Genomic DNA, 72089 nt, shown 5'->3' with positions numbered 1-72089 from the left:
CCCCCACTCCGTGTGCCGTGCGTGGTGTGTGTGTGTGTGTGTGTGTGTGTGTGTGTGTGTGTGTGTGTGTGTGTGACCAGCACTGCCTCGTCCTGGGTACCAATGCGATGTGTAGAGATCTGTGGGTCACGCTGCTGGCTTCCCATGTCTGTGAGCATTCTGGTGGGAACGGCCCCTGCGAGAGCGAGTGTGGAGCTGGGATACGTGTTAAGGACCTGCCCAGCCGTAGATGAAATTGGGAGTAACTAGCAGGGCTGTGGGTGCCACCCGTGGGCCCAGGCGCATGCCAGTTCATCTGTCTCGGCTTGTGTTGGATGCCCTTGGGTAACTGGTGGGCAGCTGAAACTGGGCAGAGAAACAGGGAAGGGAGGCTCCTTTCTCTCTGGCCCCTCATCTGGGCGACCTAGGGAGAAAGTCTTGGGTTCCTGAAGGATGAAAGGAAGTCCTCCAAGAAATTGAGTGTCTCAGGTTTCCTCTGGGATATGAAGGCAAGAGTTGGTCTGGGAAAGGGGTTTCTGGGCCACTCTGAGGTAAGAGTTCTGTGGAAGGTTCTAAAGGTCTGACATGGGACACATTAAGCACCAAGCAGCACCCAATGCCGGGCCCTGTTTGTGGTTTTTAGTATTAGAATTAGAAAGTTGAGCTGGGCCTGGTGGCAAATGCCTCTAATCTCAGTACTTGGAAAGCTAAGACAGAAGATAACAGGTTCGCAACCAGCCTCAGCAACTTAGTGAGACCCTGTTTCAAAATAAAGAAGAAAATAGGACTGGAGATACAGCTCAGAGGTAGAATGCTCCTAGGTTCAATTCTCAGAAGCACACACATACAACAAAAAGTAGAAAGTCAGCCAGCACGCCTCTCCTTCTTGTCAGTTCTGTGGGAAAGCAGTCTAGGCTGGGTGCCTGGAACCCAGGTGGAATGCAGACATTGCTGCCGTCAGAATCTCGGAGGTTGCTATTAGTTGGATAAAGCGAAGGGTCTGTGAATGGAGGCTGGAAGAGCCAGGGAAGGAGGGTGGGGTGCTGCCACAGCACGAGAGTGCATGGGTTTGCAGATTTGGGAGGGATGATAATTCTCAGGGAACCTGCATTCAACTCCTGGCCCTCCACATTTTATAAAATAGTGATTCTTGATGCTGGAGCTGCTGAGGATTATACAGGACACTTCTGAGTAAAGTGCCCAGCCCAGGACCAACAGGTGATCAGTAAACATTTGTTAAATTGGTGCTCTGGAAGGAGAGATGTAGTGACAGAAATGAGTTGTTAGTCTCAGGCTTTGGACTCAGTTGAGAGGCCCTATATATGCTAAAGGAAGATGTCAGCTGGAAGTCCGTATTGCAAGGAAATCAGAACGATTGAAAAACATGCCTTCTTTCATTGAGGCTCTTGAGGTTCTGTTCATTCATTCATTTAATTCATTCTCATTTTGTTCATTTGCTCATATTTGAGAACATAGGCCACACGCAGAGAGCCACAGAGCACTAGAGAATAAACTCGGATGTTAGAATGTGAGGTGTGCAGACGGGCAGGAGCGCGTGAGCCACTCCACATTAGGGGATCCCCGTGCTGTGGGGTGTACCTGGGCCTGTGTGCATGTGCCCTCAGGTCATCAGAGTGTATGGAACGGTGTGCTTCTGACAGGGAAGGGAATCAAGTGCAGAAGGGAGTAGACCAGCCCAAAGGAGGACCTGATTCCCAGCTTGGAGGGAGTTGTGAGGAATGGGGCCTAGGGTAGTCAGATTCTTCCATCTTGCAAGAGTAACCAGGAATCCAAACTTTAAAGTGTAAAACATTTGGCCAGGTGTGGTGGCACACGCTTGTAATCCCAGTATTCGGGAGGCTGAGACTGGAGGACACCCTCAGCTACTTAGTGAGGCCCTCTGCAACTTAGTGAGACCCTGTTTCAAAATCAAGAATAAAAAATAGGGCAGGGGGTGTAGCTTGGAGGTTGAATGACCCTGGGTTCCATCCCTAGACCCACAAAAAATAAATAAATAAAAAAGTAAAACATTTGCTTTTTATATAATGGCAACTAACCAAAATCCAAATAGAACAGAAACAAAACAAAGCAAAACGTCTGTGAGCCACATGTGGCTCATGGACAGTAAACTGGTACCCTTCGATACCACCTGTGCTCTGTGGGCATGTGTTCAGGTACTGGGGTGGGGCATCTCCTCTTTGCAGCCCGAGAGCACTCTCTCAATCCCCCTTCACAGCTGTCCTGGTCCAGGCCTCTTGACCCTTTACATAATGACATCTGGCTATAAGTGGCTCCCAGGTCTGCACCTTTCTCTTTGCCTCTGAGCCAGGCCATCCCCCATCTGTTGGTTTGCTCCCTGAATCCCGTCCATGCCATCTGCCTTTCTGAAACCCAGGCAGACCTCAGCACTCTAGGACCGTGGCTGTCTATCACTCCCTGGCTCCTTGGCCTGGCCTTTTTTTTTTGGTGGTACTGGGGTTCCTGGAAGCCCTTCTACCTCCGGACTACACTTCCAGATCTATTTTATACTTTTTATTTGGAAATAGGGTCTCTTAAGCCAGCTCAGCTGGCTTTGAATCTGTGCGATCCTCCTGTCTCTGCCTCCTAAGCGTGGGGATTATAAGCGTGCGCCACCATGCTCGGCTTGGCCTGGCTTTTAAAGCCCGTTGTGAGCTGGCCCCAGGAGACCTCAGAGGCACCCCTCTTGCTTCAAGATGCCTGGATCCCTCTTACTGCTGGGGAATTCCCCACTCTTCCACTGAGGTCTGGCTTTTTTTTTTTTTTTTTTTTTTTAGAAACTCAATTTGGGGTTGCGACTCTCTTTTATTTTATTTTATTTTTTTCATATTTATTTTTAATTGGTGCACTGTATTCATACATCATAGTGGGATACATACTTTTGTAGACATACATGCACACATTGCCCAGTCAGCCCCCACCCAATCCCCACCCCGTTCTCTCCCTATGCCCCCCTCCTATGCTTGGCTTAGTAGTTGACATCTAGTATTATAGCAATTTATCCAAAATTAAAAATGATAATCTCACATAACAGTTTCATTTGTCTGATACCAAGCTTTTGATGACTTAAAGATAACATTTCAATATTTCTTTTTGATTTCTTTCTTACCAGAGAATATATTTTTTCTATTTTTTAGGTGAAACTATCATATATTTATATATTTATTTTTCAGAAAAAAATCTATCCTAATATGGAATATGGACTCTAGGTACCCACAACGATCTTGAAAAAGAACAAAGCTAGAAGATGTATATTTTCTGATTTCAAACCATATAAAGCTACAATAATTGAAACAGTGTAGTACTATTCTAAAGGCAGATATATAAACAATTGGAGTTAAATAAAAGCCTAGAGCTAAATTCTTCCCTATATTGTCAAGTTATTTTTGACAAGGTTTCCACGAACATTTGGTGGTAGAAATAATAATCTTTTAACTAAATATTGTTGAAAAATAATAATTACATGGAAAAGAATAAAATTGGACCCTTACCTAATCCCATATACAAATATTAACTCAAAATAGATAAAAGACCTAAATATAAATCTTAAGACTATAAACTTTTAGGAGAAAATCTGGGTCATAAAACCTCACAACATTGAAATTGGCAGTAATTTCTTGGTTATGATTTCAATGGCACAGGCATCAGAAGAGTATACAAACTCCCTAAAAAATAAAAAAACATATTGTATATCCAAAGACAATGTAAACAGAGTTAAAAGTTACTAATGGAATTGGATAAAATATTTCCAAATGCTATATCTGAAGGTATATTAATATTCCAACTAGAAATCCTAAAAATTAACAACAATAAAGGCAAACAATACCCTTTAGAGATAGGTAAAAGACTAACATAAATAATGAATCTCCACAGATAACCAATCTTAGTTGTCTGTTGGATGGAAAGTCTTGTTTCTCTGGTTCTGGTGTGTGTTACCTATTTCTTCTTTTTAGTTAATCTCTTTGAGTATTTTCTCTAGTGCTGGTTTTGAAGACATAAATTCCTTCAGTTTCTGTTTGTCATGGAAGCTTCTTATTTCTCCATCTAATTTGATAGAAAGTTTTGCTGGGTAGGAAATTTTTGGCTGGAAGTTGTTTTCTTTCAGAGTTTGGAATATGTTACTCCAAGCCCTTCTGGCTCTCATAACTTGTTTTGGGAAGTCTGGAGTGATTCTAATTGGTTTGCCTCTGAATGTCACTTGGCCCTTTGCTTTTGTTGCCTTTAAGATTCTCTGCTTGGCTTCCACATTGGTCATTTTGACAATTATGTGGCGTGGGGATCCTCTTCTCCGATCCTGTCTAAAGGGAGATCTATAAGTTTCCTGGACCTGCGTATCGACCTCTTGCTCTATGTCTGGAAAATTTTCTATTACTTCCTTGAAGAGATTGTTGATCCCTTTGGTTTCACTTTCTTTTCCCTCCTCTATTCCAATTATTCTTAGGTTAGCTCTCTTAAAATGGGCCCATATGTCTTCAATATCAGATTCCTGCTGTCGGATATTTTTTCCTAGATTAGAAACTATGCGTTCATTTTTGGAATGATCATCTTCTAAGAGCGAGATTCTGTTCTCCATGTGTTCTAATCGGTTGTTTGTGCTTTGAATTGAGGCCTTTACTTCATTAATTGCATCCTTTATCTCTTTTTGGCTCTCTCTGAGTTCTTTTCGAAGCAACTCTATTATTTCTACAGTTATTTTCCTGATTTGATCTTCTAGAAATCTCTGATTTTCTGTTTTATCGGGTTCTGATGTTGTGGGGTTGTGAGCATTCATTGCTCCAGTATTATTCCTCTTTCCCATGATTTCGGAAGTTTGTGCCTTCTCTGGGTTCTTCCCTTGGGTCACTATGACTTCACTTAAGGTGCTCTGGATCTCGAGTCAGTAGTATCTCGGACCCCACTACTCCTTTACTGGGTTGTATCACAGAGTCTCCGACCCAGAGTCGATAGAGGCTGCTTTAGACTGTGGGGGGGTGCCAGGTTGCACGTTCTCCTATGGTGTGATATCACTGCCACCGCCCCTCTCCCACTGGGTCAAGTCCCAGTGAGTACAGTACTGGGATTTCTCCGCTGTGGCCCGTAATTTGACTCACTGTTCTTGAGTACGCAGATGTAGCTGTAGTGAATTTGCTGCTGCTGCCGCCGGTGGCAATATGGCGCCGCTGTTACGCCCTCGGCTGTTGGGCTGGCGTTTTTTTTTTTCTTGGTTTTGATTTCCACTCTGAATCGCTGCAGCGTGTGCTGAGCTCAGACACTGGGAGCTTTAGATGTCCTCTGTGCCGAGAAATCCCGCCTGGCTGTTCCGCAGCGGCTCCCCTTGGCTTGCTGTGGCCGTCCCGTGAATTCGCCGGTGCCTCCGGCAGTATGGCGCTGCTGCTGCGTCTGTCGCGTCCTCGGGCGTGAGGATCTCCTCTGTGGCTCTGTTCTCAGTCCGCTTTCTCTCTGGAGCCTGGTGATTTTTTTTGTTTCTCTGGTGATGTTGTTTTCTGGCTTTGAAAGGCGCTGATTTTGTGGTAATGGATATTTGTTGTTAGCGGGGCTCTTAAGCCCCGCTTTTCTCGGTCGCCATCTTCCCGGAAGTCCCGGGACTCTCTTTCGAGGTCTGGCTTTCAAATGCTACCAGCTCCTGGAAGCTACCCTGTGTCGCTCCCTTTGTTACCATGACATTTGGTCATTTCTACCATACTTTCCTGCTTCTAAATCGTCCTTGCCTCGTACAACAGTGTGCATAAATTGAGCTGGCCAAGGCGTTCTGTGCATTCTTTTATGAATCCTCACAACATCCATATGGGGGAGATATTTCACTCATTCCCATTTTACAGATAAGAACACTGAGTCTGGAGAGGAGCTCACTTCAGTCACCTAAGCTCAAGTGGTAAGTTGTAATTTGGGAGCCCCTTTTATTTAAATTCTTCTGTCAGCCGGGCGTGGTGGCGCACGCTTGTCATCCCCGCGCTTGGGAGACAGAGACAGGAGGATCGCACAGGTTCGAAGCCAGCCGCGCGCACGCTGGCTTAGGAGACCCTGTTTCCAAATTAAAAAAATATATAAAAATAGGTCTGGGAGTGTAGCCCGGAGGTACAAGGGCTTCCAGGAACCCCAGTACCACAAAAAAAAAAAAAAAAAAAGTCTTCTGTCACATAACAGCTCATTGCTAATACTTCCTGGGCATTTACTCTGCTGAGTTCTTCATAGGGGTTGTCTCAATCTCTCTATCAGCCCTGTGAAGTGGGACGTAGTAGTATTGTCGTGTGTGTGTGTGTGTGTGTGTGTGTGTGTGTGTGTCTTGCTGGGAACTGAATCTCGGGGCATTCTACCTTTTAGCTACATCCCCAGCCCTTTTTTAAGTTTTTGAATTGAAACAGGATCTCCCTAAATTGCTGAGAGTTTTACTAAGTTGCTGAGGCTGGGCTTGAACCTGCAATCCTCCTGTTTCAGTCTCCTAAGTACTGGGATTATAGGTATGGACCATCATGCCTGGTTAGCATTGTCATCTTATAGGTGGGGAAACTGAGGCCCAGAAAGCCTGAGTGAATTGCTCAGCACCACACACCAGAGTGGGATCCTAACCTGGTCACACTGCTCTATTACTGGCCTACTCCCCAGCTCCTCCTCTGTGCAGTGAGCTCCCCCAGGGGATGGTGTCTGTGAGGAGTATGATGTGTGGCACCAGCAGGCACTTGGTAGAGGTTTCTTCAGTTCACCTGACTTTCTGTTTTCTCTTCCAGCTGCCCAGGGGCCAAGGGATGAGCTGGGGTCCTCCTTCCCAATGGCATCTACCCCTGGTCTGGAACTGAAGACGCTGAGCAATGGTCCCCAGATCGCCAGGAGACCTGCCCCTCTGGGCACTGTGGCCCTGCCCAAGGCAGGCGTGGAGAATGCCTGCTTCTCATTGGAGGAGCATGAGACTCATTTCCAGAACTCCAGGGATGACAGACTGGGCAGCTCCCCCAGCCCCCTGGGGGGTGTTCCCTCAGTGCTCCAGTCCCAGCGGGATGACCTGTCCCTGCATTCAGAGGACGGGCCAGGCCTGGAGCCTGTGAGTCGCCCAGTGGATTATGGCTTCGTTTCTGCCCTGGTTTTCCTGGTGAGTGGGATCCTCCTGGTTGTGACAGCCTACGCTATCCCCCGCGAGGCCCGCGTCAACCCGGACACAGTGACGGCGAGGGAGATGGAACGACTAGAGATGTACTATGCCCGGCTGGGCTCGCACCTGGACAAGTGCATCATTGCAGGCCTGGGGCTGCTCACAGTGGGAGGCATGCTCCTGTCGGTGCTGCTGATGGTCTCCCTGTGCAAGGGCGAGCTGTACCGCCGGCGGACCTTTGTTCCCGGAAGGGGCCCCAGGAAGACTTATGGCTCTATTAATCTGCGCATGAGACAGCTCACCGGGGACGGGGGCCAGGCCCTGGTGGAGAACGAAGTTGTCCAGGTCTCAGAGACCAGCCACCCCCTCCAGGGGTCTTAAGTGAGAGCCCACCTTGTCTGCTGCTTTACCTTCAGGGTTCCAAGTCCCCAGAGGGCTGGGGTTTCAATCTGAGCTCCACATAGGGCCCTGTGGAAGGAGCTGGGTGCTGGCAGGGGAGCCCAGGGCCTGGCCTGGAACCACTCAGGCAGGTGCCCATTGATCTGTTCTGCAGCTTGAGGTTTGTTTAGAGGATGGCTTCTGCTGCTAAAAATACAAAGTTTGGAAACCGTTCTCTTGGAAGATGAAGTTTCTTGGCACTCCTGGGTTGGAAGCCATTTGAGAGGTTGTTTGCCCCATTCCTTATGCCTTAGGGAATTCTGGGACCTCCACTATTTTTAACTGATGGTATTGGGTGACCTTGGAAGGGCACCTTTTAGCCCTGACCATTTGAGGGGGGAGGTGGCTTTGTGATGGGCTGAAGCACCCCTGCTGACTGACCCATGGCCATCCCCTCTCCAAGCTTTGGTTGCTCTGGGTGTAAAGTCAGGGGTTGGACTGGATGATCCCTCTGGCCAATTCTGCCCTGGAACTAGGAACTCTTTCTTTGCATCTGGCCACCCTTTCAAAGAAGGAGTTATCTGCCAGGCACTGACCATTCTCTGTACCATTTTTTGGCCGGCATTGGTGACCACCACTGTCAGGAAGCCAGCAGCTCTTGGGCGCCTGTTTAAGAGTCCCTTGGTCAGGTTGGGTTAAGCCCACAGTTTGCTACATCCTGGTTTTGCTCTTGGGGTCTAATTTCCTGCAATGACTAATTTTCTGCAATGGCACATGGTTCAAAGCTAGGAGCACAGTGCTCAACAATTGTCTGGGCATGAAGGATCCTTATATAAGAGAGTATAAGGACTTTGTTGTTTATCTGTGGGCATGATGTGAGCCTTTATTACCTTCTTTCCAAAATAGTATGTCTCTTGGGCCTGACCTCATTCTGGTAGCAGAAAAAAAAATTATTTTAAATGCTGAATTTGTAACCTCCTGCTTAGCCCTGTTAGTAGTGAAGTGCAGCCATGGTTTATCTAGGCTCCTTTGGGTCACCCGTGCACTGTGGCCACACTTAGTGCTAGTTCTCTTCTCTATGCAATGTTTCCAGGTCCCTTCCAAACTTTCTCAGTACCTGGCAAAGAAAGGACCTCGGTGTTAGGGGGTAAGAAGATATGGGTGCTTGAGAATTTGGGGGCAGCAGCATCCAATCCAAATGACCCGAGGGTGCTTTGAGAGGACCAGCCTTCTTAGGCCACTGGCATGAAGACTCAAAAGGAGTGATGATTTTTGTGAGCAGATCCCAAGCAGGTCTCAGTTACTCCAGGGTACTTGACCATGTGGGCTGGGGATTCTCCATGTCTCACGGTGGGGTCTGTAAGCTAGAGAGGCAGTGGTTACACGGAACATGAGTGCTCAGTGTAGTGAGGAGAACATCTGGGCAGGGCTAGGTCACAGCTCCTGAGACAGATCAAATGTCTGCGCTTCCTGGCAGTGTTTGCCAGAAGCAGAGGGCTGGGGGAGGGTTAGAGAGGTCCTGTAGTGGTGTTGAAAGGGTGTGTGTGAAAAGAACAAAGGCCAAAATGGTGAAAGGCTCACAAGTCCTGGACTTCTGCAGATGTGTGTTGATGAATCTGCTTCTCCCACATTCTAAGCAGGGAGAAGCCGAAAAGTAGCTTGAGCAGGGCTAGGTGAGCTATAGTAGAACCACATTCCAAATGATGGGCTTGGGCTTTTCACATCCATGATGATAATAAAACATCAATCCAAACCACATGGATTCTGGGGCAGGGACACTCATTTGGATACTAAACCTGTTGAGAGGATGCATCCAGGACCATCAATTCATACTGGTTTAATTACAATGAATGGTATTTAGGGGACTAAATATGCAAAAATAAATCCCAAGAATCTCAGGTTTTCTCAAAGCCTCTGCTTTGCATTCTAATATAGATGCTCTTTAGAAAATGTGTGTAATGGATCAAGGCAGTCATTACCTTGTCAGTGAATTAAGAAAACTTGAGAGATGCTAAAAACATCTCCTCGAGATTGCAGCTGAGATCTTGGTGGGGCAGAAACAGGTTTGGGAAGAAGTTGAGGAAGAGCATGGAGCACTACGAACTTGCTTTGTAGGTTTCTTTGGAACTAGGTGTGGTGTCCTCCCAAGAGTCCCTCACCTTCCTCACCGCCAGGAACAGGAATAACTCCCACCTAATGGGCTTATAAGACACCCCAAACCTTGCTTGTCTTGGTGTTTCTGGATAGATGACAATTTTGGAGTTGGTAAGACCTGGGGTGGATATGGGCTCTGCCATTTGCTGGCTGTATGACCCCGGACAGGTTTTACTCATCTCTCTGAGTCTGGGTTTCTTTGCAGAGTTGGATTAATGAAAACTACCCGCTGGGGTGTGCGGTCTACCTCTGCCTCCTCTCATGCCTCACCACACATGACTGTTCACACTGGGCCTCCTCTGCCTGGCCAGGCTGCCCGTGGCGTCCGGCTCTCCTTCTGTTTCACCCTCCCCAGTTCATCCTCCACCCAGCAGCCAGAGGAAGCCTGGCAAGAGTCAGTCATGTCACTCTTTTGCTCAAAACTCACCGATGTGCCCTTCTCATTCTAGGCAAAACCCTCAGTCCTTCCCACAGCCAGAGGAGCACTGACCGCAAGGCCAGCAAAGCTGTGTCCAGACTCCTCGCTTGCCAAGCCCCTTCTGTAGTCCATATTCCCTTTTGTATTTGTCATTCTGATTTTGCTTTTCTTTTGGTGGCACTGGGGATTGAACACAGAGGCATTCTACTGCTGAGCTACACACCCAGCCCTATTCTTTTTTTTTTTTCTTTTCTTTTTTGCGCCGGGGACAGAACCCGGGGACATTCTACCTCCAAGCTACAACCCAGCCCTATTTTTATTCTTTATTTTGAAACAGGGTCTCACTGAGTTGAAAAAAGCCTCACGAAGTAGCCTAGGCTGTCCTCAAACCACGATCCTCCTGTCTCAGCCTCCCAAATGCTGGGATTACAAGTGTGCCCCACCATGCCTGGCCACCAAGCCCTATTTTATCATTATTTTTTTTTATTATGAAACAAGGTCTTAATAAGTTGTTGAGTGCCTCACCAAATCGCTGAGGTTGTACTCAAACCTGTAATCTTCCTGTCTCAGTCTCAAGTACTGGGATTACAGGTATGTGCCACCGCACCCAGCTAATTTGTTTTTCTTAAGGATGGCACCTTAAATTACATGAGCTTCAGATCCCCAAACCTGGGTCCATCCCTTGCAGTGGCTTACATGTCCCTCCTCTGCCCAGCCCCGTGCCTCTCTGCCCTCAATTCCCAGCCCTGGCCCTTCCCTGACCCCAGCCATCCTTGTCTTGCCATTTCTCAATTTTGTTGATGTACTCCCTCCTCAGGGCACCAGCTATTTCTTGCACCTGGAAGGATCTTCCTCTCAATATCTGCAAGACTCACTCCCTCACCTCCTCAGGCCTGATTCAAACATCACCTTTTCAATTAAGCCTTTCTGACCACTCTGTGTGAAGCCATGCCTGGCATCCTCACTCCCTCTTTTCCTTCCCTGCTTTGTGTTACTCTGGAACACTAATCAGTGCTCAGTAGGCTTTGTCCTATACTTACTGTCTGTCCCACCTACCGCCTTCCTCCTGGATTGAGGGTGTCATGAGGGCTGGTGTTTTGGGCTAACTGGTTCAAGCTGCACTCCCAGTGTGAGAAAGTGGTTGACACACAGTAGGTGTTCACTGTTGAAGGAACAGGAATTTCCTATGCCTGCCAGGGAAGCTGGGCCCACAAGGGTCCCAGAGCCCTACAGCCCCTGTCTGGCCACCTGTAACTTTAACTAGGCATGAGAATCTGTGACTCAGAAGACAGCATGTCCAAGAGTGTTGGAGGGGTTTGTCACTAGGCTCTGCAACTGGAACTTGAGAATCCACTGCCTCCCCCTCTCTGGACCTTGGTACAGTTTTGTGTGGAGGAGTCAGCTGGGTCTTCCTGTTGAAGAAAACCCTTCTTCCTACCCTTGTCAGGACACAGCCAGGGGCCAGTGAGACCTGGGAGACATCTGCTAGGTGTTTGGAAGCCTTTGAGGCACAACAGCTGGATACTTTTCCCTCTGAGGACCTGCAGAGCTCAGGCCTGGGCCTTGGGCACCCTGATATCTTTCATCACCTTTGCTCACCCCAGGCTTCCTGTCAGTTTCCCAGCTGAAAATGCCTGCTCCTGAGATCCCACTAGTATCACTCCCTTTTCTTGGCAATAAACATTACCTTCCCCAAGATTCTCATTCAGACATCTCCCTCCCTGCATGTACACATGTACACACACACATACACTGGCATAAGCACATACCTGTGCATGCATGCCCAGAGCTTTCTCTTGTGTGCTCTTGCTCAGAAGTCAAGGACACACACCAGGAAAGCAGCTCCAAGCCAGTGCATCCTCTGGATGATTGATGGTGTTTTTCTCTTTTCCACAAGCCAAAGGCCACACAGTTCCTAACATGCTGACCTCACAGCAACTGCCAAGTCTCCCCTCTCCAGGCAGGCTGCTACCTCCCTGAGGAGAAGGAGAACTTTTCAGAAGCATTTTTATGCTAGCATTTTGAGAGGGGACTGTGGTCCTCTGGAATTCTTCTTCTGGAAGACCAGGGAAGTGGTCTTCTTTCTCGGTCTTCTTCAGGGCCTGGGACTCAGAGAACTCAGGCAGAGGGCATGCCAGAGTTGACAACATGGATTGCTATGTCCTAGGCAAGAGGAGGAAGGGAGGCATTAGGAAGAAGCCACAGGGGTGGGGTTCTGTCAGGAGGCAAGTGAGGTTGGTGGCCTTGCTAAGGCAGCGAGATGCCTCCTGCAGGCCAGCTGGTATCATAGGAGAGTAGACTCCCCAGTGTTCCCCAGGAGGTAGGTTCAGCTAGGGGAAGCAGCTTGCTGAGATCTTGTCTGGGTTGGAGTGGTAGCATTTACTGGTCAGGTGCTGCATATCTTCAGGAATGAATTGTAATGGAATTGGATTGGATTTAGCCAAGAGGCCCCTAAATTTCCAAATCTCTCCATTGTGGAGAGTCAGTGCTTCCGAGGCCAGAGCCCAGCTGGCCTTGCTGTAACCTCTTCCCACAGCATTCATCTTCCTGGACTGGGTTGTCCATGAGCAAATGGGCCGGACCAAGACATGTGAATGGTGCAAGGGGTGGCAGGATTACTGCCTTTCTTTTCCCAGGGCCATATGCTGCTGAGCTTTCTCCCTACAGAGGGGCCACTGAGAACCATCCATCAGAGACTTGTCTGGATGCTTGGGAGTTACTTTATGCCTCTTACCCAGTTTCGTCATGTGGAAAACAGTGGTGTGAATAACAGCACTCCTCCATGAGGTATTGCCTTGTAAAGCACTAGCACAAGGCCTGCTGCTTCCCAGCTGCTTGGTGGACACTACTCTTCATGTTCACTTGTTCATTCATACCTACTCTGCGGCCTTCCCTGGCTCAGCACTGTGGGCACAAAGACCCTGCCCTGGAGTGGCTCACAGGTCCTGGGGAAGCAGGACAGTGGTTGCTGACCAGTGGCTGTGTGCCTGTGGGGTGTGTTCAGAGGTATCACCACACTGAGCTGAGTCAGGAAAGGGCTTCCTGGAGCGGGCATGCCTGGTGGGATCGTAAGTGATGCAGTGGGTGGGCAAGGAGCAGCATGAGCAGGGCCTCTGAAGCTGTGAGTGCTGGGGCAGGAGTGTGCAGGGAGGGCGAGGCCTGAGGTTCTGCATAGGAGTGGAGATGAGGCTGCTGAAGGGCAGGAGCCTATGGTGAGCACTGGTGTTTCATCATGTGCAGAAGGGGGGCCACTACATTGCTGAAGTCCAAGGGTTATTATGAAGGTAGTTCATATGGGAATTGTGCGTGGCTCATGTGGGAGGTCTGTGTGGCAGGAAGAATCTCAGATGTTAGATGCTTCATAGAGGTGACAGCGGCACTGAGGGCTCCAGCAATCCCATCCTCCTCTGGGGAGGACGACATGACCTGCAGCACCAGGCCTCCATCTTGGCAGTCCATTCCTTACTTGGTCTCTGAGCTATCAAGGTCAAGGTGTGGCCATTGATCTCCTGGGTTCTGGGCAAGGATACTGAAAGGAAGCTCACAAACCTGCTTTTCTGACAGGAATTCAGGGAGCAGGGAGGCATGGGAAGAAGGTGGTTGCCACCTGCCATGCCACTCTCTTCCTGGTATGCGGCATCTGAACCAGTACTTAGGACCAACATGATTTAGCAAAAGCCATCTCTTCTTTCTTCCACTCCATCCTTACCCTCCTTCTCTTTGTCCACATCTTTTGTCTGAGTCCAGAGGTGAGGTTCACTTTTACTGACTCACCTATCAGCCACCAGACTCACCAGAGTCCCCCCTCCCTTCAGAGATTAAAGCAGGGGCCCAAGTGCCTGCAGGGCTCAGCAGGTGATATTAGTGAAGGAGGCGGTGGACTGGGGAGGGCAGGATTACTGGGTGCCTGCCCCAGCTCTGGCCAGCTGTTACTCTGTGGTTGTCAGAGCGCCTGGGTTTTGAGAGTAGCAGGGCGGCTGGACTTGGCATGGGCATGAGGCTGCTGAAAGGGATTGGCTTGTCCCACTGCCTGAGCATGGTGGCTGAGGGCAAAGCAGAGGACAAGGGCGTGTTCAGTGAGATACTACCTGCTGCGGCCAGACAGCTGCCCCTCTCCCCCAGGACTTGCTGAATTACTCACAGGGGTGGGGACGCCCTCAAGAAGGGGCCTGGCCTGCCTCCCAGCTAGAGGCCTATTGAAGCGCAGGCCCACAGACCACTTGCAGCTCACCCACCTCGGCGCCCTTCACGTATCCCTTCAATAAGGCCTAGAACAGCCACTCTGGCCAGGGTTTAAAGAGTCGGCACTGAACAGATGAAAATGCAAGGGCAGTGCTCCTGAGGAGGCTTGAGATGTGCTAGGAGCTTAGGGTATTCGTGAGCATGAAGATGGGACAGTCCATGCTGGCTTGAAGCAGCAGCACTGGGGTCAGTGAGGAAGGGTGGTCTCCTATCCCCTCCCGGTATTCTCAGAGTTCTTGGAAGTTTGGGATCCCAGGGTCATTGATGTAAAGAGGTGACGGGAGGCTGGAGCTTTGGAATGACACCGGTGACTGCAGCTCAGCAGATGGGCTGTGATCCTGGGGCAGCCTGGTCAGAGTCTCCCATACTTCTCTGAGGGTCCAGGGTAGAGCTCTCACCAAGTACACATACAGTCCACTGGAGACCCAGCACCAAAAGAGCAAAAACAAACACAACCCTAAAACCCAAAAAAGCTAGTACAAACAAGTAAGCATAATTCTCCTAATCCTATTGTCATGTGAGGACAGGGGACACACTTGGCCTTTCTCCCTCCCTTTGCCCACCTGCCACACTGGAGGACCAAGGGCCCGGAAGAGTCAGCACCCTACTAGAACTGGGTGTGAGGTGGAAAGTTCAGGTGGTCTGAACTGAGTTTGAAATTAAAGTGACCAGTTTGTTATTAGTTGAGTCCTAGATATTGCTCAGTTGGATGAAAACATTGTACACTGCAATGAACTAGCTATATGTTAAGTTATTCATTTTTGCCAGGCATAATGGTGCACACTTGTAATCCCAGTACGTGGGAGGCTGAGACATGAGGATCTCAGGTTCAAGGACAGCTTTAGCAAATAGTGAGACTCTCATCAACCTAGTGAGACACTGTTCCAAAATAAAAATAAAATAGAGCTAGGGATGTAGCTCAGAGGTAGAATTAAATTCCCAATGCAAAAAAGGAAAAAAAAATATTTTTAGTGTTCTTTCTGTGCCAAGCCCTATTCTTTGTCCTTATACCTACCAGCTCATTTAAACCTCACAATAATCCTTACAGAGGAGGTCTTATCATTTCCTCTATTTTATAGAGGAGGAAGCTTTGGCACAAGTGGGTTATGAGACTTGCCAAAGGTCACACAGCTGGTGAAGAGCAAGGTCAAAAATCAAATTTGGTTGGGTATGGTGACACATGCTTGTAATCCCAGTACTTAGAAGGCTGAGACAAGAGGAATGCAGGGTTGTGGCCAGCCTCACTTACTTAGTAAGGCCCTCCACCACTTAGTAAGACCATTTCAAAGTAAAGAATAAAAAATGGGGCTGGGGGCATAGCTTTGAGGTAGTATGACCCTGGGTTCAATCCCCAGTGTCTGTCTGTCCCCCCCCCCACACACACACTCAAATTTGATGACATGCTATCATGCCTCATATCACATTTAATAACAGGCCAGTCAGAGCAGGTTCAAGACAGATCTGGGCTGTGGGCTGCTGCTTTGGGGCATGTGGTTTGCCTGAGAACTGGGAAGCTCTGTGCAGCAGCGTTGAATCTTCAGGCCTATGGCCTGTTTAGAGGCATGGAATGTCACACATGGATAGGATCTCAGAGTCAAGCCCATCTCTATCTCCATTTTGCAGCTGGGGAAGCCAAAGGGGACAGGATTTGCCTAAGGTCACCATGGCTCAGGTATCCTACCCATACCTTTCTTCACGGGCTTCTGACACAGAACCAAGGGGCTTTAGGAGGAACTGTGGTCCTGTGGCTCTGAAGAAGACACCTAGGTGGGCTACTTTGGCCTTGGGAGAAGTAGGCAAGTTGGGCTTAACCTAGCTGAGGCCTCTCCTGCTTCAGGGATGGTGGGTGCTGATCAGAAATGGCAATTTCCTAGTAGCCTAAGAGAAGAGGGAGGTGGGATAGGAATCCTCATGTGTTTGGTCTCTTGACTCTATGATTGTTTTGGCCTGTATTTAGTGGGAAAGCTCTGGACTTGAAGCCAAGATTTCTGTGGTCTGTGGTTCTGAGACACTCCTATTCATATGCTGTAGACTTGCTTTTTCACCTACTCAGTGAGGAAGAGTAGTTCCTCACTAAGCTTAGAAGGCCAAGGTGAGCAGCACTGGGGAGGTGGTGACAGGGCCTGCATGGAGCCCATGCCTGGCTGACCCTCAGAGGCCTTGGGCCTGCCTTCTCCTGCGGCTGGAGGTCGGGCTGAGTGCTTTCATTGCTCTGGGTGTCCAGGGCCCTGTGGGTACAGGCGAAAGTCCTCACATTGTGAACAGGACTGACTTCAGTCTAGACTCTCATGGACATTACGCAGCCCCCTTCCTTTCTCACACTAGCTGACTCAGTTTCTAGTTTCTGCCCAGAAACTTGTTTTCTCATCTGGTTAGGCTGAAGTCTGGGCACAATGGTTCTACTGAAAAGAACACTGGTTTTGGAATCAGTCTTGCCACCACTCAGGGGCATGTAAGGCTGCCGCCGATTGTGCTTGTTTGTGAGGAGTGCTAGAGGATGTGAAAAGCCCAACACACTGTGGGCACCAGACAAATGCTTGTTGCCTGCATTGGGGGAAGCCCATGATCCCTCTCTTCTTGCCCTTGGGCCTCATATTTACCTACTCCCATGACCTCAGTAATATCAGCCGGCCCCTATTGACTGCTGATAAGTCATTATTTGCTGCCATCCTGTAGGCTGGGGTGAGGTCCACTTTGCTGATGAGGAAGGTCACACACTGGCAAATGGGTTTCACACCCATTCCAGCCTGATTCTGAGACGCCTGCCTGACCTAGAGCAAGTTACCAGACCTTTGCAAATCCTCTTTCTCTGGCTTAGAAAATGGGGATATCTTATTCTGCTTTGAAGATGTAATGTATGCTATTTTGCAAGATATTGGAAACACACCTGAGTGGCCCATAGGAGTGAATTATAGTGGATACTGGGGCTACAACCAGGGAAAACGTAAAATGAATTAATCATAACATGCCACCAATCAAGACTGACTGACTAAATTTTCTGCATCAGATAGGGGGAGGACAAAGTTTGTACACTCGAGCTTCTCAAATTTTGGTGTGCACATGAATCGTGGAGAATGTGTTAAAATGCAGATTCTCATTCAGCAAGTTTGGGGTAGGGTTAGAGACTGCATTTCTAATAGGTTCTCAGTTGACACTGCTGTTGCTGCTGATGAGTAGCAAGGATATAGAAAGCATTCCCTTTGCAGGGCACAGTGGTGCACACTGTGTACTGTAATCTTAGTACTTGGGAGGCTGAGACAAGAGGAACATACGTTCAAGGCCAGCCTTAGCAACTTAGCAGGACCCCATTTTTAAAGAATAAAAAGGGCAGGGTGCATGGTGTAGCTCAGGAGATAGAATGCCCCAGGGCTCAATTCAAAAGAAAGCAAAGAAAAAAAAAAAAAGCTCCCTCTTCCTTGCTCAATGAGTTCTCAAATTTGCATGATCCTATGGATCAGAGGAGGAACTTTAAAAAAGAAGATTTGAAAGCCCTTCCTTAGAGATGTGCTTTGGGGCTCAGGCAGGCAATGCTATGGTCCCCAACTATCATGGCCCATGGCCCAGATAATCATAAGACTGTCTCACCAGACCGCTGTCTCAGTACACCTTCCTGGATGTAGGAATGGGAAGAAGGAACAAGGATATTTCCCCTGGATCCCTTGTGCCTAGGGTTTCAGAGGTGATGTAGGTTCCAATAATCAGATGCATTGGGTTGAGCATCACACTTGGCACTAGCAGGTAGAGGTAGCAGTATGAAGGACACTCACTTTCTGGTGAGGATCTAGGCAGTTCAAGGGCTCTGGAGTTTCTAGTTCCCAGATCAAGGCAATGATGATACATTGCTGCTCTCTGGACCCCAGCCTTTTTGGTTAAAAAGCTAAATTAGTCTGTTTACTGCAGCAGGACCCCAACTCCCTTGTCCCTTTGAACCAGGCTCACCTCATGTACTCACCTGGTCATCCAGGTCCTGTCAGACTGCACTGTCACGTTCCTCTCAGCAGGGCCAGGCCTTCTACTGTGCACCTGGAGCCACCATGGCTACAAGTGGGGTGCTCAAGCTTCCTGCCATTCCTTTTGGCACTGTAGGATCTATCCCTGGTCACTGGTGTCTTGCCACCCCTCACTGCCTGCCGCCTTTGCCTTCAGACCCACCTTAAGGGCCCAGCACAGTGGGGTGACCTGAAAGGGCCTTGTGGTGACCTGAAGGCAGAGATGCCTATGAGTCCCCAAAAGCCAACAGGCATGCAAGTTTCTTAACAGAAGAAGCTGAGGATAAGACATGTGGGAATCCTTTCTCTACTTGGTGTGACCTGTCTTTATTGGAACTACACCAAAGTGGAGAGGATCAGATGTCTTTTTGGGAAGCTGGATTTCCAAGAGGGAGGCTGTCTGGGCTTTTTGTTGCTGGCTTTCCAACTGTGTCAACAGGTGCTGTCATATAGCACAGGAAGATGGTCTCCATTTGAGCACCATGCATTCTTGGAGTCCAGGCCTTAAGAGACTCATGACTAACAATGCGGGTCAGCAGAAGCTCAGGGCTGAGCAGGTAAATGCAATGACAAATACAGCTAGCTCTAGGAATTGTGAAGATGATACACTGAGGAAGAGATGATGGGATGTGGCCTGTTGTGCCCCAGAAATAGTAGTCGTGGTCTATGGAATTTCAGCACCCCAAAAATGACCTTTATTTTACTTGTAAGTAACTAGATGAACTATACATTTCAAACCAAGGAAAAATGATGTTGTGAATAACTAGATCTGAAAAGGTCACAGGAATTTCTCTAGAGAAAGAACCTGTCTGTATCACATATAGCCCAGAACCATCTCCAAAAGTCAAACCTAGTTCCTCTGTGAGTCACAAGCTCTGCCATCCCAAGACAACTGTATCAAAGACACAGTCTGCTCAGTGGCCCCAGTCTCTGCATTGTTTGGCATAGTACAAAATTTTCCAGGCCGGGGGGGGGGGGACAGGACAAAACAATGAGATACATCTTGACATCCACTAACATGGCTAAAAGCAAGAAGATGAAGCATAACAAGTGTCAGGGAGGACATGGAGAGATTGGAGTCTTTGCTCATTGCTGGTGGAGATGTAAAATGGGGTGCCTGTTGTGAAAAACAGCAGTTCCTCAAAAAGTTATATATATGTGTTACTGTGTGATAAGAGCAGTTCCACCCCTTGGTATATGCCCAGATGAGTAGAAATCATCTGACCCCACACTATTGTCCACAGCAGCATTATTCCTAATAGCTCAAAACTAGAAACAACCTAACTGTCCATCAACTGGTAAACAAAATGTGATGTATCTGTACAATGAGTTATTATTCAACCACAGAAAGGAATGAAATACTGATACACTACATGTTTGAATTGCAAGAACATTATGCTAAGTGAAAGAAACCAGATGCAAAAGGCCACATATTGAGTGACTCCATTTATGAGGACTGTCCACAATAGTCAAGTCTTTAGAGATAGATGGTAGATAGCGGTTACCAGGGCTAGGAGGGGAGAGGGGATCAAGGTGACTGCTAATGGTATGGGTTTTGGGGGGTAGTGAAAATGTTCAGGAATTAAGATTTGGTGATGGATGTGAGATACTGTGAATATACCACAACCCACTGAGTTGTATAATTTGCAAGAGTGAACCTTATGGGTATGTGAGTCTCCCTCAATAAAGCTGTTATTAAAAAAAGAGAAACAGGTTATTAAGTGCTATTTGTTGTTAAGGATCCAATTTAAGGGCTACAAGACACACACCTAAAACATTCCTACTTGCTGCCTGCTGATTACTTGTGTCTGGAAGAACAGTGGCCCAGACCAAAATGGGCACCAACAGCTTGACCGAGAAGCTCAAGGCCCCATTCACTTCCCCCATACAACATCTATGCCTGCCTGTGCTCGTGTCCTTGATGCAAGAACTCACACAAAAACTGGCTAATTCCACAGATGAATCACTATACTTTGTTTTCAGAGCACAGAATTATGTATATATTGCTTTCTTGACTTTCATTACTAGAAAATCTAGGTGGTTGATTTATTGTTTAAATTTCATCTTTTTCCCCAATCAGGGTTGTAAGTTATCTCTCATCCCTACATCTATCTGATGTTCTCTAGTCTGATGTTCCTTTAAGTGCTTCCTTTGGTAACAGATGTTTAAGCCCTTTGTTTGCAGGTGTAGTCCTGTGCCAGCCCATAAGGACACAAGTTATGGGTATTGCATCCACTTATACCTCTGCCAGACTGCTGGGTCTTTCTCCAGAGCACAGATGTTTTAAAGGCTTCAAGGTGGTCAGCACCCTATGGGGACTGCCAGAATACCCAGGAAGCCAGTTCATGCCAGCCTGCCAACACTCCACCTGAGACTAGCCCTTGGCCTTCAGTTCAGTTTACTCTACCTATTCTTGGATTAAGCAGACAGGCAGTCCTAGGCTATAGAAACTAGCCTGGCAGATAACCTCAGAAGAGAGAGGTACAGTAGCCTGTTGCTGCCTATAGCTAAGTGCCATGGTGTAATTTAGGGGAGGGAATCCATGCAGCTGAGAAGTGAAAGGACCCACACATAGCGGGAATACTGGCTGCAGGGTGGAGGAGCCCAGCCTTCTAGCTCGTGCCGCCCATTAGTGCTCTTTCTACCACAGCACAAGGCTCAGCACTGCCCACGCCTGTCAGGCTTGGCTGCAGAAGATCCAGACAACACCAAAAGTCAAGAGGGCCTGGACTCAGCTTCCAGAAGCCAAGCTCCCTGTTCTTCCCAAGGTTTGACACATTAGGTACCCATGCTCCTGTGTTTTTGTCTGGGCCCCAAGAGGGACAAGAAACAGTTAAATACTTTGTAAGTAAGTGCTACATAAATCCTTGAACTTTCAATCTTTTCCTTTGCCCTAGTTCCAAGGGGTTGTTGCTATCCACAGAAAGAGACCAAATGTCTACTTTAAGCAGGAAAGGCACCTCCAATTTTATAAGTGGGAACAAGGTCCGAAGAGAAAGGGCTTTCTTATGGTGACTATGGGGCAAAATGAGATTAGCCTCTAGGTCTATTTATTCTTCTTCTTATAGGCCACTGCTGCCTAGGCACAGACAGACTCAGAGGCTCGTCAAGAACTAGAACAACTGGAGGATTCTGCCCTGGTCAGAATGATGCAGTCTGTTCTTGTGAGTCCTCTTGTGGCCCATGGCATTTCCAGTCATACTTTTCCATCCATGCAGCCAGACTGGGGCCCATCTTAGTCATGTCAGGAGCAATAGTAACTGATGAAATGAAGGTGCCTGAGAAGCAAGAATAAGACCTCAAACTAAAGTCCCTTAGTTGGAAGGAGCTATGCATTAATACAAAAAGAAAAGTGTGACTGGCAACATGAATTTTGTATTGACATTTGGTTCTTAATAATAACATCCAAAATGCGTTCTGTTCTTATAGCGCTGCAACTGGGACTGCATCGGGTGGAGGATATATGTTGCCAGAGTCTCCCTGGTGGTGAGAGAGAACACTGATTTCTCTTTGGGACCTATAAGCAGCCAGGTGGAGAGCTGCAGCAGGTGCCTTGGCTCTGGTAAGGGGTGGGGAGGTGATCCCAGCCAACCTGCAAACACATGGGTAGAGTCCCTTGCCCCCAGCCCGTGAGAACACAGTTGCTGATGGGGCCAGCGGTGGCAGCTCCAGGAGAGTGGAGGAGAGGCTGGGATGTTACATTCTTGAGGCCTTCACAGGTACATGTCATCATAGCCCGGTGGGGGGAGATGATCTGGGTTAGGTCTGGAATGGAGAGAAGGGCTGGTGAGTTGAAGTGAAAGGGATCTGGTGCATGGCAACATGACCCGTATGCCCTCCAGAGTGACATGGTGACTCCTGGAGTTAGAAGCACACTCTGGAGCTCCACTATCCCACTTTAAATGATCTATCCTTGAACCTCAATTTTCACTTCTGTGAAATGTAGATCATTTTGTCTACCCAAGACTGTGAATATAGTTTTCACCAGGTTTCTGACACACAAACCCCCAGCCCTATTTTATTTTTTTTATTTGGAAACAGGGTCTAAGTTGCTGACAGTCTTGCTAAGTTACTGAGACTGGTCTCAAACTTGTATTCCTATTTCAGCTTCCCAAGAACTGCAATTACAGTGTGCGCTGCCACCCCCACACCAGAAACACACTTAACTTTTGGTGTTATTTCTTCCTCCTGGTAGTCCTCCCTTGAGGGAAATTGGGGGAAGGAAGACACAAAGGGATAAAGCACCTGGAAGTCAGGGCTAGAGGAGACTTCTCACTCTTGGCCGTAGTAAGCAGCAGCAGCAGCCACTCGGCTCCTGGTGTCAAAGGCCAGACACTTGCCAATGCAGAGCTGAGAGGGACTGAGCTGCCATCAGAGCCTACGTCTCAGCATACTTGAGTACCTACCCAGATGGGCTGGTCCCAATGGGTCCAAAGGGATCGAAGCGAGCTCCTGGGGGCACAGCGCCTGGAGGAAGCCGGTTTGGGAGGCCTGAGGACGGGTCAATAAGTGCTCTTGGGAAGCCAGATCTCAGAGGGTCCACAATCATGCCACCTCTCCGACACCTAAGGCAAGAACGAAGATGATGAGCAGCTGTGGCAGGGACTGTGCTGCAAGGCGGTAGGGGAGGTGAGAATGGACTGAGATGACTGGGCCGTTTGCCCTGGATGGTCCAAGTAAACATGTGAGAGCCAGCAGGAAGTGGACAAGAGCATGACCATGAAGAGCAGACCTTCACTGTTAAGGGGCCTGAGCAGTCCAGAAAATTTGGTAGGGTTCCCCAAGTCTACAAAATCAAGATTCCTGCCAGGTCCTGCCCCAAGGCGGGGGGGCACAATCTGATCAAGAACAGTACGTGGAATTGGCCAGGGTCAATGCAGAACTGTCATAAGGCTCTGCAGGGCACTACCTAAAGCCCAAGGACTAATAATAGTCATGGAGATAAGTCACAACACTAGGATTTTTGCTGTTTCCCTGAAGGGCTTCAGGGCAGTTTCTGACTGCCTGTGGGTGCCCACATCTGGCTCCTGACAGCATCAGAAATCACAGAGTTCCATGGATCTGACCTTATGTGTTCAAACTAGACTGAATGAGCTGGATGGAGCTTCTCACATTCCAAGGTCACTGTTCAAGTGTCACTGCAGAGTTAAGTAATTTCCCTACTGTTTAAAAATGTGAGGATAAAGATGGGGTCATTTGCAGCAGAGGTTAAAACCTAGTCTGAATTACTCAGAGGACAGAGTGCACAGCTGAGGTGGTAATAACTTTGCTGAGTGCATGATGAGAATCTAATGGGCTTGGGGACTTCCTTTATCAAGTGAGTGACCCCTGATAGCCCTGAGCTGCCCAAGGTGTGTGGTCCACCAAGTGCTTTTCAATCTGCACCTGATAAATCCTTGTGTATCTTTTCCTCTAAGAAAGGTTGCTGTCCTCTGCCAGGTATGGGAGGACTGAGAAAGGACAGAGGAGCTGGCTGCTGGGCTGCTCAGCCATCCCTAACACTCAGAGCTCTCCTGTGTGGCTCAAGGTATGGCCCAGCACAGTACAGCCACTCAGCAACAACTGCCTCCTTCATCCCAAAGGATGACACTGATGAAAAGCTTTAAAATTAGAAGATGAGCTGAGGCTGAAAGCCATAACAGCAATTTATGCTGCTGCCACCTCCCTGGCAGTACTCACCCGAAAGGGTCTAGGTCTTCTCCTCCAACAGCAAACGGGCCCAGGGGATCACACCTGAAACAAACAAGGGACAATTATCTAGGTCCCAGAGCAGCCAGGTGCCTGGACTCCCAGTGGCCTGAACCGAAGGCCCACGGGGTCACAAATGCATTTTTGGCACCTGGAGTGCCTACATGAGACCACACCCAGTGACATTTCACAGTGGTCCTTGGCACAGATGAACACTGATCATATTACAAGGAGATTACATGTAAAGGGCTGAATGGAAGCTGAAAATGTAGAGGGCCCCATTCTATATAAAGATAAAAATATTAGCAAGTGTAACCTTCAAATAAACCTTTACACCTTTCTCAAGTTCTTAAACTAAAGAAACAAGAAGTTTTATATCAGAAAAATATTAATCTAAAACCAAAAACCAAATCCCAAACTAAGATTTAGAAGCTTCCCAGGTGGAGTGAGTAGTGGTATGGAGTCACACACATGAGAACAGGGATTCTCAGCCTTCTGTCCACTGTGGCCCTGACATGAAGCTTTAGTGCCACTGTATACTATGGATTTGTTTGTAGCCTGATAGATGGTCACATGCCACAGGCCTCTGCAGTCTGTCAATTTTTTTTTCCTTCACTGAAGATGTATGAATAAGCAGCATAAATGAATGTATACTTTCTGGAGAGCAATTCTACATTATCTCTCTAACACACACACACACACACACACACACACAATATATATATATATATATATATATATATATATATATATATATATATATATATTGTTTTTCAAAAGTCTTAATATCTTCAAAATTTTTTATCCAATAATTATATGCTTAGGTATTCAACTTAAATAATATAAAATTCAAGTTAAAATATATCTACAAAGACTTCAACCAGAGAAACTGGAAATCAACCTAAATGGGGATCAGTTAGGTACATCACAGTATATTCCCATATGCAGCCATGGAAACAAGAGAAACAGTACTCACAATGCTTTAAAAATGATGTGGAAAAATGTTCAGGGTATGGGTGTGTAAAGTGGGAAAAGTGGAAGTATTTGTAAACCTGTGCATGTGTAGGGGCAGAGGCATGTATGTATGAATAAAACTGCCAAGCTGGGCGTGGTGGTGCACACCTATGATCCCAGTACTTGGGAGGCTAAGGCAGGAGGATCACACTTAGTAAGGCTGTTAGGAACCTAGCTAGATCCTGTTTTCGAATAAGAAATAAAATTGGACTGGGAGTGTAACTGGAAAGTAGAATGCGTCTGTATTCAATTCCCAGTACCAGAACAAAACAAAACAAACTGGCAAGAAGCACGCTGAATGTGTAAACTGTGACAGTCACTCTTAGTTTTTTCTTTAATTGTTCCATAAAGGATATGGATATAATAAAACAAAATGACTTATTTTAGAATGTGTGCTTTGGATCTGCTTGGGCCCTGGCAAGCAATACAAACTTGACAGTTTTGGGGCACAGGTGGGTTTCCACCAGAACAGGAAAGCCATGTAAACAGTAGCTAATCTAAGCGCACAGGTAAGAAGCCATTAATTAGGAGAACTGGGAAGAAATCCAAAAGTAAGTGCTCTTGTCACTTCCACCTAATGGGCTGGAAAGGATATGACACTTTAGGCAGACAAGGCTAAGTTTGCTAGGGAAGACATTTTTCCTGACCTAGGTTATTTTTCTAAGCCATGGTTTATGGAGCCAGCATCTTACCTAACTCCATGAAGTGCTCCCTACAAAGCAGCAGGTATGGAGAGAGGAAGAGGGCTTTAGAAGCTGTTAAAATATCTAGAAGTAAAGAGCCCCATTACCCCTGAAATATGCAGCCATCTCTATTTTCCTCTCTGAACCATAGAGTATGGGAAGGGAAAAAAACCCAGAATGATGAAGGCTATAAAGACAGCTATAAGGCCTTGCAACTATCACCGCATGTTCTGTAGGCTCAAAGCAGTCTCCCTGCAACACATGCACACTACTGGCAACTCATTGTGAAAACACTTAGAACCCATTTATTTTAAATGGGTTTATTTCTTTTAAATAGCAGAGAGTCTGTCCACCTTCTTCTCCCTGCCTCTCTTGCTTGGGCAAGTCTCAGTCCTGGATGTGTTGAATGAGGCTCTAGGGATTAAAAAAGTTTTTTTTGTACATAGCCCTTGGACTTGGGCTCTGAGTCCTTCATCTGGTAATCAACTGAAGAAATGAGGTAAAATGCATTGTTGGGCCCAGTGGGGCAGTGCTCGTGAAGACATAGATCCTCTTTAGGAGCTCTGCTGTTCTCTTACCTCATAGTAACACGCCTCCCATGGGCATGGAAATCCACCTGATACCTTCTAATGGCTGACATAGCCTGGTAATTGGAAAGGCCCCAGGACTGGGAGCTACGAGGTGTGTTCTGGACTTTGGGTTTCATATATTCTACATGGTTGGCAGGGGCTTGTCATAAAACCTCTGCACCTTAATCTTTTAAGATGTAAAATCTAACAGTAATGCTCACAGGGGTTACACTGATGTATACAGTGATGGTTTTAGAAAGGGAAGGGACTGGTTGACAGGAAAGGCCTAGGGATGAACTAGCAGCAGCTGTTGAGTACATACTTTATGTTAGATATTGTACTAATGTTTTGTTTTGTTTTTTTGGCGGTACTGGGGTTCCTGGAAACCCTTCTACCTCTGGGCTACACTCCCAGACCTATTTTATACTTTTTTATTTGGAAACAGGGTCTCTTAAGCCAGCACAGCTGGCTTCGAACCTGCGGGATCCTCCTGTCTCTGCCTCCCAAAAGTGACGGGGATCCTGCCCATCAGTGGCGGGGCTGATCAGGAAGGTTGAGTGCCAATGGCTCGAACACACACACACATGAGCCGGGAGTCAAGTCAAGCAAGATCTCATTTATTCCTCTTCAAGCAATCATATATATAGCACAAAACCATGAGGGGAATTTCCAATGGGAAATAGCCTAGCCTATTGGGATAAAGATCACTAGCACGTAGTTCACAGCCAATCCCAGGCCAGTACATGAGTCATTCATGTGTGCGGAAGCTCCTTTAAAGGTAAAAAGGGAAAAACTGCTCAGTCTCCCCACCCATAATGAATGGGGAAACCACGCCTTTGTAGCTTCCTCCAGGGGCCATCTTAGCCCTTTTTCTGCTGAATCATTTTACTGCGGAAAGTTCTTAAACTTTACCTAAAGCTTTGCCTTAGCCTGCAGGCCGCTCAGGCCGAGGGAGGCTGCATCTCTTTAGGTGCTGTATGGACACACCCCAACAGAAACGCAGGTATTACAAGTGTGCACCACCATGCCTGGCATGTGCTAATGTTTTTTAATTTAGTATTTAAAGGACTAGCTTTTTAAATTTAATTTTATGAATGGGTAATGCATTCCTAGTTTTAAAATTCATGAGTTAAAAAAAAGACATACAGGTCCAGAATCTTGGGTCAGATGTGTTTACAATTCAGAATTTTTTATTATAGTTAGTATAGTTTAATATTTCTAAGCAGGGCCTGATAACCAATAAGCTAATATTTCTTCTAAAGGGATGAATACTCACGCTTGAGTAGGATAAATGAAGATATAGAAAGCTTCATGCTGAGCCGGGCGTGGTGGCGCACTCTTGTAATCCCAGCATTTCAGGAGGCTGAGACCAGACCAGAGGAACGTGGTTCGCGGACACCCTCAGTTACTTAGTGTGGCCCTCTGCAACTTAGTGAGACCCAGTTTAAAATTAAAGAATAAAAAAACTAGGGCAGGGGGTATAGCTTGGAGGTCAAATGCTCCTGGGTTCCATCCCCAGACCCGCAAAAAAAAAAAAAAAAAAAGAAAGCTTCATGCCACTTCAGATTAGGTTTTTACCATCAATAAGTTTTGGCATGAAGCTTATGAAACAAATCCTGTTCTCAGAGCTTTTTTGATTTCATAATTATTGATAAGAGATTGTGAATCTGTAATAGTCAGGTGGCACATGCTTGTAATTTCAGCATTCTGGAGGCTGAGACAGGAGGATCTGGGTTTGTGGACAGTCTCAACTACTTAGCGAGGTCCTTTGCAACTCAGTGAGAACCTGTTTCAATATAAAGAATAAAAACTAGGGCTTGGGGTGTAGCTCGGAGGTAGAATTCCCCTGGGTTCCATCCCTAGTACCGCAAAAATAAATGACAACAACAAAAAAACTCATTCTTGTTCCACAGCCAGTCAGAAACTAATACCACCACTTCTTGTATGTTCTTCCAAAGATACCCTGCATACATGAGCAAATATGTATCTCTCTCCTCTACTTTTTTATTTTTTTTTTTGGTACTGGAAATGGAACCCAGGGGCTTTCTACCTCTGAGCTACACCCCCAGCCCTATTTTATTTTTTATTTGGAAACAGGTCTAAGTTGCTGAGAGCCTGAGTTGCTGAGGCTGTCTTCAAACCTGTGATCCTCCTATCTCAGCCTACCAAGTACCAGGATTGCAAGTGTGCGTCACAATGCCTGGTTGTTCTCTCCTACTTTTTAAACAGATGATGGATGTGCCTAACTCCCAACATATATTATCTTATTTCACATTTATGGCAGCCCTCTGAATAAGTATTGTTATTTTTCCTATTCTACAGATGAGGCTACCAGAAGCAAAGTCCTTTTTTTCCCCCCCACAAAGCCACAGATACTAATGGCAAAGAAAAGATTCACACCTATTGTCCAACTTCAAAACCCCATGTTCTTTCACTGTGCTGTGTCTATTTAGCTTTAATATGATTACTGATCAATTATATTCCTTTATTATTAGCTTCCAATTGCTCATTTTACTCTCATTTTACTGTCCTTTTTCTTTTTATTACTCAATTTATTGTGCTTTTTACTATTTCTCTCTGTACAGTTTCTTTAGTGGTTGCTCAAAAAGATTGCAATACACATAACTTTTCAGTCTACTAGAAGTGATATTTTGCCATTTCAAATGGAATGTAAAAACCTTAACTGCACATATAGGTACCTTCTATTCACCACTCTTTGTTACAGTTGTCTTATTCTGTATTACATTGAAAAACCCATCACAAAATGTCCTATTTTTTTTTCTTTCAACTACAGAATAGATCTTAGTGGACTCAAGGGAAGAGTCTATTATATCTACTCAGATATTTTCCATTCCTATCACTTTTCCTTTATTCCTAATGTTCCAAGTTTAATTTGGCATCAGTTCCCTTGTGTCTGAATAAGGGATTTATAAATCCTTTTGTGAAGATCTGAATTCTTTTATGTTCTTTTCACTTAATATCCTTCAGAAACGAAGGTGAAATATCTACTGGACATAGAAAACTGGGTGACAATTCTTTTTTCTCCTAGTTTAAGAATGTGGTTTTACGCTGGTTGTGGTGGCACATGCTTGTAATCCCTGTGCTTGGGAGGCAGAGACAGGAGGATCGTGCAGGTTCGAAGCCAGCCGCGCTGGCTTAAGAGACCCTGTTTCCAATTAAAAAAGTATAAATAAAATAGGTCTGGGAGAGTAGCCCGGAGGTAGAAGGGTTTCCAGGAACACCAGTACCACCAAAAAAAAAAAAAAAAAAAAAAAAAAAGAATGTGGTTTTACTTCTTTCTAGTTTCCATGGTTTACCTCCTTTGTTCACTACCTCCCTCCTTCCTACTTATGGTACTAAGGGATTGAATTCAGGAGCACTGCATCTCTGAACTATATCCCTGTCCTTTACTATGATACAGGGTCTCACTAAGTTACTCAGGCTGGCCTTGAACTTGGAATTCTGCCTTGTTACTCAAGTCACTGGGATTATAAGTATGTGCCACTGTGCCCAGCCTGGTCTCTATGGTTTCTGATTAGAAATTCATAATCAGCCGGGCGTGCACCACCAAGCTTGCAATCCTTGTGCTTGGGAGGCAGAGACAGGAGGATCGCGCAGGTTCAAAGCCAGCCATGCTGGCTTAAGAGACCCTGTTTCCAAAAATAAAAGAGTATGAAATAGGTCTGGGAGTGTAGCCCAGAGGTAGAAGGGCTTCCAGGAACCCTAATACCACCAAAAAAAAAAAAAAAAAAAAAAAAGCATTGTTTTCTCTAGCTATGTTCAAGATATTTTTCTTTCTTTTTGGCACTGAAGATGGAACCCAGAGCATTCTACCTCCAAACCACAACCCTAGCCCTCTCTGGTCTCACCAAGTTGCGAAGGGCCTGATGAGGTTGCTGAGGCTGGCTATGAACTTGCGATCCTCCTGTTTCAGCTTCCCAAGTTCTGGGGATAACAGGCATGTGCCACGGTGCCTGGCCGATACCTTTCTGTCTTTAGTTTTTGGCAGGGTATAATGTATGTAGGCATGGACTTCAAACTTGAACTATTTATGATTTACCAAAATTTCTGGATCTGTAGGTTGATTTCTTTTGCAAATCAAATAAGTTGTCAGCTGCTATTTTCTTTAAATTTTCTCCTGTTTTGTACTTTTTCTCCTAAGACTCCAATGGCCCCAACGTGAGATATTTTATAATTGTTCCACAGGTTCCTGAGACTTATTTTCAAGTCTTTTCTTTCTCTTGTTCAGTTGGGCAGTTTCTATTGATCTATTGTTAAATCATCTATTGTTAGTAGACTATTAAATTGATTTTACTCCTGATTAAGCCAGTGGGATGGTAATTTTGATTGTTGTAATTTTCAGTTCTAAAAGGTCTACTTGTTTCTTCTTCATTTCTTTTTATTTGATGAATTTTCTATCATTTCATTCATTTCAAGACTGTTTTTTTTTTTGCAGGTCTGGGGATGGAACCCAGGGGCATTCAACCTCTGAGCTATGCCCCCTGCCCTATTTTTTTAATCTTTATTTTGAAACTGGGTCTCACTGAGTTGCAGAGGGCCTCACTAAGTAGCTGAGGCTGTCCGTGAATCGTTATCCTGTGGTCTCAGCCTCCCGAATGCTGGGATTACAAGTGTGCGCCACCACACCCGGCTCCTGCTTTAAAGTTTTTGATAGATAATTCCAACATCTGTGTCATCTTGGTATTGGTACCTTTTGACTGTCATTTTGTGAGCTGAAATTTTCTTGGTTCTTTTATACCCAGTGACTTTAGATTTTATCCCAAACATTTTGAACAATTTGTTAGGAGACTTATGGAGGGTGTTGGCAACCAACCCAGTTGGATTTGGGCTCCAAGTTCCAGTTTCAATGTCAGTGCTGTTTTTAAAGCCTTTGTGCATTATTAAGATCTCTACCATGTATGGGCTTATCCATTCATTTATGTACATTTGGAGAGGAAGGCCAGGAGTCTATAAACAACTTTATGGGGTTCTTTCTCAGCTCCTCCCTCTCTGTTGTCTTTGGTACTTTCTCACTTACCTGGGGGAGCCAGAGTCCTTTTTTTTTTTTTTTTTAAACATGTGGACAGCCAGGTATTGGCATAGGCTTTTAATCTCAGTACTTGGGAGGCTGAGGCATGAGGATCACAGGTTTGTGGCCAGCCTCAGCTACTTAGTGAGGCCCTCTGCAATTTAGTGAGATTATGTTTAAAAAAAAAAAAAAAAAAAAAAGAGGTGCAGCTAGAATGTCCCTGCATAACCACCAGTTTTGCCAAAAAAAAGAAAAATGTGAACAATATGAATTTCTTCCCTTTTTAAATCCACCCAGTGGCTTCCCACTGCCCCCGATCTTGGCCCTAAGGCTCTGTATGCACTGGCCAGTGCTGACACTATAGTATCATCTCCATTTCTGTCCTACTGGTATACTATGTTCCAGCTACATCACTTTTTATTTATTCTTGGAACAACCCAGGCCACAATCATCTCTTTCTGGGGCAGCTGCTAATACACGGTGCGGAAGGAGGAAACGCTAGTAACTCCTGCTTCAGTGCTCAGGAGCAGTGTGCTTTGAGCACACCGATTAGCCTCTCTGAGCCTCAGTTTTCTGTAACATGAGGATAACTACAGCCCCTGCCTCCTCATTCTCTTACTAGGATTAAAAAACTTATGTTTTGTGTATACTTTATACTATATACTCTATACTTAATTCAACTTTTGAAACACAGTAAGGGCTGAATAAACATTAGCCATGTTAACATGTTCTGTCAGAATTTCACTGGGATTTCTTCAGAGGTTAAAGGGGTCCCAACCAGCTTATTTACCAAAACATTTTTTTTGGTACTGGAGACTGAACCCAGAGGCATTCTATCTCTGACTATACCTCCAGCCATATTTTATTTTTTATTCTGAACCAGGGTCTTACCAAGTTGCAGAGGACCTCACTGAGTTGCTGAGGCTGGCTGAGAACCTGCGATCCTCCTGTCTAAGCCTTCCAAGTATGGGAATTATAAGTGTGGGCCAGCATACTCAGCCTATCAAAACATTTTTTTTATGGCTCCTATCACTTCAGGATTAAGTAGATTAAAACAGAATGTTTACCAGACCACAGTAAAAAGTTCAGTAAGTAGTATTCAATATTCTCTTATTATTAATTAATTTAGTGGTACTGGGGTTTGAACTCAGGGATGTTCTACCTCTGAATTATACCCCAGCCCTATTTTATTATTTTTATTTTGAAAGAGGGTGTCTCTAACTTGTTAAGGATAGCCTCAAACCTGTAATCCTCCTATCTCAGCCTCCCAAATACTGGGTTTATGGGTGTGTGCCACCATGCCTGGCTTCTACTATCATCATTATTATACATTTCTTATTATTGGCTGTGATGAAGTTACTTAGTATATATAAAACTCAGTTTCTTTACCTGTAAAATGGAGATAGATAGCCGCCCTTGCTGATCTGATGGGGTTGTTGAGAGGATTAAATAAGAACATGTGGATGGAATGCCTAGTATACTGTCTGATATAGGTAGCACCCTATAAATAGTAGATACAGAAATACTAATGAACTAATCCTTAGCAAAGAAACCAAAGGGTTCAAGATTATTTGGCTTCAAGAAGAAAAGAAGGACAATTAGGAACAGGAAACAATAGCTTCACAAGTAATAAAAAATGAAAATTATTTGTGTGGTATAGGTAGAGGATATTCTTTTCAAAATATGGTATGGAATGAACTAAATATCAATATGGATAAATATAAATCTTGTACCACACATAAAAATTAATTCTAAGTGGATTTAAGATCTAAATGTAAAAGGCAAAAGAGTAAAGCTTCTAAAAGAAAACAAGTAAGATTTCTCAAATAAAAAAAAAAGGAAAACATGGATAAGCTATATTATAAAAATTAAGAATGTTTTAATTAAAAACACTATGAACAGAGTAAAAAGCAAGCTACAGAAGGGAAAATATTTGTAATATATACATATACACACATATACACACATATATGATAAGACTTCAATTCAGAATATATAAAAAATGTCTATATGTCATAAGATGCCAGGTAACCCAGTAGAAAAATGAAGAAGAGCTTTGAATTAATTCGTGTGTGTGTGTGTGTGTGTGTGTGTGTGTGTGTGTGTGTTACTGGGGATTGAACCCAGGGGCATTCTACCTCTAAACTACACCCCCCAGACCTATTTTATTTTTATTTGGAAACAGGGTCTCACTAGGTTGATGAGAGTCTCACTACTTCCTGAGGATGTCCTTGAACCTATAATCTTCCTATCTCAGTTTCCCAAGTACTGGAATTATAGGCATGTGCCACCTCACTCAGCTTGAATTGATTCTTCATAAAAGAAGAAATCAAAATGGTGGGAGGCCTCAAAAAATAAAAAAACTTCAACATGTGGTCCATGGACCATGGACCATAAGGCCAAAGCTACTCCATCTTCGAAGCTATTTGCTTTTTCCACTGTGGTGACATCTGCAGAGGAGCAGGTGCTATGGTGCCTAAACCAATGCCTCAGTGGGAACCAAGGTGGTGGCACTTAGTGGTTAGCGCACCCTTCCTCACCACGCCCCTCCCATCAAGCTCCTTGATGAAAGAGTAACAATTATCAAGTTCTCTAAAACCTCAATCTTTGAGTACATATCTTTTGATATTCTGTGTGATGAAATGGGGAATACTATATGCATAAAGCAATTCTACTGCATGTAGATGTCTTGAATATGCAGCTGACATTTTCTCCAAGGCAAAGTGATCTGTTGCATCAAGGGAAACAATGGAGAGTAATTGTTGGCAATGATAAAATTCAAGTTTTTAAACAAAAAATAACAATTTGGAAATGAGCATCAACCATTAGTGTGACGGCATCCTAGTACTTTTCTGATGAGATCAGTAATACTAATGAAAGTGATTCTTTAATATTATAAAATAAAATGTGCCAACTTTTAGTAGTGCTGCATATCTCAGTTAATTACATTTTTCCAAATGGCCAAATACGTGATTTTCTAATATCATGCATGGGGAAAAGGTCGATTCAAAAGGCACCATAGACCAGTAGATTATTTTTTGGTACTGGGTATTGAACCTAGGAACATTCTACCTCTGTGCTACATCCTCAGCCCTATCTTATTTTTAATTTTTAAACAGGGTCTCATTAAGTTGCCAAAGGCCTTAGTAAGTTGCTGAGACCTCCTGTCTCATATTCCTAAGTACTGGGACTAAAGGAATATGCAACCATGCCTGGCTCTGACCAGTAGAATAATGTAACAGATGTAAACAAAGTTCACCGATAAGGCTTCAGATTACACATTGCAACTAACCCTTAAAAATACTATCAATGATCAGCTGGATGTGGTGCTGATAAACTATCAATTATCATGCCAGTAATTGAGAGGCTGAGAAAGGAGGATCACAGGTTCACAGCCAGTCTTGGCTACTTAGTGAAGCCCTGTAGAACTCAATCCCAGCATTTTGGAGGCTGAGACAGGAGAACTGTGGTTCGTGAAAGCCTCAGCTACTTAGTGAGGCCCTTTGCAATTCAGTGAGATCCTGTTTATAAATAAATAAATAAATAAATAAATAAATAAATAATAGGGCTGGGGGTGTAGCTCAGAGGTAGACTGCCCCCAGGGTTCAATCCCTAGGACTGCAGGAAAAAAAAAAAAAAAGAAACTATCAATTACTAAGTTTTAGTTAGTGTAATAGTAAATACCTACAAAGGATATTTGTAAATGTTACTAAAGTACTTGTTCTTCCAACAACCTATCTGTGTAAGGCTCTAACAAAAACACTTGTCCCCTAAAGATGGAATGTGGGAACTCTATAGGGTCTTTAGTAGTTTTTGAGAGTACAAGAGGATTCCTGAGACACAGGGAATATAACTGAAGGGAGTATAAGGGGGAAACACACACACACACACACACACACACACACACACACACACACACATCTAGCTATCTATACTATTTACGGTAAGAAACTGGAAATGCTTAAAATACCCCATGGAGGTTGGGGGTGGGGGAAATCAAGCAAGCAAAGGCATATCAGTAAAATAAATTATCATATACTAAAAAGGATATGGTTAGCATTTAATAAGTGCACTGTAAAATTTTAAAAGGAAAACACAGAATACAAACTATTTGAACCATATAGACTGGGATTAAAAATGAACTTAGAATGACATAAATAAAAGCTTTACATCTAATTATTTGTTTTTAGTGAAGCTAGTTAAGCATAAGAAAATTTTTTTTTCCCAAACAAGGGTCAGGATTCAGGACAGATGGTTTCCTGACTATCTGAGGACAGATGGAGCCAAGGGAAGTGGGTAGACATACATTGATAATAAAAAGAAAAAAACAGAAATAGAATACCCCTCCCTTTGCAGGTAGGTTATGAAAATAACTGAAGAGTATATTTCCTAGAGATCTCAGGAGAAGGGCAGATTTACTAAACTGTCCACCCCAAGTCTCCATTACAATAGAATGTCCTCTTCAGCTTTACTTCTATCCCAGAAGCACCCACTTTCAAACCAGCAGACTCCAGTATTCTCTGACAAGCTCGAGATATAAGTTGCTCCACACATAAAAAGCATTAAGTCACTCTACTTATAAAGACCACAAGTCTCTTTTATAAGTTAAGACAGACCCCAACTCCAATTTGCATTTGGAGACTTCCAGGTGTGTAACAGGTAAAATGTGGGTGTTGACAGTGAGGTGTGAGACACAGGTCTATGTTGTGTGGGAAGGGGCAAAGGCTGCTATTTCTGCTCAGAGAACCAGCCAGGGCTCTTCAATGATGGCTGCTCCGGGACACGGTAATTAACTTCTGCTCTAAAAATCTTCCCAAACTCAATGTTGTTCAGGGCTTATTCTTAAATATTGCCACCACTCTCTGATTAGATCATAACCAGAGCACTTGCAGAGAATGAGGACACCTGGACCCCAGCTCTGGCTCTGCCTCTTTATTAGTGACTGATGACCTTAGGTCATATTAGAAAGCTGTTCCCAATCCTTTGACTCCTTTGTTGTTCTCCACTATGTCTACTGGACCCAGTTTTCAGATTTTGCCAAATAAGATTTGCTCATTATTTCTTATAACAAGTAAATAAATTCCCATTTTTAATTAATCAAAGGCATATATAACCATAACCAAGAATGAAAGAGCAAAGGTAATTAACATTTACCGAGTGCCTGCTATATACTCCACGGTGAACCTTCCCCTCTAGCCACCCCCAATACCACCCTTATTACCACATGGTGGGAAGTATTATCTCAGATAGAGACTAAGGTGGCCTGGTCTTTGTCCCCTCCTTCAAGAAGCCTCTAGTCCTAATGCTGCCAATCTAATGTGCAAAGCCGTGACTCACTCATACACCACACTTCTTTGGAAAACTTCTCAAGTTGTCACAGTGAAATGAAATGGCATATTAAGACTGTGGGACAGCACCCACTTTTTCAAAATACTTCTGCATTTTCCCCCAAACCCTGGCCCAGGGCCCTGTACAGTCAAACAACTCTGGAATGAATGAATTAACCACTTGGGCAGCAAATCTGGACCACTGAACATAGCCCCAGAGAGCTGACCTTGGGCTGACTCAGGCTCTGTGGCCTCCAGAAAGGAGATACTAGCCTTAGGATGCCCGCAGATCCACTATGCCTCCGTTTTCTATCTGTACACATTAAGACTGGCATTTCTGTTGAAGACACATGGGGGCCAGCGTGGGGGTCAAGTGGCAAGATGGAGGTGGCTCCTGCTACAGCAGCATGTGCGGTTTGTCTGGTACTCTTACTCACCAGGGGGGCTGCCGGCTGGTGTGTGGGTGGTGTGAGGAGATCCGGAGGGGGTCCACCTCTCTGGCAGTGGCAGGAGGGAATTCTCGATGGGGACTGCTTACATCAGCCTTCTCCCACTGCTTGTGGATAGGTGTGATGATTCCAGACACAATACGAGACCGTAGCTCCTCACTGTTCCTGTAGGTCCTGCAGGAAGTAGATGAGGAGTCAACTGCTTGCAGTTGGTTGGCAACCTTGTGTCCAGTATTTGGGCATCGACCGGGATGACCACAGTGGCCCCGAGTGCTCTTGGTGCTGCGCTTGGGCTGTTTGCAAGGGTGGGAATGGGCCGTCCGGTGGACCTGGGTGAGGGGGGCAGCAGCCCTGTGCTGTCTCCGAGGTTTGGGTCTAAGCTTCTTAGGCATCTGAATTGCCCCTCCTCGCTTACCACCCCATTAGAAAGAGGCGAGGGTGTAGGGACACAAGGCCTGGACTGGCTACTCCTCTGTCCCCACCCCACCCTGCCCCACCTCTCCTGAGCTTCATTGTGTGTTCATCCCATGTCATGGGAAGGGTCATGAGGCAAAGTCTCCATGGGAAAGGTGAAATACCTTCCTGATCTGTGCAGGCAGGGCTCAGGGCTCAAGGTCAATTCTGTCAGTAACCTGGGGATCCTAGAGGCTGCCTCTAACCATTTGCCCCACCTGCCTGGGTTTCTGTTCTCTGCCTGTGAGAAACAAGCAGTGTGGGTACTGCTGAGGCAGTACTGAGTACTCAGCAGTCCTGCTGAGGTGGGCTGAGGTAGCAGGGAGTGGGCAGGGCTTTAGGGCTCCTTAGAAACCAGTGCTTTAAAATGAGCTGCACCCTGGGCCATGAAGCAAACTTCACTACTGAAACCATATAGAGCCAGGCGTGGTGGGTCACGCTTGTAATCCCGCACTTGGGAGGCTGAGACAGGAGGATCGCATAAGTTTGAAGCCAGCCTAGCTACTTAGTGAGGCCCTCAGCAACTTAATGAGACCCTGTTTCCAAATAAAATATAACATAGGTCTGGGAGTACAGCCCAGAAGTAGAAAGCCCTTGGGTTCTACCCTCAGTACCACAAAAAAAAAAAAAATCATATAGAATATGTTTTCTGACTGTACAGAATAATATTAGAAATCAAAATAGAGGATCTCTAAATACATAAAGCAGCACACTTCTAGATAATCCAGGGATCTCACACATACACACCAGGCGTGGTGGCACACGCTTGTAATCCCCGCGCTTGGGAGACGGAGACAGGAGGATCGCACTGGTTCGAAGCCAGCCTTGCTGGCTTAAGAGACCCTGTTTCCAAATAAAATATAAAATAGGTCTGGGAGTGTAGCCCGGAGGTAGAAGGGTTTCCAGGAACCCCAGTACCACCAAAAAAACAACAAAACAAAACAAAACAAAACAACAACCTATTAAAATATGTGGGATACAGCTAAAGCATTGTTAAAAGGAAATTTTATGGCATTAAATTCTTACTTTAGAAAAGACAAAAGATTTCAAATCAATTATCAAAATTCTGACCTTGAGAACCTAGAAAGAGCAAACCAAAGTAAGAAGTAAGGAAATAATGAAAAACAGAAATCAACAAAAAAGGAAACGAGAGGAAAATTAATGAAAACTGTTTCTTTGAAAAAGTGAGTGAAACAGGTGAACGTCTCACAAGATCAACAAACATGAAAGGAGGAACGGATGGCATATTACAGCAGGTGTAACCACTGAGTGGCAAGAGGAAGCTAATGACGACTTGACCCAAAAGCTTAGGATAACCATTCTTCAGAAAGAGCAGACTGCAATGACTCGTCAAGATGAACAACATGACCTACTGAAGCAACTGTATTCATACTTGACAACCATCCCCACATCTCCAGGCCCAGACGATAATGGTGACATCTATTAAATATCCAAAGATGAGTTAATACCAATTTTACTGTCACTTTCAGAAAGTACAAGGAACACTTCCAAGTCATTTCAGAAAGCCAGTATCAAAACTAAACAAGTACAAAAACCCACCAAACTATATACTCATATTACCTACGAATTTAGAAGCAAAAGCCTTAAAATATTATTAAACTAAAAGGCATGTATAAAAAATTATAACCATGAAAAAGTAGGACTTATTCGAAGTATGCAAGACTGGTCTAATATTCACAAATCAGTCAATACAACCTACTATATCAATAAACTAAAAAAACCCCATGAAATCAATTGATACAGAAAAAAAAATCTGATAAAACCAACATAATAAATACACTCATGATTAAAAAAACTCAACAAACTTAGAGGAGAATCTCCTCAGCTTAATAAAAAAGATCAACTAAAAACCTCTTGCTAACACACTTAATGGGGAAAATCTAAATGCTTTGCCTCAGCCGGGCGTGGAGGCACACACTTGTAATCCCTGTGTTTGGGAGGCAGAGACAGGAGGATCGCGCTGGTTTGAAGCCAGCCTTGCTGGCTTAAGAGACCCTGTTTCCAAAAAGAAAAAAAAAGTATAAAATAGGTCTGGGAGTGTATCCCGGAGGTAGAAGGGCTTCCAGGAACCCTAGTACCACCAAAAAAAAAAAAAAAAAAAAAAAAGCTTTGCCTCTAACACTGGAAACAAGAGGAAGATATTCTCTCTTACTACATTTATTTAGCACAATACTTGTAGGTATAGGCACTATAATAAGGCAAGAAAAAGAAAACACATACAGATTAGAAAAAGAAGAAAACGGTCTCTATTTGTCTATAATAAAATAGTCTACCTTGAAATTCCCAAGGAAATCTAAAATAAAATAACACCCCAACTCATCAGCTCTTAGGGAAATGCAAATTAAAACCATAATAAGGGAGGCTGAGACAGGATCATAGGTTCATGGCCAGCCTTAGCTACTTATGAGGCACTGTTTCAAAATAAAGGATGAAAAAATAAGGTTGGGGGTGTAACTCAGAGGCAGAATTCCCATAGGTTCAACCCTCAGTATCACAAAAAACAAACAAACACACACCCATAAGATATCACTTATACACCATCAGAATAATAATATAATGCCAGATACTGGCAGAGATGCAGAGAAACTGGATTGTTCATGCAGTGGCGGTGGATGTAAAACAGTAAAGACACTCTGAAAATCATTTTAGCAATTTCTTATGAAACTAAACATGAAATTACCATTTCATTCTTTAGCCTAGAGAAATTAAAATTATGATCACACAAAAACGTATGCATGAATATTCATAGCATCTTTATTTGAAATAGCCCCAAACCGTAAACAACTGGAATATCCTTTAACTAATAACCAATTAAACAAACTGTGGCAATATATACCATGAAATATTTCTCAGCACACAAAAGGAACAAATTATTAATGTACAGTACAACTCAGATGGATCAGAAGGTATTATGCTGAGTGAGAAAAGCCAATCTCAAAGAGCTGCATAGTATATAAATTCATTTATATGTTTGAAATGGCAGGACTGTAGAAATGAGAACAAATTATCAGAGGGTTAGAGACCTGAGGTGTGCGTGGGGGGATCCTTGTGGTGATATGGAAATGCATCTATTAAGTAATTTAGTTGTGATATTGTAGCAGAGTTTTGTAAGAAGGTATTAGTGGGGCAAAATATATGATGGGTCTACTGTTTCTTAAAACTACATGTAAAATCTGTAATTATCTCAACAAGTTTGATTAAAAATACAATAATTGCATGATTGTAAAATAACTTGAGAATATAAGGCTGGACTTGTGGTTTCTGTTTTTCTCTAGCACATGAGGAGGCCCAAGGAGGGGATGAGAAACAAATGGAGGAGTCCCAGGACTATTTTCTGCCCTCACCTTTTTCTGCCAGAGCAGCTCTACTCTTGCTAGCTTAATATGTCGATCTTTTAGAATGACATGCCTGCAGGAGTTCCACAGTTAAAAACCTTAGCAGCTGCAATGTCTGGAAAGCTCTTAGAGTCTGTGGTCCATATCACCCCACACAAATCACATTTCAACTTACAAGCTGGGTGGGGATTAGGCAAAATCCTCGTTTCTTTCAATCAAAGAAGATATGTGTGTTATAGGTGGAAGGCTTCTATCTCTAGGATAGAACAAATCACTTTGTTACTGGCAAAAGACAGACTATTATCCTGACTGGTACAGAGAGCATGGTAGAAAGGACAAAACAGTTTCCTCCTCCTTGGCAAATCACAGTGTATTCACTGAGGGGCACACATTCCTACCTGGAAAAGGTGAGACACGCCACTGTGACCTAGCAAGGAGGGCCAGATGGCTAGAGGCAGGCAGCATAGCACTGTTGCTGCACCAGAGGAAGAAGGAGGGCCTGTGCTGAGGAGGCAAACTGCAGCCCCGCTCTCGGAGCCTCAGGTTCCATGGAGATGATTCCTGGTGATCAGATATTTTTTTCATTTATGTATTTCTAAGAGCTGGGCCCAGCACCATACACTCTATGTACTGACATCTCATTTTTTTTTTCTCAGAAAAACACTTTGTGGTAGTACTATTGTTTTCCTCATTTTACAGTCTTCAAAAAGGAAAACAAGCTGGGTGCAGTGGTACATGCCTGTGATCCCAGTACTTGGAGGCTGAGACAGGAGGACTGTAAGTTCGAAACTAGCCTCCGCAACTTAGTGAGGGTCTCAGCAGCTTATTGAGATCATTTCCAAATAAAAAATAAAATAGGGCTGGGGGGTTGTAACTCGGAGGTAGAATATCCCTGGGTTCAATCACTTGCATCACCAAAACAAAAGGAAAATAAAATATTCTCCCTATATATATGCAAACCCCAATGTACTTAGAAAAACAAATGGAGATACTATCACCAATTCTCAGTATTGCTGGGGATATTAAATGTTGAAATGAGCATGAATGGCCTGTGTAATTCCTGGGTTCTTTCATAGGTTTTTGTCAACTTCTCTCCCAGTGCAATTCCAGAATAAAGTCAAAACAGAAACTACACTCCAAGTGTCCTCTTTACCCCTTACACTGCCCAGGTGGCATGGTGTGTGCAACACCCTAAAGAGCAGCTTTCTGCAAGGCCAGGCCTGTCCTCACTCCCCCACTGTCTTCCCCTGTCTACCATGTGCAGAAAGGAACCAACTCCTGCCCTCAAGGAGACCTTGGGAAGTTCATCAGAAAACATCCACTTATTAGATGCCCCAAAGGAGGTCTTTTATTTATTTTTATTTATTTATTTATTTTTTTGCGGTACTGGGGATGGAATGCAGGGGCACTGTACCTCTGAGCTACACACCCAGCCCCATTTTTTAGTCTTTTTATTTTTGAAACAGGGTCTCACTGAGTTGTGAAGGGCCTTGCTAAATAGCTGAGGCTGGTCATGAACCGCGATCCCCTGGACTCCACCTCCCAAACCCAAAGGAGGTTTTAAAACACCAAGCATGGGGGACATGGGGGCTTTTGAGGGAACTGTTATTTAAATTAGAACCAAAGAGTGAACAGGAATTGGCTTTGTGAGGTCAGGAAGAATGACCTCACAGCCAAATGGCAGTACTGTATCAGTACTCCATTTCCTAAGTGCGATGACTCTGCCAAGCTTAGAGTGGAGGATGCACCTGTAAGAACAAGGTGACACTTGCAGTATTTAGAGATTTTCATAAAGTAGGCATATAATTCTCAGATGGCTCAAGAACAAAAAAGAATATAGAAAGAGTAGGCAAAAGGAAAAATATTTAAAATAGATGAATTTAGGTGATGGGTGACTATATTTTTACAAACCATTTCTTCTGTGGGGTTGCAGATTTCAAAATAAAAAATTTAGGATGTCAAAAGAATGAGAAGACAAGCCACGAACTGGGAAAAAATATTAACAAAACACATATTATATAAAGGACTATTACCCAAAACATACAATGAACTCTTAGTCCTCGGTATGAAAATGAACAACCCCATCTAAACTTGTGCAAAGGATCTGAACAGATACCTCATCAAAGAAACAGAAATGGAAAATAAGCAGAAGAAAAGATGCTTCACAGTTATTCATTACAGGTATGAATGCAAAGTGGTACAGCCACTTTGGAAGACAGTTTGTATGAAATCATATTTCAACTACATAACCTTCTAAAAAGGCAAAACTAGAGGGACGGTAAGGTCTCTGTTTCCCAGGCTGGGGGAGAGGGAATGAGCAAGTGGAGCACAGGAGTTTTACAGGAGTGAAACTACTCCACACAGCACTACAGTGGTGGACACCTGGCACTGTCCATTTGGTAAACCCATACAACACACAATACCAAGAGTGAACCCTAATGTAGACCGAGTCTTTGGGTGACAACGGTATGTCAATGTGAGCTCATCAACTGTAAGAAAGGAATCATTCCAGTCACTCCAGTGACAGATGGTAATAGGAGGGGGTTATGTGTGTGCAGAGGTGGGCAATGTCTACTCTGTACTTTATGCTCTATTTGGCCATGAACATAAAGCTGCTCTAGGAAATAAAATTTATTTTAAAAAAGAATTGGAGATGGGGCAGAGACCTGATTAGGGATGCCTTTTCCCATGAGCCTACTCTTGACTCAACCAATTGGCCTGGCTCCAACTCTTCTCTGTAGCCACAGTAGCACCTGTGGACTCTTGACTGAATTATTTTATTTCGTGGGGTACTTCCTATGAGAGTCTTTTCTTCAGATTAAAAAGAGAGCTGGAGAGAGAAAAAGAGAGATAAAGACAGAAACACACACATACACACACACACACACACACACACACACACACACACACACAGAGAAGTGTCTATGCCCAGGAGTGAAACACACACACACCACACACACACACACACACACACACACACACACACACACACACACACACACAAGTATCTGTGCCCAGGAGTGAAAATTTCTTTTTGGTTCTCTGGACACCAATACCTCATTTCTTATTCCTTGCCATTTATTCTTCCTTTTCTCAGGAAAAAGACATCAGAAGTACCTGTGGAAGTCACGCAGGTCTTCTGTACTGATATAATCATCTAAGTTCAGAGTCAAGTCTGCCACTTGCTGTGAGCCATATTCCTAGAAAAATAAAATAGAAAATAAGAAATGGGGGATATTTCTGGGCTAATGAGGGCAAGGTAGGGAGAATTTACCTGCATATGTTGACAGAGATACATATAAATACTCTGGAACATTTGACATCCTCTTCTGAGGCTTAAGGACGTCCTTGATTTAGAAACATTGCCTTTCCAATGCCAGAGAACCCACTTCCCAGGCTCTTCTGCAGCTCAGGCACACATATGTGATAAAAATGAGACACCCAATGAAAGCACAGCTGTGAAGTGCTGAGGAGGAGACCCAGCAAGAGGCAGATATTTTGCTAATGAGATTAGAACAGAGGCCACAGGATCACAACATTAGTGACTGATGAGAAGGGGCGCCAGGATGGCAGTACTGACTGGTACCAAAGGCTGCGAGTGGGGGCAGCAGTGGTTTCCAAGGTATGGGGCATTATCCATGAAGCCTAGTTTTGAATCTATTTCTATGAGCTGTCTCAGAGTTCTCTCTCCTGTTTTTTTTTTTTTTTGCAGTACTAGGGATCAAACCCAAGGGCATCCTAATTTTTATTTTGAAACAGGGTTTCACTAAATTGCAGAGGGCCTCATTAAGTAGCTGAGACTGGCTGCCTTTCTCAGTCTCCCAAGTACTGGGATTACAAGTGTGCACCACCAGACCCGTCTCCCAGTTCTTTTAATAAACTCTTTCTGCTTAAACTAACCTGAAGGGATTTTGTTATTCACAACTAAGAACACTGTCTGGTATAAGAATTAATAAATATTCATCAACAAGAGAAGAAATAATAGAATATTATGTAGTCATTAAATAAATATGTTCCTACGTAAAGATCTCCACAATACATTGAGTGAAAAAAAGCAAAGTGCAGAACAACACATAAAGCAGCAGACTATAGCACACAGAACAACCAGGACAAAACCTGACAGGAAGAAGGTTATGGCCTCGTGGTACTTACAGTTCAGTGGCAGATTACAGACATCAGAGCGAAGCACCAATAAGTACACAACTGCAAGCCAGGGTAAGTACCAGGTAGGAAAATAGAAGGATGGAGTACACAGGCATACTCTATGTTTTTCTGGCAGGTGGGGATGGGTAGTCAGGACTGAACTTTTTATTTTTGGCAGGTCTGAGAATGGAACCCAGGGGCATTCAACCTCCAAGCTACACACACCCTGCCCTAATTTTTTATTCTTTAATTTGAAACAGGGTCTCACTGAGTTGCAGAGGGCCTCACTAAGTAGCTGAGGCTGTCCGTGAACCTGTGATCCTCCAGTTTCAGCCTCCCAAATGCTGGGATTACAAGCGTGCGCCACCACGCCCGGCTCAGGACTGAACTTTTTAATAAATGAAAAAAAAAAAAAAAGTTAGGAGTTAGGACCGTTGAAGAATGGCAAAGAGTGGGCATGTGTGAGGTGACAGATGGGCTGGGGATGAGGGTTCTAGCACAAGAAACATGAAGCGTTAAGTCTCCAAGGCAGCAAAGCACTCAGATTACTTAAGAAACTAAAAGAAGCCCAGTGGAGCTACAATAAGCCATTTCTTCCTATATTGTCACTGAATGGATTTATGTTTATTTAACTATTCCCTTGTGGGACTCCTTGTTCAAAATACAGGATGTGAGCATTTTTGTATATAAAGTTTTTCTATATTTAGAATTTTCACCTTGGGACAAAATTCCAGAAGTGGTACAATTGGGTACAGGGGCCAGGAACATGTACAGTTCTGTATCCATACTGTTAAATGGGTTTTGAGACAGCTGCACACTGCCAGACCCCCAGTCTGAGACCCACCAGTACATTGATGATCATGCTGTTTTCCATGGTGACGGCTTTCACAAGGAGTTTTCTGGACCCATCCTTGGACTCGTATCGGAGGACATAGAGGTCTTTATTGTTGTTCCACCCAGCTGGCAGTAGTTCTGACTTCTTATCACTGGGACCTGGCTGAGAAGACATGAGGGTACAGAGGAGAAAGATCAAGACCTGAGAACATGAGCTATGAAGGATCTTAAAAATAATCTAATCCTATCCCTCACTTCACAGACTAGGTTAGAGAGGTCAAGAGAAGTGATGCATCTGAATTCATACAGTTAAGACATCTGGGACCCACATCTCTGGCATGTTCTTTCCTATTTGGCTGCCTTTACAACAAGGCACTGGAACCTGTCAAGAATCTGTGGCCTTGGCCTAAAAAGCATCCCTATCCCTCTACTAAGAATAAGGCTAACCAATTTAAGAGACACTGGAATTCTAAAGCAGCAATTTTTCAAAGTCTGGACCTTGGTCTATCTGCAACAGGTTCACCAAATTGACTAAAAATATATGCCCTAATGTAGCCCCTCACCAACAGACTGCAGTGGTTTAACAAAAATCACTAACAATTTTCATGTATATTCAAAATGTAGCACATAGACAAGATTAAATAAAAATTATAAAACGAAAGACTATGTAACTACCACCAGCTTAAGAAATAGACCATCACAATCACTAAACACTGCCGCTAAAGCCTTGGGCAGCAAAATCCAACAAATCTCCCTTTATTCCACTCAAGAATAACCACTGCTGTGTGTGTGTGTGTGTGTGTGTGTGTGTGTGTGTGTGTGTGTGTGTTACTGGGAGCTGAATCAAGGGCATTTTACCTTTGAGAGATACCTCCAGCCCTAGTTTACTTTTTATTTTGAAACAGGGTCTCACTAAGTTGATGAACGTTCACTAAGTTGCTGAGGCTGGCTGAGAACTGGAGATCCTCCTGTCTCAGCTTCTCAAATTATTATAGGTGTGCACCACCACACCTGGCCTATTGTAGATTTTTATAAACTTTTTTTTACTTTTCCTTTAAGTTGTATTACTATATCAGCAACCATAAAAACATAGTCACATCTCTGAATTTTATATAAATGGCTTCACTTCTGCCAGATGTCTTTTTCATCTGATACTGTTTTTGGAGAGTCAACCACGTTGATGCACATAACTACAGTCGATTCACATTCACAACTACACAGCATTCTATTGTTATGAATATGCTGCACTTTGCACATTCACTTGTTGAAGATTAGAAATGTTTCCATCTTATTTGTTTTGCTATTATGAACATTCCGTACACATCAAGTACACGTGATAAATTTCTAGGAAGTATACGTAGAGGAAGAACTTTTTATTTATAAGAAAAAATCAAATTGTTTACCAAAGAGGTACTGATGTACATTTCCACTAGCAACATACACTATTTCCTGCTGCTTCATGTGGCCAGCAATGTAGCTATTATCCAACTTTTAAATTCTTGCCAACCTGGTAGATGTAAAATTCAACTTACTGTGAGTTGTGATGTCTTACTTTCTTTTTTTCAATCATCCTAGAACTTCCCCTACTAAAGTTTGAGAAACAGTTCTCAAATTATTTCTATAGTAAAAGTGATTACAGTGACTTGGAGGTGGGGTGGGGCATATTTCTTAAACAAGATCCATGAAAGAAAAAAACACACCCACCCTTGAGACTGTTTATAATTTACATTCTCTGTTCAACAACAGAAACTACAGACAAAGTCAACAGGCAGCTACAGGCTAGAAAGAGATATTTGTCAGGTTGTAAATAAAAAAAAGTACCGGCTGAAATAATGAAATACCATATTACACCTATCAGTCTGGTATTATCTATCTATCATCTATCTATCTATCTATCTATCGATCGATATAATTATTTTTTTTGCCAGATGTTTGTGTGTATGTGGAGAGACCTCCAGGCAGTACTATTGGGCATTTAAACTCCTATAGCCCCTTCTAGGAAGTAATTTAGCAACATTTTACACACTTACGTAAACCAATATCCAGCATCCCAAATCCTTATTCTGGAAGAAACTCCATGCACAGAAGCACAAGGAGTCATGCTGAGAGACTTTCATCATAGCCAAAGTGGTAAAATGCAAATATTACCCCATAGCATTCAGAATGAACAAACTAGATCTAATTCTAGCATTATGGATACAAGTAAAAAAAATTATTTTGGTTTAAAGTTAAAAGGAGGTTTCCAGACCAGCACCATTTATATGCAAAATTTAAAAAGCATAAAGAAAACACTATCTATATACCTTTCTATGGGTGAATATATACATCGCTCAACATGGAACAGGTGGACTGGGAACATTTATATTCATGAAAATATGGTGGGAAGGAGTGGAACCAGAGAGGAAGAATACTGGCAAAAGACAAAGGTCCAGCAATGCAGGACTTTCCACACACAAGGAAAACAAGAGGCCACAAATTAAGAATTACCAGCTTCTGCTCTCTGGTCACCTGTGATGTTCAGGAGGCCACTGGGGTAAGTGTTCACTAGTACAATTCAGGATGCTGCAACTGGCACTGTCTAAAACCTCGCTGGATGACAAGAAAATTCTTAGGCCTGAAGCGGAGAAATGAGAGTGACAAAAAACAAAAGTGAAACTAACCAAATCACTCTACTAGGTGAGAAAAGGAAACTATCCTCTCTCCCCAAACAGGGGAAATTCCCTGTTTTACATTTAATGTTGTGGATTAAAAGTTTACTTTGGAAGTTAGGGATATGTGACACGGCTTATCTTTGTTCTGTAAAGGGCCTTTTAATTTCTATTGTATCCTTTATGTACAGTATTCATCTACCACAACTGGAATACAGAAAATTTGGTCTACTCATCACTATTTCATGACCTTAGGCTTCTAAGAATCCATAAGGTTGATGCATCACTGAAATGGGACTAATGTTCTCCAGAAAACAGAGGTGGGACTGACCAGCCAAAACCTGGTATTATCAGGGCAAACATGATGTTTGACTCCCCTCTGGGCCCTGATATCAAATATCAAGTGTCTTAGAAAGTTACCACTGGAAAGGAGCCAAAGCGCACATTCAAGTAGTTTAACTCCCTTGGATGAAAACTCTCAGGCCTGTGAGGAGCTAAGGTTCACCCAAGGTCATAGTGAGTCAGCTGGGTTTGGAATTCTGAGTTCCTGGCTGTGGAGGCTGAGGCTGGGGATTCTTTTCTAGCCAGTCAACCAGACTGGCTCCATGAAAGTAAAAGACAATTGTCCTCTTAGGCAAAATCCTGGAGCTAGAAGCATTCCTTAATAGCCATGAGTTCACTCCAGTGTTTCTGGGCTAAAATGTACTGAAAGAAACTAAAAAAAGATAATTTGGGGCATTTTCTCTTTCTTCATAATCATTAGAATCCCATAGCAGAAAACCAAATTCTGTACCTAAGTCTGTGACTATCTCTATCCCCCTGCCATCTAAACTGCTTGATAAAACTATAAAGCTCTTTGGAGGAATAGTTCTGACTCCAAAAAGAAAATCCGAATTCAAATCCTAGATTTTTATTGACAATAGACGTATTGCTTTTCTAATGAAGTTGTTTTTTTGTTAGTGGGGATTGAAACCCAATACCAAATCAGGTAGAGATATTCTATCTGAGCTATACCCCCAGAGCTATTTTATTTTAATTCTACAACAGGGCCTTGCTGCCGGATGTGGTGGCGCACGCTTGTAATCCCAGGTTTCGGGAGGCTGAGACCAGAGGATCAAGGTTCGTGGACAGCCTCAGCTACTTAGTGAGGCTCTCTGCAACTTAGTGAGACCCTGTTTCAAAATAAAGACTAAAAAATAGGGCAAGGGATATAGCTCAGAGGTAGAATGACCCTGGGTTCCCTCCCCAGACCCACAAATAAATAAATAAATAAATAAACAAACAAATAAATAAAATAGGGCCTTGCTAGGTTGATGAGAGTCTTACTACTTGCTGAGGCTGTCCTCGAACCTGAAATCCTCCTGTCTCAGCCTCCCAAGTACTGGCATTACAGGAGTGAGCCACCATACCAGTTCTAATCAAGTTTTAGATACATAATTCTGTTAGGAAAAGTTAAAATTCAGACTGGGGGAAGTAAAAGAGCCGTCAAAGATGAGAAAGCTGGTGTGGGGAAAGTGAGGAGGCATATGGTTTCTTTTGGGAACTATGCAATTGAAAGGGGAACCTGACACTTGAGTGAAGAATGAGGGGTCACCTCTACCTGGTCCCAACCAAGGTCCGAAATGCTGAAAGATAATAGGAACAAAGTACAATGTGAACAGAAAGGAGCAGAACAGATACATCTGGGAGGAGGAATGCCCCTACCTCTAGGTGTGTGTGTGTGTGTGTGTGTGTGTGTGTGTGTGTGTGTGTGTTTGAATAATAAAGCAGTTAGAAATTAGGTTAGAAAACCTCACTGCAACATGGAAGGGGAGGATGGCCTTCTCTCCAGATCTGGTCTGGGGTTCTGGGATGGAGAGGACTGTGACAATGAGGGGCAGGCCTGGAGTCCTGAGTGTGTATTTGTGGAGCATGGCTGGGAGACATCTTCTCAGCTGGTGTAGATAGGAAATGAAGGAGCAGAAAGGGGGCAGGCCCAGTTCTCCTAGGAAGCTGATGTGTACAGCAAAGGTCATAGGGAAGACAGGAGGATGTGAAAGCAAAGAATTAATAAGGTAGGCTAAACTCAGCAGTCCTGGGGCTTCATGGTGATGTCAACAAGGTCCCCAGCTGTTAAGAGGTAGGACCTTGGTGTGGCAAACAGGAGAGGCTGGCCTTGTGAGGACATATTTGGGGAGGAAGCCTTATTTGATCCTCATACTTAGTATATGTATGTGGAGAGTATGGGGGGTGTTTCCCAGAGCCTGAGCTGAGGATGACAGCAGTGAGTGGACAGCACTGGGCCTTCGCTAAAGATGAAGGGTGTGTGAGCTCTTTGGGGGCTATGCTGAGGGACCAGAAAGGAGCTCTGGACTGGGGCTGCCAAAGGTCAATCTCACTCCCATACCGGTGCTTGGATCCAAATGTCTGGCAGAGGCTCGAGGTAGGTATGAGGGCAATAGTGAGTACAATCACCCCAACCCCACTCCGTGGCTGTGTGGTATGGAGCTTAGAAGGAACCAGGTAAGTGAGGACTCTGGGGAGCTACGCTTCTGTCACGGTGCCAGATCCACACAATTCTGGCCTGGGAGACTGCCGAATTGCACTAAAACCACTTTCTGTCCTTAGGTTTACAAATCACGCTGTGCCGGCTGTGCTGGGAGGGGTTCCGGGCAGCGCGGGAGCAGCTGAGTGCTCCCTCCTCGGACCTGGGGGTGGGCAGAGGTTTGGCGTTCTGGACAGACCTTAGGGCCTCTGGGTCTGGGCAGAAGACAGCTTCCCCCTCCCCTCCGGCCAGTTCTGTGGCGTACCTGGTCGCCGACACCCAAGCCACAGTAGCCGTGTGTCACCACTTCCCAGTGCAGGAAGCAGACGAGCGCGTCCTGCGCGCAGGCGATGGCCGGCGCCGCCGACGCGAAGAGAACTTCTAAGCCCGCCATAAGGGCCAGCCGCTTCTGTGGGCCCAAGAAGGGAGGGGGCGGTACAGTGAGTCGGTTCCGCCCACCAGGTAGCAGAAACTCTGCTGTGCAAATCCGTCTCTATGTGCCGTCAAACGGAGAAGCCCCGGATGGGGCGCGGACGCCGGAAGTGGCGCCAAGCGCCGGCGCAGCTCCTATAACGCGCCGGGCTGGAAACGCTAGTGCAACGCTGAAGGTTCCCCTTCGGAGTGCGCGTGCGCGGGACCGCTAAGTGCGGGGCGTTGCTTCCTCCGGGAGAAACCACCTGTCTGCACGTTCCAATTCCGGTTGGCTGAATTGGGGAAATTTGGGAAGTGTGGCGAAATAGATTCATAATATCTGTTAACAGTATGCAGTGCTTGGCATGTAACACCGTATTTTAAATCTGAGACCTACCAATCTGGCACCTAGGATCGCATTTATTACATGTCTGTTGTATGCCACTTCCTCTGCCAAAACCTCTAACCCTTTCTTTTCTTTTTCTTTTTTTCATTTTGGTGGTACTGGGGTTGCTGGAAGCCCTTCTACCTCCGGGCCACGCTCCCAGACCTATTTTTATACTTTTTTTTTTTTAAACAGGATCTCTTCAGAGCGGCTGGCTTCGAACCTGCGCGATCCTCCTGTCTCTGCCTCCAAAGCACGGGGATTACAAGCGTGCGCCACCACACCCGGCAACCTCTAACCCTTTCAACAAATCTTCCGGAGTATGTTCCACTATCGCTCCCACTTTGCAGGTAACAAAATGGATCAGAGAGTTGAAGTCACTTGCCCAAGAAGACACAGCCGCTGACCACAGAGCTAGAATTTCTTACCCACTGTCAAATTTCAGTCATTTACCTATCTTCTTCATGTATTTTTAACCATTATTTATTTCTTCAACAAATGTTTTGAAGTCCAATTATTGTTTTTACTCAAATAAACTTAATTTGCCCGTCCCAGTCAGTACTATGACCCACACCACTGTCATCTCTTGCTTGGGTGCTTAGTGTTAGCTTGTGAACTCCAACCCTGTCCTGCCTACAATCTGTTTTCACCTTGCAATCAGAGGGATTTTGTTACAACACAAGTCAGAGCATGTCCTTTTCTGAAAACTTCACAGGGTCCCCGCCACACTAAAATGAAAAGAGAATCCCTCCCGATGGCCTGCAGGAACCCACATAAGGTCTGCCACCATGTGCCACCTAGCCCTCTAAACGTCTGGTGTCATTTCCAACTGACTTCTCTCTTCCTGTGGCCCTGACTTTAATGACTGGTTCCCCTCTGTTCTCACACCCACATCTAATACACTAGCAAAGCCTCTACCCCCCAAAACATGCTCTGAGTCTGACCACTTCCTGCCGCCTTGCTGCCTTTTCCCTCATCTGATCTTCTGGCATCTTACACTTGGACAATTGCTTCCTGACTAGTCTTCCTCTTACACATGTTCTGTTCAGGTTTTGAATGTACAGTCATCTTTTGGTACCTGAGGGGGACTGGTTCCTAGAACCTGCTCAGACACCGAAATCAGTAGATGCTCAAGTCCCTTATGTAAAATGGTATAGAATTTGCAGATAACCTACACATATCCTCGTATATACTTTAAATCACCTCTAGGTTACTTCTAGTGCTAAGTAGAGTGAAAATACATAGCAAATAGTTATTGCGCTGCACTGCTTAGGGAATGGTGACAAGGGAAAAGTCTATGCATGGTCCATACAACATAATCTTTTTTCTTCTGAATATCTTCAATCCACTGTTGGTTGAATCTGTGGATACAGAACCCAGAGCTACAGAGGGCATATCATACTGCTTACTCTGCCTAGAATGCTCTTCTTCCAAATACCTTCATGTTTGCTCCTTTATTTTAAGTAGTTTCTTATTTTACCTCCTACCAGCCTCAGCAGAGGGCTCCACAAAATAACCTCTCCTCTCTTATCCCCTTACCAGGTTTTTCTGCAAAGCATGACACTGTATTAAATATTTGTTTTGCTTATTTATGGCTTTCTTCCCACTAGCCTGTGACAAGACAGCAGGGACTGTGTCTATCCTGTACACAGCTACACCTGAAAGCCTCTGGCTTAATACATACTTCCTGAAGGAAAGGAAGGATGAATACAAAGTGAACGCATTATTGGCATAGGCCCAACCCAACTGGGCCTGTCTCACCCCTTGACCACCATTCCCCCTGTCAGCTGGCCCTCTGCCTACCCAGACATATTCTCACAGTCTCCCTGGGATGCCCAGATCCTCCAACCCCATCTGCAGGGATTCTGGCTGAGCAGTTCTCGGCCGGGGGGGTGGGGTGGGGGGTGGGGAGTGCAGGTATGTTGACAGTACTCTGGATGATGCTAAGGCTGATGGCCAGGGAGCTCTTCTCTAAGATCTACTTTATGCATGGATGCATAAAGCTATTTATTGTTTCCATTAAGAAGCCCTCCACTTGTGGTCTTTCCTACTATTGCTTGTTTTATACTTTCTGCCTCTAATGTCCCTCCCCAGCCATAGGAAATTCCCACAGATGCACGCCTTCCTTCCATAAACATTCACAATATGGGCTGCCGTGGGTGGTAGTGTAGGCTGTGCTCTGTTCAAAGGTGTCCCCCATTGGTGGCCCCATTCCTAAGTTCCTATTGCAAGCTAGCCCAGATGAAAAGACACAATCCCTGTCCCTATGCAGCTATCTAGTGATAAAAAGTTAGAGACAGAGGTATCCCTATGTGAAAACTGCCACATGGAGGAACAATCAGACATCTGTTCAAGTCTACGGGAAGCTCTAGCTCTAGCCGGGGGTCAGGGAGGGCCTCCTGGAGACATGGACAGAACTTTTAAAAAGATGAACAGAGCCTTAATGGGAGACTGAGAGTGGATTAAGGAAGGAAAAGCATCCCAATAAAAGAGAACAGCATGTGCAAAGGCATGGAGGCTTGACACGCAGCTAGGTCTGTGTGACTAGAGGGTCCCTGCTGCCTCCCGAGTGAGGCCTTCTCTCCTCTCTTACCCACCATTAGTTACTCTCTCAGTGGCACAAGTGCAGTGCCAAGGGTCAGGCTTGGAGCAGCGAGAGCTATCAGTCCCAGTAGGGCGGAGGACTTTATCATTGACGTTGCTTCAAACTGCTGGTTCATTGTGATAATCAAAAGCAGAGCAGCTATTGGTCACATGTATTACTGCATTTCAGGTTATTTTTGTCGTATTATTATTATTATTATTATTATTATTATTATTATTATTATTGGTGGTACTGGGGATGGAACCCTTCTACCTCTGGGCTACACTCTCAGACCTAAAATATATATTATGGAAACAGGGTCTCTTAAGCCAGTGAGGTTGGCTTCAAACCTGTGAGATCCTCCTGTCTCCACCTCCCAAGCGTGGGGATTACAAGCGTGCACCACCATGCCTGGCTATTATTATTATTATTTTTATAGACAGTGCACCCCCTCGCTGCCTGCACCTGAGTGTATAGCTCTCTCACCACTTCCCCTTGGTTTTATACTGTCTTACATATGATTGTCATGGGTCCCATCTCTGGTTTCCTGTTATACATCATCATCCCTGTCTTAGAGTGGGCTCTCTCAGAAGCCAATGCTGAGACAAGCATTTGAGTGACTTACCTACATTAGCAAGAGTCCCAGTCTGCCTGTGAGGCCTGAGGGTGGCTGAGAAGGGAAGCAGGTGGCATCCTCCCCCCGTGGGCCCCAACTACCTGGGCAGAACAGAGCCCATGCCAGAGAGGAGGGCTCAGGGTGATGGAAAGAACTTGGCAGGTGGCTGCAGTCACCAGCTCCTGGTTGCCAGGTGACAGCAATGTGAGTGTTCCAAGCTCCCTGTCTCCCTGGAAACTGTGAAGAAGTGAGCTAAGGGGCAGGGCCCTGGTGGGCACTGAGGTAGAATCATTCACTACTGGGATTCTTCATCTTCTTTGGCCTATCAGCTCAGCTACCTCACCTCCTCCAGGGAGGTCTCCATGGCTAGAATTGTTCTATGTGAGCTGGGTGTGGTGGCCTATAATATATGCCTATAATCCTATTATTTGGAAGGCTGAGACAGGAGGATCACAGGTTCGTAGCCAGCCTCAGAAAGTTAGGCCCTCTGCAATTTAGTGAGACCCTGTTTCCAAACAAACAAATAAAATAGGGCTACTCAGAGGTAGAATGCCCCTGGTTTCAATCTCCAACACACACACACACACACACACACACACCACATACACACACTGTTCTACATGGCTAACTGGCAGCTAAGACTTCAGTGGGGGTACTCAGTATGCCTGATGCTCAGAGAAGGAACTTTTTAAAAAATAGAATTATAATATAATGTTATTAATGTTATACTGAAGGTCAAGAGGAACCATGCCTGACAAGAATGGCGGAGTTGGGGGTAAAGTTTAATTCCAACATCTGCAAGCAAGCAGGCTGATAGCAAGAGTGGTGTCAGCACAGAAAGACAGAGTGAAAGTGTTTTATAGAGGAAGGGTATGCAAGCTATACAAAAGATCTGCAAATTTGTGAACTGCTAGCACAGCCTGAAGGAGAAGAGTGCTAGCTTCTCAGGGTCTGGACAGAAGAGAGTAATCTTCAGTGTGTCACAGAGCAGGAGGAGCTGGCTTCAGGTCCAACTGAGAGGGAACTGGACTTTTCATGGTAGAAACAGGAGGGGATAATCTTTAACACAGTACAGTGTGAAATGGGAGGGATAATCGTTAGCACAGCATAGCATCTGTAACAGAATGGAAAAAGTCTCCAAGGGCAACTGTCTGGGTGAGATTAAGTAGCACAGGGTTTTGTCTTAACAATCCAATTAGTTTTTTAAAACTTAATATATTTTTATTGGTGCATTGTAGTCAAACATCTCAATGGAATACAGGACTTGTGAGGATATACAAGCACACATCCAATTAGCCTTTATCCAATCCCCATCTCATTTCCTTCTCCTCCCTAGATCCCATGCTTGATTTAGTGATTAACTTTGATACATTTGTACATCATGTCCTTTAAAGAGATTCCATCTTCCCCATCCCATCCCCTCTGCTAGGTCACCTCAATTGCTTTTCCATAGGGCCCTTTCTTCAACTAGATTTCCTCCTATTACCCATTTCTTCCTAGTTTTTGCATATTAGGGAAAGCATCTGATTTTTTATTTTCTGTGATATTTCTCTGTGTATGCTGCATTGCAGGTTCCAATCCCACTCTTGAAGGCCCTGGTACCAGCCTGGCTACCCGGCAGACTCTGATCCCGGCCTTGCTGGCTCCAGCACCGGCCTTGCCTCATGGCAGGCTCCAATCCCGGCCTCGGAGGCTCCAGTATTGTCCTAGCCTCACGGCTGGCTCTGATCCCAGCCTCTCTGGCCCTGGCATTGGCCTCACCCCTCGACAGGCTCCCATCCTGGCCTTGGAGGCCCCAGCAGCGGCCTTGCCTTATGGCAGGTTGTGATCCTGGCCTCACTGGCCCTGGCACCAGCCTTGCCTTAAGGCAGGCTCCTATCCTGGCCTCGCTGGGCCCCAGAACAGGCATCACCGCATGGCAGGCTCTGATCCTGGCCTCACTGGCCTCAGCATTGGCCTTTCTGGCTGGCAGGCCCCTATCCTGGCCTCAGAGGCCCCAGCACCGGTCTTGCTGTGCATCGGGCTCTGGTCTCTGTTACTATGAACAGGTTGTCTACAGATATTACCTTTATTCTTTCAATTTTTTTTTTGGTGGTACTGGGGTTCCTGGAAACCCTTCTACCTCCAGGCTACACTCTGACAGACCTATATTTTTTATATTTTTATTTGGAAACAGGGTCTCTTAAGCCAGCGAGGCTGGCTTTGAACCTGCGCAATCCTTGTGTCTCTGCCTTCCAAGCGCAGGGATTACAAGCGTGCGCCACCATGCCTGGCGTTCTACCATTTTTTAAAATATGAGAAAGCAGTACATATCTTTTGCAAAAGCTGGGATCCCAAATACCTAGTGGCAATAAATTTTGTCTTCTCTCCACAGGCAGAGGTCCACAGCTTCACTTTGGAGAGCAGGCTCTGCTGCTTCATGTACAACCTGGCCTCCTGCTCTCAAAAGTTCAAGGTGGATAGGACTGGATCTGCCTGCCCCTCCAAATACTGGTCACCACTATCGCCACTGCCACCACCACCATCTCGGTTCTCTCCTGAACACCTTTCCCACATAGTATGTTTTCCAGAATTCCTGAGCATGTGTGGCAGTAGCAGTCTACCTTTGAGGACATTTCTTTAAAATTTTAAGGTGGATTGGATTGGATCTCTGCCTCTACCAAATACTGACCACCATTGTCACTGCCTCCACCATCTCAATTCTCTCCCGAGCACTTTTACCACACAGCATGTTGTCCAGAATTCCTGAGTATGCACGGCAGTAGCATTCTACCTTTGAGGCAATTCTTCAAAAGATCAAGGTGGATTGGATCAGATCTCTGCCTCTCCCAAATACTGGCCTCCGCCGCCACCACCACCATCTCAGTTCTCTCCCAAATACTTTTCCCACACAGCAAATTGTCCAGAATTCCTAAGCATGTGTGGCCGTAGCAGTCTACCTGTGGGGAGATTTCTTCGAAAGTTCAAGGTGGATTGGATTGGATCTCTGCCTCTCCCCAATACTGGCCTCTGCCACCCCTGCCACCACCACCTTCCTCCTGGTTATCCACTGAGCTCCTTCCTTACATGGTATGATGTCCAGAATTCTTAAGCATGTGTGGCAGGAGCAGTCCCTCTTAACAGAGATTTTTTTCCCAAAAGTTCAAGGTGGATTGGATAGGATTTGTCTGCATCTCGTGAATCCTGGCTGCTGCTGCTGCCATCTTGGCCCTTCTCCAATATTTTTTAATAAGAGAAGACAGTATGTGTGTTTTGAAGAGGTTGTGAGATCAAGCACTCAGCAGCAATGAAATTTATCTCTTCATGAGTGGAGGCCCACAGCCTCACCACGCAGAGCAGGATCTGCTGTTCTGAGCTCATCATGACCCCTAGTGCAGCATAGAGGAGTGCAGATGCCAGGCACTGAGTTCCCCAGGATGTAGCTGGGCTTCCCTCCCTGCACTGCTGGGCTTCCTCCACCACGCCCAGATCATTTTTCTTACAAGGTATGTTGTTAAGTATTCCCCAGCATGCACGGCTGAAGCGGTCTTTTCTCTAATCTCTTCTGGGATGTTCTTCCAAAAATCACTTTTCTTGCGTGACAGGCGTCTCCTTGTCATTTTGCTTCTAATTCCGCTATTATCCACTCTCTCTCCTGTATTCTAGATAGGAAGTCATGGCTGGAAATGTCCCCCTAAGTTGTCCCAATCAGATATTAAACCAAAATCTGGTGTCCAGGGTTTCTCCGAGGAATGCATGTTGTTTTCGGTGACTGCAGCTGCCGCCATCTTCTCTTCATCCTTAACAATTAGTTTTTAAAAGATTCTTTGTTGAGGTAAAATGTACATAACTTATGCAAAATTTATCATCTTTTTAAAAAATTTTTATTGGTGCATTATATTCATACATCATATTGGGGTAAAAAACGTGTGTACATACATGTACACATCACTGATTCAACCCACACGCATTTCCCACCCCATTTCCTCCCCATCCTTCTCCCCCCTTCTTGGCTTAGTGGTTGACTTTGATATGTTTCAGTATATTGTGTGTTTTAGAGATTTTCCCTCTTACCCCATCCTTTCTCCTCCTTTAGGTTGTCTTGTTTGCTCCTCTATAGGATTTCCCCCTCCATCCAGAGTTCCTCCTATGACCCATTTCTCTTTAGCTTTCACATATTAGGGAAAAGCATCTGATTTCTTATTTTTTGTGACTGACTAATCTCACTTAGCATGATGTCCTCCAGTTCCATCCATTTCCCTGAAAATGATGTAATTGAGTTTTTTTTAAATGGCTGAGTAAAATTCCATTACAGTTTTGTAATCCATTCATCTGTTGATGGACATCTTGGTTGGTTCCATAGTTTGGCTATGGTGAATTGTGCAGCTATGAACATAGATACACATGCATTAGTTTGGTTTACTTTCTTTTGTGTAGATACCCAGAAGTGGTATTGCTGGATCAAATGGTAGATTTATTCCCATTCTTCTGAGGATTCTTCATACTGTTTTCCAAAGTGGTTGCACTAATTTACAATCCCACCAACAATGTTTTAGAGTTCCTACTTCTCCACATCCTCACCAGCATGTGTTGTTGTTTGCGTTTTGAATGATTGGCATTCTATTTGGAATTAGGTGAAATCTCAGGGTAGTTTTGATTTGCATCTCTCTGATTGCCAGTGATGTTGAGCATTTTTTCATGCATTTATTGGCCTTTTGAATTTTCTTCTTTTGTGAAGTGTCTATTTAGTTCGCTTGCCCATTTTGTTATTGGATGCTTTATTTTCTTAGTGTTGAGTTTCTTGAGTTCTCTGTATATTCTAGATATTAGTCCTCTATTGGAGGTCTAGGTGGCAAAAATCTTCTCCCATTCTGTTGGCTTTCTATTGAGGTTCTTGACAGTTTCCTTTGCTGAACAGAAGCTTTTCAGTTTCATGCAATCCCATGTATTGATTCGCCTTTTAATTTGTTGTGCCTTTGGGGTCTTGTTGAGAAAGTGTTTATCTGTGCCTATGTGTTGCAGTGTTGGACCTATGCACTCTTCAAGTAGCTTCAAGGTCTCTGGTTTGATTTCCAAGTCTTTGATCCATATTGAATTAATTTTTGTACAGGGTGAGAAAGTGGGATTGATTACCAATTTTCTGCATATGGTTAACCAGTTTTGGCAACACCATTTGTTGAAGAGGTTATCTTTTTTTTCCAGCGTATGTTTTTGGCCCCTTTGTCAAAAATCAATTGGCTGAAATTGTGTGGGTTTGTTTCTGGATCTTCTATTCTGCTCCATTGGTCTATGTATCTGTTTTTCTGCCAGTAGCATGTTGTTTTTATTACAATGGCTTTGTATTATAGTTTAAGTTCAGGTATTATGATTCCTCCTGCATGGTTTTTGTTGCTGAGAACTACCTTGGCTATTCTGGGCTTTTTGTTATTCCAAACAAATGTAAGGACTGACTGATTTTTCTATGTCTGTGAGGAATGATCTTGGTAGTTTAATGGGTATTGTGTTGAATCTGTAGATCACTTTTGGAAGGATGGCCACTTTAATGATATTTGTTCTGCCAGTTCATGAACATGGAAGATCTTTCCATCTTCTAAGATTTTCTTCGATTTCTTTTTTCAATATTTTATAATCTTCTTTGGAGAGATCTTTTACCTGCTTGTTTAAGTTTATTCCTAAGTATTTTATTTTTTTGTGGGAGATCCTGAGTGGAAGTGTTTTCTGAATTTCTTTTTCAGTGGATTTATGGTTGGTGTACAGGGAAGCTTCTGAATTTTTGAGATTTATTTTGTATCTAGACACTTTGCTGAATTTGTTGATCAATTCTATAAGCCTTTTGGTTGAGTTTGTTGGGTTTTCTAAATATAGTATCATGTCCTCTACAAATAGTGAAAGTTTGAGTTCTTCTTTTCCTATTTGTACTCCTTTGATTTCCTTTTCTTGCCTTATTGCTCTGGCTAGAGTCTCTAGTACTATATTGAAGAGAAGTGGTGATAATGGACATCCTTGTCTCATTCCTGTTTTTAGGGGGAATTCTTGAAGTTTTTACTCATTTAATATGATGTTGGCGGTGGGCGTATTGTAGATTGCCTTTATGGTGTTAAGATATGTTCCTTCTATTCCAATTCTCTGCAGTGTTTTTTATCATAAATGGATGTTGAATTTTATCAAATGCTTTTTCAGCATCTATTGAAATGATCATGTGATTTTTGTCTTTGATTCTGTTTATATGGTGAATTACATGGATTGATTTTTGTATGTTGAACCAGCCTTGCATCCCTGGGATGAACCCTACCTGGTCATGGTGTATGATTTTCTTTATGTGGTTTTGAATGCGTGTTGCTAGTATTTTATTTAATAGTTTTGCATCCAAGTTCATCAGAGATAAAGGCCTGTAGTTTTCCTTCCTTGAACTGTCTTTATTCGGTTTGGGTATTAGTGTGATGTTGGCTTCATAGAATGTATTTGGGAGATTCCCGGTTTTTTCTATTTCACGAAATGGTTTGAGTAGTATTGGGGTTAGCTCTTCTATAAAAGTATTATAGAATTCACTTGGGAAACCATCTGGTCCTGGGCTTTTCTTTGATGATAAGCTCTTTTTTGCTATTTCAATCTCTTTGATTGTTATTGGTTGGTTTAAGTGTTCTATATATTCTTGACTCAGTTTAGGAAGGTTGTATTTATCTAGGAAGTTGTCGATTTCCTCTAGATTTTCCATTTTGTTGGAGTATAGTTCTTCAAAGTAGTTTCTGATAATCCTCTGGATTTCTACACTGTCAGTAGTGTTGTCTCCTTTTTCATCTCTTATATTCATAATTTGGGTTGATTCTCTCCTTTTTTTAGTTAGGTTGGCTAGTGGTTTATCTATCTTGTTAATTTTTTCAAGAAACCTGCTTTTGGTTTTGTTGTTTTTCTGTATTTTTTATTCTCTATTTCATTAATTTTTGCTCTAATTTTAATAATTTCCTGTCTTTTACTGGCTTTGGGGTTCAATTGTTCCTGCTTTTCAAGGGCTTTGAGGTGTGTTGTTAGGTTATTTATTTGAAGATTTTCTATTTTTCTTATGTGAGCACTCAGTGCTATAAATTTTCCTCTTAATACTGCCTTCAAAGTGTCCCAGAGGTTTTGCTATGTTGTATCTTTATTTTCATTTGTTTCTAGAAATTTCTTGATTTCATGTCTTACATCTTCTATGACCCATTCTTCATTCAGAAGTGTGGTGTTCAGTCTCCACATGTTTATGTTGTTTCTCTGGGTCTTCTTATTGTTGATTTCTAGTTTCATTTCATTCTGAAATGACACAGGGATGTATGTAACATTTTTTAAATTTTCTAGTGCTCATTTTGTGTCCCAGGATGTGATATATTTTGGAGAAGTTTCCGTGAGCAGCTGAGAAAAATGTAAACTCCACTGTTGTTAGGTGAAACATTCTATATGTGTCCAATAGGTCCATTTGGCTAATGGTGTTCTTTAGTTCTCAGGCATCTTTACTGACCTTTTGTCTGGAAGATTGATCTAATGTTGTGAGAGGTGTGTTGAAGTCTCCCAGTATTATTGTATTGGGATTTATATATGACTTCATGTCACAAAGAGTTTGATTTATGAAAGTAGCTGCACCTATGTCTGGGGCATAGATGTTGATTACTGTTATTTACTCTTGCTGGATTATTCTTTTTACCAGTAAAATATAACCTTCTTTGTCTCTTCTAATAAATTTGAGTTTGAAGTCTAACTTGTCTGATATCATAGTTGCTACTCCTGCTTGCCTTTGAGTTCTGTTAGCATGGATTATCTTGCTCCAGCCCTTTACCTTGAGTTTGTTCCTATCTTTACTTGTAATGTGTGTTTCTTGTAAGCAGCAGATGGATAAATTCTGTTTTTTTTATCCATTTTGCCACTTTATGTCTTTTATTGGGGAGTTGAGGCCATTTATATTCAGTGTGATTATTGAGAGATAATTTTTAATTCCTAACATGTTAAGACTTTATTTCTATTTGAGATACTGTTTATTCTTCTTTGTTTAGTTGTCTGCTGGATGGGAAATCTTGTTTCTTTGGTTCTGGCATGTATTACCTATTTCTTCTTTGTAGTTAATCTCCTTGAGTATTTTCTCTAGCGCTGATTTTAAAGACACAAAGTCCTTCAGTTTCTGTTTGTCATGGAAGCTTCTTATTTCCCCATCTAATTTGATAGATAATTTTGCTGGGTAGGAAATTTTTGGCTGGAATTTGTTTTCTTTCAGAGTTTGGAATATGTTACTCCAAGCCCTTCTGGCTTTCATGACTTGGTTTGGGAAGTCTGGAGTGATTCTAATTGGTTTGTGTCTGAATGCCACTTGGCCTTTTGTTTTTGTTGCCTTTAAGATTCTCTGCTTAGCTTCCACATTGGTCATTTTGACAATTATGTGGTGTGGGGAACCTCTTCTCTGATCCTGTCTAAAGGGAGTTTTATAAGTTTCCTGGACCTGTGTTTCAACCTCTTGCTCTATGTTTGGCAAGTTTTTTGCTATTACTTCCTTGAAGAGATTATTGATCCCTTTGGTTTCACCTTCTTTTCCTTCCTCTATTCCAATTATTCTTAGGTTAGCTCTCTTAAAATGGGCCCATATTTCTTCAATGTCAAATTCCTGCTGTCATATTTTTTTCTAAATTATAAACTATGCGTTCATTTTTGGAGTGATCATCTTCTAGGGGCGAGAATCTATTCTTCATGTGGTCTAATCAATTGTTTATACTTTGAATTGAGGCCTTTACTTCAATGATTGCATTTCTCTGAATTCTTTTCGAAGATCCTGTATTATTTCTAAAGTTATTTTCCTGATTTGATCTTTTAGAGATCTCTGAATTTCTGTGTTATCAGGTTCTGATGTTGTGGGCATTTTGCTCCATTGTTATTCCTCTTTCCCATGATTTCAGATGTTTGTGTCTTCTCTGGGTTCTTCCCTGGGTCACTACGACTTCACTTAGGGTGCTCTGGGTCTCGAGTCTGTGGTAATCTCAGTGACCACTACTCCTTTACTGGGGGTGTATCACAAAGTCTCAGACCCAGGGAGTTAATTGAGGCTACGTGAGATCATGGGTGTGCCAGGCTGGGTATATTCCCATGGGGATCTGCGACTAGGGTGTGGTATCTCTGCCATCACTACTCCTTCACTGGGTTGGACTGCAAAATCTCAGATCAAAGCTGCGCCAGTCCCTGGGGGTACAGTACTGGGATTTCTCCATTAGGGGCTGCAATTTGAATCACGGTTGTTGAGTGCACTGATCTGGAGCTGTCACAGACTCAGTGAACTCTCTGCTGCCACCGCTGGCAATATGGCACCACTGCCACACCCTCGGCCATGAGGCTGGCATATTTCTTTTCTGGTTTTGAGCTCACTCAGAGTCCCTGGAGGGTGTGCTGAGCCTGGCACTCCTTGTGCTGAAAAAACTGTGGAATTACACCCAATTGTTCCGCAGCTTGCTCACCTCAGCTCCCTGTCCACCCCTCCTCTCTGGAGCCTGGTGGCTTGTTGAATGCACTGATCCAGAGCCATCCAATGAATTTGCCGCTGCCACCGGCAGTATGGTGCTGCTGTTGCACCCTCGGTCATGAGGCTGGCATATCTCCTCTCTGGTTTTGAGCTCTGTTCTAAGTCCCCCTCCTCTCTGGAGCCTGGTGCTGCAAAGGAAGATGGTGCTGGCACGGCTCCACCGTAGCAATGTGAGCTAGTTTCTTTTCTGGTGTCTGGTTGTTCTTCTAGCCTTCTTTTCCTCTGTCCCTTGTATTTACAATTTTTATTTCTCTGCTGATGGTGCTTTCTGGCTATGAAAAGTGCTGATTTTGTGGTAATAGAGATCAGTTTTTAGTGGGACTCATAAATGCCGCTTTTCTCAGTCGCCATCTTCCCAGAAGTAAAATTTATCATCTTAACCATTTTTAAGTGAAATTCAATGGCACTAGGTACATTCATATTGTTCAAGCAGTGCCACCATCCACCTCCAGAATTCTTTCCATCTTGCACAACTGAAACACTGTACCCAGTAAGCAAGAACCCCTTATTTCCTTTTCTTTTCAAACAGTGGTGGCTAACATTGCAGTGTGTGTGTGTGTGTGTGTGTGTGTGTGTGTGTGTGTGTTAGTACCCCCAGGAGCATTCTATATTCAAACTACAACCCTAGATACTTTAAATTAATTTTTTTTATCTGTATGAATTTGACCACTCTAGGTATCTCATATAATTGTAATATTACAGTATTTGTCTTTTGTAACTGGATATTTAATTCATCACATTTTCCTCAAGGTTTATCTCCTATTGCAGCATATGTCAAAAGTTTTTTCATTTTTAAGACTTAATAGTGTTCAGCAAATGAATATACCACATTTTAGTTATTTATTCACCCACCAAAGAACATGTAAGTTGCCTTTTGACTATTGTGACTAATGTTGTCATGAGCATCAGTGTATAAGGATTTCTTTTTAAGAGCCTGCTTTCAAATCTTTGGGGGTATATTCCCAGAGGTTGAATTACTGAGAATCCCAATTTTAAATTTTGAGAAGCTACCACACTGTTTTCTGCAGGAGCTTTGCTCTGTTGTTGCCACCAACAATGTGCAAAGGTGTTTGTTTCTCCACGTCTGGCCAATACTCATTTTCCATTTTTTTTTTTGTGGTACCAGGGTTCCTGGAAGCCCTTCTACCTCTGGGCTACACTCCCAGACCTATTTTTATATTTTTGAAACAGGGTCTCTTATGCCAGTGCGGCTGGCTTTGAACCTGCGCGATCCTCCTGTCTTTGCCTCCCAAGCGTGGGGATTACAAGCGTGCGCCACCACGCCCGGCCTCATTTTCCATTTTTAATGGTAGCCATCCTAATGAGTGTGAGGCGATATTTCCTTGTGGTTCTGACTTGTACTTATCTAGTGATGTTGAACATCTATCTAGTGATGTTGAACATCTTTTCATGTATTTATTGGTCATTTGTATATCTTTAGAGAAATATCTATTCAAGTCCTTTGTTCATCTTGAGTTACTTTTTAGGAATTCTCTATATACCCTGGGTATATATCCCCTTATTAGAGATATGACTCGCAAATATTTCCTCCCTCTCTGTGGGTTGCCTTCTAATTCTGTTGATTAGATAGTGTGTGTGTTTTTTTTGACATTTTTTCATATATATATTGGCCATTTGAATTTCTTTTTTTGTGAAGTGTCTATCTTGCTTACTTGCCCATTTTTTATTGGGTTCTTTGTTTTCTTAGTGGTGAGTTTTTGGAGTTCCCTATATATTCTAGATATTAGTCCTCTATCAGAGGAATAGTTGGCAAAAAATGTTCTCCCATTTTGTTGGCTCTCTTTGAAGTACTTGATGATTTCCTTTGCTGTACAGAAGCTTTTCAGTTTAATGCAATCACATGTATTGCTCCTCCTTTTGACTTCTTTGAGGTTTTATTGAGAAAGTTTCTAAATGTCCCTATGTGTTCAAGTGTTGGAGCTATGCCCTCTTCAAGGAGCTATAAGGTCTCTGGTCTGATTTCTAAGTCTTTGATCCATCTTGAATTAATTCTTATATAGAGTGAGAAAGTGGGATTTATTTCCATTTTTCTGCATATGGTTAACCAGTTTTGCCTACACTATTTGTGAAGAGGCTATCTTTTTTTCAGTGTATGTTTTTGGCCCCTTTGTCAAAAGTCAATTAGCTGTAAGTGTGCATTTTTGTTTCTGAGTTTTCTGTTCTGCTCCATTGGTCTATGTGTCTATTTTTTTTGTTTTGTTTAATTTGTGGTACTGGCAGATGGAACCCACGGGAATTCTACCTCTGAGCTACATCCTCAGCCCTATTTTATTTTGTAACAGGGTCTTGCTAAGCTTCTGAGAGCCTCACTAAATTGCTGAGGCTGGCTGTGTGAATCTGTGATCCTCCTGTCTCAGCCTCCCAAGCACTGAGATTATAAGTGTGCGCCACCATGCCTGGCTGGATAGTGTCTTTTGATGTGCAAAACCTTTTACCTTTCATAAAGTCCATGCTCACGAGGAGCCTAGTGTCAGCATTATCCCAATGGTACCACAGCTGAAGGCTGCTTTCACACTGCACTCGTCACAAAGCCCAGAAATGTCTTTCCCAAAGAGACTGGCACGTAAAAATTGACTCCTTTGTTCTCAAGACATTTGTCCATTTTATTGTGTGCATTGCTCCATTATTTATTTCTGTGATATCCTCAATTGTATGCAGGTACCAAAGTTTTATCTATTCCTTTATTGATGAACATCTGGTTGTTTCCAGTTCTGAGTGACTGAATCACGTGATTATGAACAATCACACACAGGTCTTAATATAAACATAAGTTTTCTTTAGTGTTGGGTAAATTTCCAGGACTTAGATTGCTGGATTGTGAGGTAGTGGTGCATGTTGATAAGAAACTGCTAAGCAGATCTCCAAAGTAGTCATTTCATTCCACCCCCATCAACAGTGAATGAGAGATCTTGTTGTTTCATGTCATTTAGGAGGGGATTTAATATGAAAAAAAGTGCTTGCAAAGTCATTGGATAGGCTAAAATATAAAATTAGGGAACATAATTCCAGTGTTTGGAAGATCGCAGGTTTGAGGCCAGCCTCAGAAATTTAGTGAGAACCTCAGCAACTTAGTAAGACTCTATTTCCAAATTAAAAAAAATAGGGCTGGAGTGTAGCTCAGAGGTAGAACTCCTTAGGTTCAATCCTTAGTACAAAAAAAAAAAAAATAGGGAAAGCTATCACCAGCTTTCAGGGGATCTGGAAGTTGCAGAAACTAGTGGCAAGGGTCATAGCTGCCTCTCCCTGGAGCAGGGGGCAAGGAAACCCTGCAGACTGTGGCCAAACTGAACTTCAGATCTGGCCACTTTTGGAGAAGCGATGGTGTGCCTATGCTCTACCTCCCATTGGCTGAATCTGACCTGGATCCCGGCTGGCAAGTTAGGCCTCAGCCTCCTGCCCCCATACAGGGAAAGGGCCTAGAACATGTATGTATGTGCATGTGCATGTGTTTGAGGGGCTGATACGGAAGCATTCACCAATAAATTGCCAGTATGTATTATCTCATTTAATTTACACAACTCTTTAAGGTAGAAACTATTACAACCTGCATTTTTCAAGTAAAAAAAGCAAGATGCAGAGCAGCTGTACAGTTGGTCCTAAGCAGCAGGGTCAGGACCAGCATGGTGTGCTGCGTAGGGTGCGCCTGCAGGAGCTTAGCTCTGAGTTCCAAGGTCTATGCAGGAAAAGGTGAGACAGCTTTGACTGAAGACCCTCTTTAAGGCCTTGGTCAGGGAAGGAAAGGCTAGGGATAGGGAAATGGTTCCAGGTTGGGCACAGAGAAATCATGAGGGCAGGGAGGCCCCTTCCAACCATCCAGCCACTTGAATGAGTGTCCATGCAGAGACAAGGATAGCCACAAGAGGGCGTGCGGGCACCCCCGAATGGCCCCAAAGGGCAGCCAGGGAGGGAGAGGTGCACATATCTCTTTTGCTCTTTCTTTTTTTTTTTTTTTTGTTCTAGGGACTGAATACAGAGGCACTGTACCTGTGATATAGATCCACAGCACTATTTTTTTTTATTTGAAACACGTTGCTGAGAGTCTCGCTACATTTTCTAAGGTTGACCTCAATCCTGTGATCCTACCATCTTGGCCTCTCAAGTACTGGAATTATGGGTGTACACTACCATGCCTGGCTAACATGCATCTTCTTTATATTACCTCATTGTACTAAGAGGTTCAGGGGATCTCTGGCCTTGAACCCCCAAAAGGTATGTGTACAGTACAGTTTTCTCACATGGAAATACCTGCTTTCTGCTCCAGGCATCATTGACCTCAGGAAAAGACAGTCCTTAGAGAAGCCAGTCTCAGTGGCACAGAGAGTCTGTTTCTGGGTGCTCATTCCTTCCCGGTCCCCTCACTGGAGGTGAGCAGAGAGGAGTGGGTTTGGGAACTACTGTACTAAGAATCAGGTGTCAGTTTCTAAGGCCCTGTTAAAAGATAATTTTCAGAAATAGGCTAAAATCATGACACACACAGCTATAAAAATGAACACATTTGCGGGGTGTGGTGGCATATGAGTGTAATTTCAGTCCTTGAGAGGCTGAGACAGGAGGATCGCAGATTTGTGGCCAGCCGCTGCAACTTGTTTTGACCCTCTGCAACTTAGTGAGACCCTGTTTCAAAACAGAGAATAAACTAGGGCTGGGGGGGGGGTTAGCTCAGAGGCAGAATGCCCCTGGGTCCAATCCCCATAACACACACACACACACACACACACACACACACACACACACACTAACATTTTACTTGTGAAACAATAAGAGGACCACATAGATGTTATAATAGTTCAAAGGAAAAGTAATAAAAACACAAATTCATATGGAGTAGAGGAATTTAATTATAAATAAAGACTAGGCCTGCAAAGGGAAGGTATATCAATTCTACCAGGAAAAATAAGTGTTTGTGTATCTATCAGTTATCTACAATTTATAATGAAATGGAAAATAGCTCAAAACAAAGAGTGAGACTAGGAGAGCCCAGAGATCCCACCTCTTGTCTTGGGGGAAATGCAGCAGGTCTCAGCCTTCTCGGGTTTCAGTTTCCTCATCTGTAGAATGGGCTACTACCTGTATTCTCCCCTAGGGTTGTAGCAGGTGAAGTGAGTGGATGAAGTGGAAACTTAGAATGAGCTTCCTTATAGGAAGCACGCTCTCTCTCTGGATTAAACCCAGGGACATTCTACCTTCAAGATACACCTCCAACCCTTTTATTTTTTTATTTTGAATCAAGGTCTTACTAGATTGCTGAGAGTCTCACTAAGCTTCTAAGTCTAGCCTTGAACCTGTGATCCTCCTGTCTCAGCTTCCCAAGTACCGGATTACATGCACCACCACACCCGGCCTCGATCATGTCTTTTTCAGGGTTTCAGAACTGGTCTCGCTAGGAGCTTGGCCAGGCACCTAATCAACATGTGTTGCTTCAATCCATCCTCCCTTCAGCCCACTACAGGGGTGAATGTGACCAGAGAGCTGAGGCTCACAAAGGGGGTGGCACCACAGACTCAGTTAAAACCCAGGCCTGTCCAGTCTCACAAGCCATCTGGTTTTGCTGAGCGCCCATGTGACCTTGGCAGGTCTCCTCCCGCAGCTGGGCCTCATCTACCCATCTCTCCAGGAGGGCTGGGCCAGCTGAGCTCCTGAATGCCATCTTTTCCCATTCCATTGACGAAGTGTGGGCCACTTCTCAGATGCCAAGCTGGCCAGGCCAGAGCAACTCTGGAATGGCCTGGAAGGCAGGTGGCATGGGTGTGGTGGGTCAGGGAGACTGGCTGGGAGGGATGTGGCAGGGAGCGAGGCTGGACCCTGCATGCAAACCTCTGCCTGTCCAGAACTGCCAGAGTTTCCACCTTGCTCACATAGTCTTGTGGAAAGGGCCATCCCTGGCTAGACTTTGATGGGAACAAGATGTTTCCCAATGGTTGGGTCAAACCCTGAGCTGGCAGCAAGGAAGTGAAGGAGGGGGCTGAGTCCAGCTCCATCTGCATCTGCAGCAGCGTGCCAACTGCCTCGTCTGTGCCCAGTTGTCCTCACACACAGCCATCATCTCAGAGCATCCCCGTGCCAACCACGGCAGCAGGAAAGACCTCTGACCAGCTAGCTCCAAGCCAAGCCCTTTGGTACCTCAAAGGAGGAATCCTGATCTTTACAGAGACTTGGTTTGCAAAGGCAGGACAACTCCAATTGGTTTGAGCAAAAAGGCAACTTATTGGTCTATGTAACAAAATTATCCTAAGGATAAAAAGTAAATCATAGAAGGAAGAGGGGGGTGACTTAGGAATGAGGCTGGCACCTTTTAACTAGGAGGCCAGGGAAGACCTCATTTATAAAGGAGGTTGAACAAAGACTCAGAAAATGTGAGGAGATGAGCTGATGATATCCCAGGCAGAAGGGTAGCAGATGCAAAGGCTCTGAGGTAGGAATGTGTCCTGAGCTTAAAGTGAAAGATAAGGGATGGGAGATGAGGTCACAGGGGTCACAGAGGAGCTGGATATTATCAGGGCCTTGCAAGTCAAGGAAAGGAGAAGAAAAAAGATTTTAGAAAAGCCCTTTATCCCATGGCCTGGCAGGAGAGCCTGGATTTTACCGGCTTTTGTGGAGAAGAGGGGAGTAGAGGGGGGGAGGAGAGGGATGAAACCAAAGCCCACTCCTTCCCACCCTGAGCCTCCTTGGCCTCAGGAGGCCCATACTGGGGGCCAGAGAAGAATTGGTGGCTTGAACTCCATGGCACAGCCAATAAAAGCCTGTGTTGGTGACAGCCCTGGCAGGCAGATGGCTCCTCTGGAGGCACATGAAGCCCCCAGTAGACCCTAGGTCAGAATAGGCTGCTGGTGCCTACCATTGGAAGGGCAAGGGATGAACAGGATGCCCCCTGAGCAGCAGGGCCCAGACCTGGCCCAGCCAGGGGGTACAGGCTCACAGCGAGAGTGTGTGGTGGACACCACAGGCTCTGAAGAAATGCAAGGTCTTGGGAGAGAATAGGAGATGCAGCCAATGGATTCATTTTACACATGGGGACACTGAGTGCTGCACTGAGGCTCACACTGTGGGTCAGCAGCTAAGCTGGGACTTGAACTAAGACTTCCTGATTCCTGGAGCCAGCGTCCTTTTCTTAATTCCAGCAGGAAAGGGAAAATTCCTGTAGTATGCTCGCCAGATAGTCAAGCTCTGGTTTAAATCCTGGCTTCACCACTTCTGGCTGTGTGATCTTGGGCAAGTCACTTCATTTCTCTGGGCCTCAGAGTGCTCGTCTGTAAATTGTAGATAATTGTTATAGCCCCCTGGAGACAGGGACTCAAAATCACTGGTTAAGAGATAAAGGATTTACTAGCTGCTGCGACAACTCCACTCAGCACACTGAGTAGAGAGCAGTGCCTCAGTTTAAAAAAAACCCTACATTTTATAGGCTAGTACCACTCACAGGCAGTTTGTTGGGGTTAGTGTTGCAAGCAAGTGCAAACTACAGTGTTCATTGCTCTTATCACTTTAAATTTTTAGAATCTGCCTTAAGGAGATAGACCACTAAAGTAGACAAGCATTTTTAACATACAGGCCCTGAACTGGTGTTTGAACCTGTATGGTTCAAACA

General features: G+C 44.2%; 2 protein-coding genes across 2 annotated transcripts; one reads left to right on the top strand and one right to left on the bottom strand.

The window, feature by feature from the left end:
• Positions 1-6724: 6724 nt before the first annotated feature.
• TMEM74B (transmembrane protein 74B) lies at positions 6725-7462 on the top strand (the record flags this gene model as incomplete). The annotated part of the gene is made up of 1 exon (XM_080716660.1): positions 6725-7462. Exon 1 carries the CDS (start codon positions 6764-6766, stop codon positions 7460-7462), a length of 699 nt encoding a protein of 232 aa, XP_080572786.1. The 5' UTR covers positions 6725-6763.
• Positions 7463-21975: 14513 nt separating this feature from the next.
• On the bottom strand, positions 21976-51373 carry PSMF1 (proteasome inhibitor subunit 1; the record flags this gene model as incomplete). Its single annotated transcript, XM_080716610.1, has 7 exons — positions 21976-22027; positions 22669-22827; positions 23942-23995; positions 37010-37195; positions 43948-44030; positions 45818-45970; positions 51245-51373. 7 exons carry the CDS (start codon positions 51371-51373, stop codon positions 21976-21978), a joined length of 816 nt encoding a protein of 271 aa, XP_080572736.1.
• Between the last annotated feature and the right edge of the window lie 20716 nt (positions 51374-72089).

The sequence above is a fragment of the Muscardinus avellanarius genome, assembly GCF_963383645.1.
Source record: "Muscardinus avellanarius genome assembly, chromosome: 19".
Lineage (NCBI taxonomy): Eukaryota > Metazoa > Chordata > Mammalia > Rodentia > Gliridae > Muscardinus > Muscardinus avellanarius.
This window is presented reverse-complemented; position numbering and strand designations above follow the sequence as displayed.